The sequence below is a fragment of the Sitophilus oryzae genome, unplaced genomic scaffold, assembly GCF_002938485.1.
Source record: "Sitophilus oryzae breed Bouriz unplaced genomic scaffold, Soryzae_2.0 scaffold_1184_pilon_pilon, whole genome shotgun sequence".
In the NCBI taxonomy this organism is placed as follows: domain Eukaryota; kingdom Metazoa; phylum Arthropoda; class Insecta; order Coleoptera; family Curculionidae; genus Sitophilus; species Sitophilus oryzae.
In genome coordinates, this window is record NW_022145820.1 from 448,573 (window position 1) to 509,520 (window position 60,948).

The 60,948-nt window shown below is 31.4% G+C and overlaps 1 protein-coding gene across 1 annotated transcript; it reads right to left on the reverse strand.

Moving 5' to 3' along the window:
• Positions 1-44,133: 44,133 nt before the first annotated feature.
• Positions 44,134-60,613, reverse strand: LOC115891504 (aquaporin AQPAn.G-like). Its single transcript, XM_030911969.1, has 6 exons — positions 60,343-60,613; positions 51,655-51,818; positions 49,866-50,009; positions 47,933-48,145; positions 47,793-47,873; positions 44,134-45,684 (listed from the first exon to the last, which is right to left on the reverse strand). The coding sequence occupies exons 1-6, from the start codon at positions 60,356-60,358 to the stop codon at positions 45,547-45,549; spliced, it is 756 nt and encodes a 251-aa protein (XP_030767829.1). The 5' UTR covers positions 60,359-60,613; the 3' UTR covers positions 44,134-45,546.
• Between the last annotated feature and the right edge of the window lie 335 nt (positions 60,614-60,948).

Sequence of the window (60,948 nt, forward strand, 5' to 3'; positions counted from 1 at the left end):
AAAAATCAAATATATAATTAGGATTATGCCATATTGAATGCAATTGGATATAATATATAAGGATATAAATTTTTTATCATTTAAAATTTGATAGAAACTCATCAATCAATAGTTTAAGTTCGCAACACTTTTATCGGTTCGTAAAATTTATATCTTTATTATTTTTCTCATATGATGTAATTTATCGTAATATACAAGACACCTATGATGTTTTAACTACTACTAGATCATACGTTGGATAACATTTTTTTTTCAGGTAATTTATTGTTTCCGTAAGAATAAATAAAAGTGGTTTCCAATCATAATTTAAAGACCCACTTATCAAACAAAATAAAAATTCGTAGATAAAATTTTGGAAGATATAGTTACAAATGTAACGTTCTAATTATTTAGTCACCTTCTAAAAACTGATTCGAATTAAAGTTATTTAAACATGTGCTTCTCGTTACTTTAGATTAACCAGACGCGTTTTAATGTTATTACCACCCAAGTTCAGATAATACCAGACGTGCTCTTGTTACTACCCTCAAGTTGGCAATTAAGAGTCTGAGGTGCTAATGTACACAACCAAAACATATAATAAAACGTCGCATAAGCCTGACCTTTTTCCTAACTCATCACCTGAAAACAAACGGACTTGTCACAGAGGGAAAATACGTAGCGCCAGACCGGCAAAATGAACGAAATGTCAGGTGTTTCCACTGAGCAAAAAGTTTTCGGTAAAGTTTCGTGGCGCGGAACGATTTTCTCCAGGCATTTTCTGACATTTTTCGTTACACTTTGAGGTTACAACGTTCATGCATGACTAGATCCGATCGATATAGGTCCGTAATGTAATGGAACTGTATAACCTTTAAGCTGACGAGTATTTTCCTTGTTTGCATTCGAAGGACGTTGTTCTCCTATCGACAGAATTGTTTCGGTTAGAAAAGCGAGGAATGAATTACAATAGATCGGAATGAACAATGGTGTAAAAGTCTCTTGATATGCTATTGAGGTAAAGCTGAGCATTATTGTTCGCTTTATGCTTGCTCTGAGAAGAGAGGACGGTAACAATTCTCTAAAACGGCTGTGCAGTTTCTTGAGTCCAAACAATTTATTTTTATATATTTACTTTATTTTTTATTATAAAATCCTTGAAAATACATTTTTATATATATGAAGAATAAAACTTTTGCGATTTTAATTTAATATAATCTGTTTCCAAAAATGATGAAACTCAAAAATATTTTTTTCTACAAGTAGAAGTTTATTATATATCATTCCGTTCTTATATACAGTGTTTGGTAAAAAGTTCGCAACAAATGGAAACAAATCTTGTTACTACTGATTTATGAATAAAATTTATGCGATCAAAGTAGTTTTAACATAAGCCTTATGCGATAGTAGACAGCAAAGTAGTTTTAACATAAGCCCTGTGTCACCTATCATCATTAACAAAAGTGCCATTTATATGCCGATCTTACAGGAAGGAAACGATATCTTTGGGTCATTTTACAGAGGACATTTTCCCAAAACAAATAAAGATTTTTCAATTATATTTTTCCGTACTAAAATTACATTTAAATTGATCTACAGGTACCTCTCATTATTTTAAATTAACCAAAAGTGGTTATTAATGATATTTTCTGGCATTTTAATTCAGGAGTATATTGAATTTTCAATAAAATGTACACAACCAAAATGAACGAAATGTCAGGTGTTTCCACTGAGCAAAAAGTTTTCGGTAAAGTTTCGTGGCGCGGAACGATTTTCTCCAGACAATTTCTGACATTTTTCGTTACACTTTGAGGTTACAACGTTCATGACTAGATCCGATCGATATAGGTCAGTAATGTAATGGAACTGTATAACCTTTAAGCTGACGACTATTTTCCTTGTTTGCATTCGAATGACGTTGTACTCCTATCGACAGAATTGTTTCGGTTAGAAAAGCGAGGAATGAATTACAATAGATCGGAATGAACAATGGGGTAAAAGTCTCTTGATATGCTATTGAGGTAAAGCTGAGCATTATTGTTCGCTTTGTGCTTGCTCTGGGAATAGAGGACCGTAACTGTTCTCTAAAACGGCTATGCTATTTATTCAGTACAAACAATTTATTTTTATTTTATTTTTATTTTTGTAATCGAATCCTTCAAAATAGTTCTTTAAATTTATAAAAAATAAAACTTTTCTGATTTCAATATACACTGTTGGACGCATGGATGTATCAAATCGACGCACACGTGTATGATGCTGTTCATCTATACCCACTAAGTATTAATTCGATTTGATACGTCGATGCACGCATAATGGATATGATGCTGTTTGTCGATGCGATGTGTCGATGTGGTTCGTCACCCTATACTCATTATGCGTTAATGCGGTTCGTCAATCCGATTTATTAGTTACTTTGGAAATTCGTCCATTGTGTTCGATGATATTTTTTTTGATGGTGCGTCCAAAAACCTCTACCTCGCTGAACCGAGGTACAACGCATTGCATCTACGCATCTTCGCATCAAACCGACGCGAGTGATTATGATTTTTAGTAGAAGATGTAGAAATAAACAAATGCAAAATTCATACTTAATTTGTGGCAAAATGTTAGAAAAAATACCACTATAATTTTAGAATATAACTTGTTAAAACTTGATTGACGGTGAATATTCTTAGCAAGCTATGATACTTAAAAATATACTTTTTCCAAAGTATTAAGTTATTAGTTCAATATGTTGCAGAATTGTGTTAAATATTTTAATTAAAACACACTGTTTATGTGTAACGTAAATAAACTGAAACATCTGCTTTTATAAATATTTTTATATAAAAATTCTTCTTCAAACATAAATCATCGTTTAATGTATTCAATATATTTCAGTTTGCAACTTCTAGATACATATACCGAGTGTCCCAAATTCCGTACTCACAATTGTTATTTTGGAAACGATAAGAGAAAGATAGTATAGCTCAAATTGTGGCAAAGGTGAATGTCAAGGAGCCCAATGATAAACCCGAGGCTAGAACTAATAATATATATTCAAAATTTAAAATCTGTGTACCTATCATATTTTCACGTGAGGAATCTCTCCACGAGAAATGGCACATGTTTTTTGAAACTCCCTGTATAGATATAATTAAGGATCGTACTTGTATATTTCACTTTATTTAAGTTTACTTGAATTAAGTTTTTTTCATTAATTAGCATACAATTCTTTGCTTAGATGCCGACTCTGGAAATGCCTAAAGTATCCTGTAATATAAATTACTTTAATAATAAGAAAGAAAATCTGCTTCGTACATACTTATAAAAAAAGAATTTCTTCAATAAAGAATTCGTCTTGTCGCAATAGAAAATTCGTACAATCGGAAACCAGACGTTTTTCGATTTAAAATCCTTTTTTCGTGGAAAAATTTTATATAATCTTTCAATTATTTATGAAGCAAAGATACGCGAGAGAATTTCTAATGCCAGGAAAGTACGAAATCGCTTAGCTCGTCTAATAGAATTTAATCAGTAATACAATGTAAGTCTGAAAATCTCCTAAAATTAATAAAACATGTCCTGATAATGTTTTATTTTCGCTTAAGCTGTGTCACGGTGTATTATTTAACGTTTATTGTGTATGTGAACAATGAATATAGGTGCCTATAAGTAATACTTTTAGAAAAACATGGTATTAAAAGCAGTAGAAAGACTACTTCTGGTTAGTTTTTAATGTTTTAAAACATTTTTAAACCTAAAAAATTGCCATACTGTTGAAATTTCCATTCTTGGGTTGCTAAAGATTTGATTATTGTTAGAAATGAATACGGCCTCTTTAAATTTGCGCTATTTCCAATGGGTTTCTTTGTGGACAACCCGGGCTTCCGACCATTTTATGTAGTTGTGCTTGAACCACACATTATCTCCAATGCCCGACTTCATTGTTTCACCTCTTTCCATATGTTTTTTATCTTCGTCAAGTAGTACATAGAGGACGTTTTGTCTCTCCAATACATGGCTCACCGCACTCGGAAGGCACCTGTTAGATGCACTCTTTTTGTTGGTTTAATGATTCCAGTTAGCTTCATTGTATTCTATCACATTCACATTCAAAAGCACCAAGTATGTGTTTCTTTGTCATTACGTCAGTGTTGCTATATAGGAATTTTTATTTTTATTTTCTTTATTTTGAATTTATTTGAAAAACGTTAAAAAGAAAATGTTTCTTTTTTCGAGATCTACCAGCCCTGAAAATAAGTGTAAACATTTTTAGGGGAGTGTATTTTAACTCCAAAAATACGATTATGAGGGTTTTTTCGCGAAAAAAAATTTCGGAAATTTTGAATTTTTTTTAAAAAAAATTTTGAATTTTTTTTTTAATTTCCCTTCTTTCTAAAAATATGTATGTTTTGGTTTGGTTTGGTTTGATTGTGATTTGCATATTGACATATTCTGCCTATGTTACTACTACGGTGGTCCGGTCTGTATACTTATGTTTCCGCTAGTAAAATCAGTGCGTAAAACTATGCTAGCTGCCGTAGTTAAACTCCTCGAAAAAGGTTTATTAGCTTCAATAATAAATTGTAATACAAGTTAGACCTTCTGAAGATAGCAAAATATTTATTTTTTTTTAGAATTTTCACAAATTATACTTTCTAACACTTTTAGAATAATTATATAATAAATTTTTCGTATATCTCCTCACTATTTAAACTCGTGTCTTTGTATATGCCGTTTTTTTACGATATTCTCCAATGGTGACAGTTCCGCCGGAAAATGCACCGAACCTATAAACGATACCGGTAAATTTAAAAACTCTATTGCTTAAAAAGTACATTATTATACCAAATTAAATTAGTTAAATAAATATTTACCATCTTGTAAAAATTTTAACACGCTTTGGAAAATTTTCGGAATAGAGCATATCTTGTCCTATAAATCAACTAAACATACGTTTTTCCTCTCTCACGTTACATTTTTCCTCCTCAATATTTGAATAGCTACTGAAATTTTATCGACCTACTTAATAACCACTCTGTATATCAACGTTGTAAAACATGAATGGAAATATTTTGCATTAGTCACATCATTTGGTGAATCTTTCAATGAGCTAAATGAATAAATTCCAATCAACAATGCATTAACGTTTACTTGCACTTTAGTTCATATTAATCAATTGATTTAAGTAGTTTGTCATATTATACCTCTCATAAAAGAATCAGCTAGTCTAAGCTAGTAATCATTGTTTTATAGAGGAGTTTAGGTACAGATGTTCCTAGCTTCGTAGTAATTTATTTATGAGGACTACCAATAACTAATAATTTCAAAACTGTAACAAATCTTGTATTATAGAAATAATCATACACCTAATTTTCGATAAAGTATATGTTGCTCATGCCAGTGACATTGATTTTAAAACTTTATCCTTAGAATACCTACAGGTATTTTATAAACGAAACTTGGCTAATATTTTATATTGTGACATGAGGTAAAATTTCCTTATCTAAATTAGCATATTGTAAATTTTGTTGTATTCATTTTGACACAAATTATTATATTTTAAATAAATATGTATCATAATTTGTGGAAAATTTTTAATTTATATTATTAATATTTTATTTAAAATATTATGGCCATTTGAATGAGTTTCCTATATGAACATAACCTAGATTTTTTTAGATGCAGATACTATCAGTCATTTGTGTCAACCTACTCTTAGTATTCAGTTATTAGAGTATTTTTCTCTTTTTTTTAATAAGAATAAATATTCTAAAATTACCATAGATGTTGACAATAGAAAAATACTGCTTTGCTAACCAGGATAGCATAAAAGAAAGCATTTCTGGTGCGTTGTGGTAAATTGGTGTTTTGCTATTATAAAATTGCATAAAATAATAGTTGCCGGAATTTCATTAACACCTAAACAAACATAATAGCCTCGTGCTTGATACTGACATAATAAAGTGGTTATACTAATGTCAAGGAGCGTACCGACATCTTTTGATCAAATAAGGAAGAAACAACCGCTGAGAACCTGAAAGGGGAGAAATTCAAAAGGTACTTACTGTTTTCTAGTTTGGAATTGACGGGAAATATCTGCTAAACTATTCAAAGCGGGAAAAGTGCGAAGACAGCCAATTTTAGAGTTCGAGAGTTTTTAGTTTAAAAGTTTTAAAACTTTGAAGTTTGAATAAGTTTAGCATTGTTGATTGAATGGCATCGAAGCGTTATATGGTCATTAGTGTGTTATAATTAAGTAAATTATTGTAACTATAGTCATGTTATAAATTAGTTTGTATATTATTATGTAAAGTGTTTTAAGTTAAAGTCTCCATTTCGCTGCTAAGGCTAATCTGGATGGGGCCTACTTTACTTACGCAGAATCCGAACCGCGGTCCTCGGTCATAAGAGTGCCAATTGTCAAAAAAAAAGACAAATATCAGATGAGTTAAAAAATACGTCATCTCAACTACCTTAGCGTACCTATATAGATTTGTCTTCCATTAATCATAAAATATCTCCCACATTCAACAGTACAAAAAAATAACATTTTAATAATAGCTACCTACTATTAGTAAGTATCCTCATCAGTATGCCAATCACGAGGCCAATCACTTTTTCAAAATATCATACTACATTAAATTTAGTCAACTTATTATTTTACCAACTTTATCTGTTTATCTAAAATTAGAAAACAAATTAATTAACGTACTTACATAAAAATAAACGTACTAAATCAAAAACTAATTAGCTGATAACGTTTGCCATATTAGTTTATTGTTATTTTATGTTATATTCCACTGTTTTTTGCTACTTTACCACCTATTTTCATTATTAACTCTCCAATTTAATTCAACATTATAATTTTGTTTTTATGCCATTTTGCATCCTTTACATAAATAATTTATTATAGTACACAAAAAATTCAGTTAAAAGTTTGTGCATTGATTGATAACCAAAATATATTTTATATTGGCTATAACCCCCTTTCCCCGCTCCCACTGCATCCAATAAATTTAAATTCATGATAATTATAAACCTCTTTTATTGCCTATAACTATCAATAACTCTACCGGGTGCGTCTCAAAAGTGGCTCACCCTTATAACTTTTTTATTTTACCAAATAAAAAAACGAGATTTGGTATGTTAGTTTATGACATAAATTAGGATTAACTGACGTATTCAATTCTTTTCGGCCACTTCCTGTTTCACCGGAAATGATTACAACTTTTAATTTTTAAATGGCACTCTCGGTATTTTTTTACTTTATTCGATAGAAAATGACATTCTGAATATAATGACATATCGTATGTCAACTTTTGACATTTTTGCTTATTTTTTGACAAATGGAACGAGGGTGGCTCATTAGCATATTTGGAAAAAGCATTTTTTACGAATAATTTGATACCACACACTTGGTATTTCGAGTCAAATTGTCGTTATGAATCGCACGTTGCAATTTCAAATAAACCATATTCGAAAATGTCAAAAGTTGACATATGATATGTCATTCTATTCAGAGTGTCATTTTTATTGAATAAAGCAACAAAACACCTAGTAGTAGATGTCATTTCCGGTGAAACAGGAAGTGACAGAAAACAATTGAATACGTCAATCAATCCTAATTTATGTCGTATATTAATATACCAAATCGCGATTTTTTATCTAAAAAAAATAATAAAGTTATTGAGGTGAGCCACTTCTGAGACGCACCCGGTATATAGATTACAATATTTTATTTAATGTTGTCATCAAATAATATTTTATTGGCAACTAAACTATATTTTTGGTATATTAAAACATATTTTAGTAGAGCTAACATACGGTATTCTATTTTGAAACCCCTATATAATTCAATTTTATAGAATTATTATACAAAAAATTTGATACCTCGACTTATTTTGTTGCTTCCGTGGTACTTCCTTGTAACATAACAATGTAAAATTTAACAAATAAACCCCATTCGCGTGACATAGGTATTTATTATGAAAACAGCTAACTGCTATATTTTTCGATACAGTATCTAGTGAAAACTGTTTAGCATAACCGTGTGATATGAGCAAGAGACATTTTTACAATATTTTACTTAAAAGCTAATTATTTTTTTATGTACGTATCTGCATATTGACATATGACTGATTATTCACACAACCCAAGCTAGTTTTAAAAGTATTTTTACACAATACAGAAAGTTAAAAGTTATTGGGCTAATAGCCCCTCTACACGTTGGCCAATGCATGTGCCAATACGCTGGCCAATGCGTTGGGCCAACGTGTAGTGGAGATTATTGGTCGTGTTGGCGGCACTGGTTGAGTTGGCCCAAGCACTGGCGACCAAATCGCCCCTGTACACGTTGGTCAATGTGTTGGCCAGTGCGTTGGGCCAAGGTGTAGATGGGACTTGGAATACTATACTGTTACGTTTTATGTCGGTTCCGTGTGGATAGAAAGTCTAATTTAATTTAATTTTTCAAATTTTTAAACACAATTTATTTTATACTAGTAACAAAACAATAACGATAAAACTACTTAAAGAACTATTTCCAACTTATTTACTATTTATCTAACTACGTATTTATCTAAAAGGAATTTATTTTGAATTTAGCGCGGCAATTGTACGCGTCGATCGATCTGGTTGTTTCTGTTCCTCCTTTGCACAGGCCTCAGGTTATATACCCACAGCTAAACAGTTCTTGAATAGTCCATTAGATCATTAGGTGCATAGAGAAGATTTTTAGAATATTCTCGTATGTACGCCGCCATTCCAGTGGAACTCGATTGTTCTCGAACATTCGATGAATCACTACGGTGTCTATTCTTTAATGCGATATTAATTTCATATGGGGGCGGGACATATTAGAACGGGTTAGGCTGAGTCCACACAGGTCCGCAACAATACCTTAGTACATACAAATTATCAATTTTGTGGAATTTTCAGCTTAACCTATTGTAACTGTCAATTTCAATGAGACCACCTATGTATTTCGTAATAAACAAAACAGATATTAGATCGCCTTGACAAGTTACACACTAATAAGCCAATGGGAAATAGAATTTTCTTAATTGGAATAGGTTTCAATAAGATTTGTTTTTTCGAAAGTTGATGAATTTATGTATATACTAAGTTATAAGAAATTGCCTTTAGTTTCGACGCTGAAAACGCTAAAAACAATGGAGGTTTTTGTTTTTAAATACTGTTTTTACAGCTTTTGGGATGAGTTTGGTAGTTCCATCTTTTCACTCATTGAATTAACTATTTTCAACAAATAATAAACAATAGATTCTCAGCTAAACAATTATATAAAGTTTAAAATTAATAAAACTTCATCAAAATTAATCTATTTCCGACATTTTACAGAGGATATAACAATGAAATATAATAAGAAAAGTATGTCATCAAGATATTGATTATATTATGTATAGGTTCCAACTACGAAGATAACTGAGTATGTGAGGGAGACTGCACCATTATTGGAAATAGTTGAATAAGCTGAAAATGATGATGTATAGGTTCAGATTTTAATAATCAAAATGTAATGACATGACAAACTTTGTAACAAGCAATATGTAAAAATCAAGAGACCAATTCCATTACATTTATTATTTTTTTATGAAACAAATGTAATATTTTTTATGGGATTTATTAGCATTTGACAAATAACATCAGAACAAAGTAATAAAACCCTTTGAAGTTGTCAAAAGATCGACTACAAAGAAATGTAAATAATGCCGTTTAAAAGCCTTTATTATTTTTTGGAAGAATTTATCATTTATTGTTGAATTATTAAAATATTTTGAATGAAAGATACTTACTTGATTATAGGATCAGTAATATTAGTTTAATAATATTATGAATATATTTTAATATGTAACGGTGTGTGAATTGTGGTTTTGATATATTTCAAAAGCATTTTTGTGTAAGAATAAAAATTTTCTTATATTATGTGTTAAGTAATAATTATTACAACAGCGCCTTCTTATTTTATTTACTTTAATTGTTTTAAAACCTTACATCTCTGCGTTCGTGATGGAGTTTCAGTTTAACTCTCATATCTTGGAAAAATAAAACAAAGGTATCTAGTTCAGATATGTTAGTATGTTGTAACTTGAGATTATGGAAATTAAACATACAATAGTGGACGAGATAAAGAACAGACAGCTCATATGGTACGGGTATGTCCAAAGAATGGTAGAAATAAGAATCCCAAAGCAAATCATAAACTGGAAACCTCTAGGAAGAAGAAAACCAGGTAGACCAAGAAGAAATTGGCAGGAAGGGATTGACACTTATATGGAAAAAAGAGCTCGGAAAACGTAGAAGGTTTTAAACCGATTAATATATACATGTTGTAACTTCTCTTTACCTTATTGAAATAAACTTGCCCGTTTCAGTAGTAATACCAGGTGTAGGTAGTAGTACAAATATACCGAGGGCGCTATTTAAAAATCAAAAGTTGTAGTTATTTCTGGTGAAAAAGAAAGTGACCAAAAATAATTGAATATATCAATCAATCCTAATTTATGTCATATATACTAACATACCAAATTTCGTTTTTTAACTGAAAAAAACAAGAATCTTTTTTACATGAATTATTTTTAGAAGCATTTTCTTGGATTGATTATTTTTTATTAATTTAATCAGCCCATGTTTCTAAACTCCATAATCGGCCAGTAATTTTTCAAAAACAAATTTGTGTTGTCTTTCGTCTCGAAAACTGTAATTATACCATTGAAATAATTCATTTCTCTACACTTATTCTCATAGAGGTTGGGTCTGAACATTTACCGAATATAATTAATTTAAGATCTTATTGACTCATAAAACAATTCCGAGGAAAATTTAAAGACAACAATTGGTTCGAGAAAGCATTAATTAAAATTGGATTAGTTGAATTTTCCATTAACGTTTTTTTATTTTTCTTTAAACATATTTTTGATAGATTGACACAAACATTAACAAACGTTTTTCTAGAGTTAGCTCATTAGAACATGCTACCAAAAAGTATGAATCTTTTTGTAGGGTTTATAAACTTTTTCTTTGCATATTATTTTATCAAACTATCTTACAAGTAAAATTAAATGGTTGGCTTCAGCTATAGATTCTTTTTTTTAAAGAAGCTTTATGTATCCAAAATTACCCACTAGATTTACTATAGACTAATGAGTCTAATTGATAATAATGAAGTTTTACCTAACTACAGGTATACTTTTAAACTCATTGCAAATAACTTAAATACTTATTAGTTGTGTTTAAATAAATTAATATATTTAAATTATTTAATTAAAGATCCACCTCCACAACTTTATTAACAACTGCTCTTAATTTAAACATAAATCATTAAGACTTGAAAGAGCATATATTTCTCCATAAACAACTGAAAACCAATAATGGAGATATATAGAAAAACAACTTTTAATGGAAACGGTATATAAACTCCCTCTATTAAATATATTTCTTATAGTACATTATGTTTTGCGTTTAAAAAAAATCTAAATACCAGTTCTCAATGAACAAACTAATCATATATTTATTCTAGAAATCCAAGTATAATTTTATATTTTGATCATTTTTATAATAAATAATTGATCAGAAATACTAAACGATACTAAATATATCACTTTGATATATTGTTTTTGTTAATGTTAATTATTTTCATTCTTTCCATTCTTTCACTGTGCCAAAGTCGAGTTGAATGCAACTCAGTGAACTAAACGAACTAGTCTTTATTCACTATCCACTTTAATGATGAAGATCGAAAGATGACAATCGGTGAACTAATAAGAGTGATTAGTGAACTACTAACTGTTCAACTCTACTATAAACTATCCAACGATAAGATATATGGCAGTGCCAGTTTTCTGTCATTTAAATATACATATTAAGAAAGTAGACAACTTTAGTAAAGATAAATTGCATTTTATGTCATTTTTTGGATGTTGTCTGTCGGAATCTTCACCGACTCGTTACACAGACACACTATAATTTATTTAGAACTTTTCTTACACAAAATTAGTTGCTTCACTTTATAGGGTGAGTCTTGAAACATATTTTCTCTTTACCGTTTTTCAAATAAATCCAAAATAATCGAGTTTTTTTTTGCTTAAATTTTGAGAAGCACTCGATCTTTTTTCTAGATTTTCTTTCTTGTAAATTTTATCTAGGTACTACCTATCTTGCCATATTATCACGAAATTATGTTTTTTAACTAAGAACTAAAAAAAATTTTTTAAAAAAATTCCAAATTTTTAAAAAAAAATTCGCGAAAAAACTCATAATCGAGTCTCTGACGTCCAATTATACTACCCCTAAAAATATTTGCACTAATTTAAGACTCACCCTTTATGTAATAATGAGTCTCAAATCTTGTTATTCTCAAATCTTGGTTATGAGTTTACTTATTTTTTGTTGGAGTAATTTTTTCTTTCTATTAATTTTAATTTTTTTGCCATTTCAAAATAAAGATCGATTATTATTACCATTACAAATAAATTTATTATTAAATTTAAGTGTTTTGGACTTAAGAATTTTGTTTGTGAAATGCGATATGTCATATTTGTACCAGTTTTATTAATATGCTTCTCGTAAAAATTAAATCGTTAGATACCATCTCCAATAACATGCTATTGTTAACTAACGCTTAAATTAAAACAAATGCGATATTTAATGTTCTGAATCATTTTATTTATTATTTCAGTATTAAAAATACATGTTTACCATTAACATTATATACATTTCGATCTCTATAGAGTACATTTTATTAGAATGCACTTTTCCAGTAGTTTCTAGTTTTAAGAAAATATATATTCGCTCAATAATTCACGTTTTCAAAATAATGTATTTTATTTTATTCTACAAAATATTAGCTGATTGAATTTTATTCGGCTAATCGAAAGCTTTCGATACAATCTAGATTTCACAAAAATTAATCAATCAATGCTTCCATTCGGGTTGTGTAAAAATGAGAATTTTATTCAAAAAGTAAAAATAGTCAACGACCCGAAATCGATATAAATATGAATTTGTGTTTATTGCTTGGAAAAAAACGTTTATGTCTTATAATGTAGGCCCTATAATTACAATAACTTGTAACATTTGTAAATAACGAGATATTTGTAAACATTTTTCTTCAATGTTGGTATCTTATTTAAGTTATATGCTCTACCTTTCTGATAAATTGTTAGGTATTATTTAAGCTTTATTCAGAACCAGTAAATTAGTGGTTTCAATTAGCACTGAGTTAAGTTTGTTTCTCTAATTCCAATATAAGCATTCAGAACGTCAAAATTAGTAGTAGGTAGTAATTTTCAGTTAAGTTTCATTCAGAACCTCGCAATTAGTAGAATTATTGGTTTCAATTACACTTTATACTTTTTAGTTTACGATTATTCACAATATCTAAAAAACACAACTAAAATTAATAGAATATCCTAGCAACAGCTTGCGTTAGTCAGTTGTATCCATAGAGATGATAATCAAAGGCCGAAATGACATTCCTCACAAATTTTGAAATATAATTAATGGAAAAGTTAAACGTTTATTTACTTTTTCCATTAATTGAAAATTCATAACACTAATGTTGACCTTCTAAATGCTTACATTCAATGTAGAGGAACAAACTTCTACGCTAATTGAAACCACTAATTTATTCCACTAATTGCGAGGTTCCGAATGAAGCTTTGGTGGAAAAAGTTAAGAAACTTTTAACTTTTGTCACTAATTATACTTCAAAAAGAGCGGGTAATGTCATTTTGGCCTTTGATTATCATCCGTCAACATAAATTGTTGTTAAAAAAGCTCTTTTTGTTCTTGTTTGATAGCTATACTTGTTTGCACAGCAAAATATCCAACCAGTTGTCAGTTTGTTTCATGGTTGAGGATTATACTTCTGCAAACGATCACTCGAAATCAAATATCAACTAATAAGTTCGCAAATGACGTGAAAATTGACCCTTTACAGTTCTTTTTATTATTTATTTATTTTATGGATTGATGATTTGCGATCAACTGCAACCGCGGGAAATGGTCGCGAACAACAGATTTGTGACTCACTGCAAACTAGTTCCATTCAAATCGATTCGTCTGCGGTAGTGATGGGTACCACGATTCTTTTTAGTGAATCGAATCACACGATTCAATTTAATTCAATTTGTCATATTGAATCGCGGTTCGTTCTCCACGATTCGTTCATTTGAACGAACCACATACACAATTTACGTTTCATAAAATCCAGAATCGAAACTGGCACTACCGGCGATAATTTGGTAGGACAATTACTTAAGGGACCAGAGAAAGAAATATACAGTTCTTTTATTTATTTTTCAATACTTTATGACACTGGCCTAATTGGATTTTTTTTACACAATAATATTAAATTATCAGTCCAATTAATATATAGTATTTATTAAAGACTTCTTAACTAACCTAACCTAACCTAATCCGAGCAACGGTCTAGCTACGTTGAAACACCGGTTCCCATTAGAACACCGAAGTTAAGCGACGTAAGGCGATACTGGTGGATGGACCGGTGACCGGTTCGAAACTCTGTATCGTGCTGTTGTTCAAGGGAAAAGTGTAAAATTTATTGATACACACTGCTCATTCACACCGGTTCGAGGCCGGATGAGATCGGATATCTCGTGAGTAAGAGTTGATTTAGACACTTCCTAAGTCGGTAGGCCATTGACCATGATATGAGGACCGCGGTTCGGATTCCGCGTAAACAAAGTAGGCCCAGTCCAGATTAGCCCTGGCAGCAAAAAGGAGACGTTAACTGAAATCTTTACTTTACTAACCTAATCCGACATTTAATAGTCGGTAATATTATTTTAACAAAAATATTAACGTGAAATTAAATACCTTACAGATACTCCCGTACTAAGTTTTTTCTTGTAAATATCTTTCTTATCGTTTGTATTTTATGCCCATGATGTTTGTTTAAGGCTTTTGTTCAAGTCTAAATATTTTGGTACCTGCATTTATGCCTATATCATAGAAGAAACAAACAATCGCATTGTCATCCGATTCAATTCTCACGATTCTTTTTTACGGCTCATCGTTCAAATGTTATGGATCCGTGCTGGTTAAGATTCAATTTAACGGACCGGATTGCAAGCAATGAATCGAATCCCACGATTCATTTTTAATACTCGCGTTCAAATGAACCACTCTTTCAATCTTTGCCCACCTCTAGTCTGCGGCTTCACACTACTATATCCCATACAGCACATCAAATCACATTTACGATGTGTTTACATTATTAGATGTAGACACAGGGTGACACAATTCCCCCTATGTAAATATGCTACGTTTACACATTGTAGTTCAACACGTATGCACAAAGGTTAAACGTCCGCCTCACAATGTAGCCACAGTATAGCATTTACGTATACACAAAATAAGGGATACACAGGTGCCGTAGGATACACAGTGCTTGTGTATTACGTTTAAACTATGTTTACACATTGCAGTTCTGACTACCGCGTATATGCGTATGTATTTTGCTTCGTATATACATCTTGTGCTAGATAAAACTACTTCTTATGAACGAGTTTAGGAAATAATACAAGTTTTGATGCCTAACTTTTCGTTCTTTTTAAGAAATATAATATTTGGTATTATAATTGGTATCACTGAATAAATATTTCAAATATTTATTCAATTATACCAATTATATCTTTTTAACACGAAAATTAGGAAGGCAAAACTTTGTATTTTCCAAAAGTATCTCGATCGTAAGTTCAAGAGAAGTAGCCTTAAAATTGTTCCATTTTTGTTTTGTATTAAATGTACCATTTTTCTTCCATAAAATGGATTAAGTGGTTAAAAAAAATAAAATTCTTATATTTCTTTATATCATGGAACGCCAGTAGCGCAAATAACACAATAATAATAATAAATAATTATTACTGCAGAAACCAGAAGTAAGAAAACACTGTAAAGGAACAGAATTTGTATCAAAATGTATTTAAAATATAAGTACCTAGTTTAACAACATACTAAAATGGTAAACACTGGTATATTGCCACGATTTGGTGGACCTCGTTTAGTCAATTTTTTTTCTCCTCTTTTTCCCTCCAAGCAGTTGGTTTATTAGCATACTCAGTCATCGAGCACTCTGTTGGAGTTTGTTGTATTCTATTTCCAGATTAACAATCTCACCCTTAAATTTTATATGAAACTGATTGTTGAATATTAAACATATTTGTATATTGATCCATCAATAACTTACCGAATATCAGTGTAAGAAGTTCTTTGAAGTGTTTAAATCTTTCTTTCTCTGGTCCATTTAGATTTTTATTATTTCCGAATTAAAAAAATTATATTGCAGAGTTAACTCAACTAACCTTTTATCATTATACGAGAATATTTGGAGTTTTCATTCATTGGAGTCAAAATTTGGTAAATTGGGTATCGAGTAAGGGAAGAGTCGCTGCTATAATATTAATAATACTCTTAGAAAGGTGTAACAAGGTAATTAAAAACTTGTACTTACATTAAAATTTCTTTTAAACTACACACAAACAGAATATTTATATAGAGCTTCCGAATGATAAAGCAATAATGGTTGCTAACACATACCACTCCTAGAAAAGAGAAAGGAAAGAGGACACATAAGATACACTTAGTCTGTCTATCTACGCTGAGGCTATCCGCGCATGCGGACACCTTCATTTCATGCTAGAATGTAGACAATAGTACACTATTACAAAGTGTCTATATAGATATTTATATTATGTGTATATTACAGTTGAGGGTTGGAACCTTTGGTGTTACACAGCAAAATAAAAACGCTGATGATGCTAACATGGTTAGCGAAACGCGCGTCCAGTGTAAAAGTTAAAGTGTTTTGGTGTATTGTGGTGATTTAGTGTTTTTATTTTGTTTTGTTATGTGTATACGTCACATTTTTACAAGGTGTGTACTATAGGCACAACTATGATACGAAGTATCACACATACATATGACTTATACATTGTATGTCTCATATACCGACGTCAGGTTTCATCATTTTAATAATTATTTGTTACGTTACAAAAAACTTAAAATCTTGAGTGCATACGGTATACAACTAGTAAACACTGTATCACACAATTCTATCAATATAAACCTGCGTGTATCTCATATGTATATGTTAGAACTAGATGAACACTAAGGTTCACTTTAACATATGTTGTTTCTCATGTGTCTCCCTTTGTAGAAACGTAATTTCATTTGGACGTGCTATATGGGATGTTACCGATATTGCAAAATAGTTGCAAACTCAACCAATCTGCAACTTTTGTCTCAAAACAGTCGCACTGTGGGCGTTTGTGTACTCGACTACTTATTTCGTATAGGAAGAAAAAATCTTAGACAATTAAGTACCTTCTTTTTCTAATTGGGCAACGGCCCAGCTACGTTGAAACACCAGTTCCCATTAGAACACCGAAGCTAAGCGACGCAAAGCGATACTAGTGGATGGACGGGTGACCGGTTCGAAACTCTGTATCGTCCTGTTGTCCAATAAAGGCAAAAAGTGTAAAATCTATTGACACACACTGCTCATTCACGCCGGTTCGAGGCCGGATGAGATCGGATATCTCGTGAGTAAGAGTTGATTTAGACACTTGCCGTTGGTAGGCCATTGACCATGATATGGCCGAGGACCGCGGTTCGGATTCCGTGTAAACAAAGTAGGTCCCGTCCAGATTAGCCCTGGCAGCAAAAAGGAGACGTTAACTGAAATCTTTACTTTACTTTGTTGTTTTAATTGGATGCAAAATTATCAGTCAAAATTATCTCAATTTAGAACACCTCAAAATATATTTATGTTCTTCATTTCCAAACAAAATTAATTCAAAGAAATATTATTTAGCAATTTCGGAGTAATATAGTCATTTCACATTAGGAAACTACCGAATGATTTCATCTTAGTACGCCCATCTTTATTTGTCATTATACAAAAATGTTCATGTGTGTGTAACCTGAACGCTTTCAAGTCACTGAAAAAAATATTTAACAGGTTTTTCAGGAGAAAACTAAAAAATAGCACGAAAACAAATTCGGTTTCGATAGAAAATGAAACAGAAAGTAAAGTAAACACAACAAGCCCGTATTGTTTTAAAGCGGTCGTTTGTTTTCAGTTAATCACAAGGTTTAATATATGCCAGAACAGTCGGAATCCTTTGAAAGCATCAAAAAAGCCAACGGAATTATATTGTAGATATCTTTGATGTGTAAACGTCCCTTAAACAAACAGCAAAGGAAGAGGATGTCAAAAACGAATAACATAATGAGTTTTTCTCATATTTATTTAAATAAACGAATAGAAACCCAATTACAGTATTTTTTCTAACATTTATCTAGGTACTACCTATCTTGCCATATTATCACGAAATTATGTTTTTTAACTAAGAACTAAAAAAAATTTTTTCAAAAAATTCAAAATTTCAAAAAAAAATTCGCGAAAAAACTCATAATCGAGTCTCTGACGTCCAATTATACTACCCCTAAAAATATTTGCACTAATTTAAGACTCACCCTGTATGTAATAATGAGTCTCAAATCTTGTTATTCTCAAATCTTGGTTATGAGTTTACTTATTTTTTGTTGGCGTAATTTTTTCTTTCTATTAATTTTAATTTTTTTGCCATTTCAAAATAAAGATCGATTATTATTACCATTACAAATAAATTTATTATTAAATTTAAGTGTTTTGGACTTAAGAATTTTCTTTGTGAAATACGATATGTCATATTGTACCAGTTTTATTAATATGCTTCGTAAAAATTAAATCGTTAAATACCATCTTCAATAACAAATGCTATTGTTAACTAACGCTATATTTAATGTTCTGAATCATTTTATTTATTATTTCAGCATTAAAACACATGTTTACCATTAACATATACATTTCGATCAGGTACTATAGAGTACATTGTATTAGAGTGCACTTTTCCAGTAGTTTCTAGTTTTAAGAAAATATATATGCGCTCAATAATTCACGTTTTCAAAAATAATCTATTTTATTTTATTCTACAAAATATTAGCTAATCGGATTTTATTAGACTAATCGAAAGCTTTCGATACATTCTAGATTTCATTCACAAAAATTAATCAATCAATGCTTTCATTTGGGTTGTGTAAAAAATAGAATTTTATTCAAAAAATAAAAATAGTCAACGACCTGAAATCGATATAAATATGAATTTGTGTTTATTGCTTGGAAAAAAATGTTTATGTATTATAATGTGGGCCCTATAATTACAATAACTTCACGTCAAAATTTGTAGTAGTAATTTTCAATTAAGCTTCGTTCAGAACCTCGCAATTAGTGAAATAAATTAGTGATTTCAATTACACTTTTCACTTTTTAGTTTACGATCATTCACAATGTCTAAAAAACACAATTAAAATTAATAGAATATCCTAGTAACAGCTTGCGGTAATCAGTTGTATCCATAGAGATGATAATCAAAGGCCAAAATGACATTCCTCACAAATTTTAAGTATAATTACCGGAAAAGTTACGTTTGTTAACTTTCTCCATTAATTGAAAATTCATAACACTAATGTTGACCTTCTAAATGCTTACATTCAATGTAGAGGAACAAACTTCTACGCTGATTGAAACCACTAATTTATTCCCTTAATTGCGAGGTTCTGAATGAAGCTTTAGTGGAAAAAGTTAAGAAACTTTTAACTTTTGTCACTAATTATACTTCAAAAAGAGCGGGTAATGTCATTTTGGCCTTTGATTATCATCCGTCAACAGAAATTTTTGTTAAAAATCAAGAATTTATTGTGTTAAAAGCTCTTTTTGTTCTTGTTTGATAGCTTTTTTTGATAGATTTGCACAGCAAAATATCCAACCAGTTGTCAGTTTGTTTCATGGTTGAGGATTATACTTCTGCAAACGATCGCTCGAAATCAAATATCAACTAATAAGTTCGCAAATGACGTAAAAATTGACCCTTTACAGTTCTTTTTATTATTTATTTATTTTATGGATTGATGATTTGCGATCAACTGCAACCGCGGGAAATGGTCGCGAACAACAGATTTGTGACTGACTGCAAACTAGTTCCATTCAAATCGATTCGTCTGCGATAGTGATGGGTATGGGACCTCTAGTCTGCGACTTCACACTACTATATGTTACCGATATTGCAAAATAGTTGCAAACTCAACCAATCTGCAACTTTTGTCTCAAAACAGTCGCACTGTGGGCGCATGGGGCTTGTGTACTCGACTACTTATTTCATATAGGAAGAAAAATCTTAGACAATTAAGTACCTTCTTTTTCTAATTAGATGCAAAATTATCAATCAAAATTATCTCAATTTAGAACACCTCAAAATATATTTATGTTCTTCATTTCCAAACAAAATTAATTCAAAGAAATATTATTTAGCAATTTCGGAGTAATATAGTCATTTCACATTAGGAAACTACCGAATGATTTCATCTTAGTACGCCCATCTTTATTTGTCATTATACAAAAATGTTCATGTGTGTGTAACCTGAACGCTTTCAAGTCACTGAAAAAAAATATTTAACAGGTTTTTCAGGAGAAAACTAAAAATAGCACGAAAACAAATTCGGTTTCGATAGAAAATGAAACAGAAAGTAAAGTAAACACAACAAGCCCGTATTGTTTTAAAGCGGTCGTTTGTTTTCAGTTAATCACAAGGTTTAATATATGCCAGAACAGTCGGAATCCTTTGAAAGCATCAAAAAAGCCAACGGAATTATATTGTAGATATCTTTGATGTGTAAACGTCCCTTAAACAAACAGCAAAGGAAGAGGATGTCAAAAACGAATAACATAATGAGTTTTTCTCATATTTATTTAAATAAACGAATAGAAACCCAATTACAGTATTTTTTTCTAACATTGTTAAGAACCAATGAAGACCAGTTTCGGAATAGTTTCTTTAGATTCTATCTTAAAAAGAGTCTATTTCACTAGTCCGAAAAAGTAGCAAAATAAGCGTTCGGTATTTAACGTTTTATGAAAACTGACTAGTTATTAGTACACAAATGAACAATGAAATTAAAAATAAAGTATTATACTATATCTGTATTGCAGCACATTTTTAGACAACTTCTTTATTTTTAAGATTTTGATGGTCAAACATCAAAAAAATATTCCTTATGTTTGGACTAAATTTTCTCGAAAATAAAGACATAATTTAAAATTCCGTAACAATACGGAAATAGATTGAAGTTCTGTGATTACAGTGATGTATAATTTATATAGTTTTGTAACAAATTGCTCGCTATTTTATGGCAAATGCTGAAGCTCTGCAAACCTTATTCAAGCCTTAATCAAAGCACATGTGTTTAGAATTTTGGGTGTGGCTTAACACGAAAGGATCAGGCTAAGCCTTAGGCAGATTTCTGAAATATAATAGATATTTCCATCGGCCACACACCCGCTTTACTCGACCCCAACCATTACAGCGTAATATGCTCTTAACTGTTTTTCACATGCTACTAAATCTATCTGATTTTTATCAATTTTTATCAATGTCAATGGTATTTGCAAACCTTAGAAAATTTGTAAACGTTTTTCTTTATTAATGCATTTTTCTTAATTTGTTACCTACTTTACAGATAAGGCTTTGCTCTGCTTAAATGTTTATAGTAATGGAAGAAATATTATATAGTGTGCCTAGTACAAATATAAAGAAATAGATTGGTATAAATACAGATAGTCTACTATAAATACCTCTATTATCAAACAAATTTATTCCATTGTCTAAAGTTGTCTATATCTAAATCTAACAAATTTTAAAATAATATCAGCAAGTTAAATTTTTTCCATTACATTTATGTGTAAAAAAACTAAAAAAAGCTAAACAATTATTAGCTCCATATTCTTTAATATTATTATATATCTTCAGTTTTAATTGAAGTTATTTTTGCTCCAAGTGAGTTTGGTGTTTAATTTTTTGATGGTTCTTTAATAAAAGTTAAATAAAAGAAACATAAATAATAGAAATAAAAGACATATGTAGTTATTAGATTTTAGAGATATAGTTAACTGCAGGTCGCACAATACTCAATGGAACGAAATATGCTGAGAATCGTCAAAAAGACCGTAAAAGAATAGAGCGGATATGAAAAAGGACCAAGGTAATTGTCATCCACAGAATTAAATCCATCAAGTGGTAATGGGCAGGACACCTGGCAAGAAAGACGAACAACAAATGGACCACAAAAATTACAGCATGGTACCCACGAGGAATTTAGAGACCTAGAGGAAGACCAAACCTGAGATGAGACCATAATATTAGGAAATTGGCAGGGATAAACAGGGCCCGCATAGCCAACAATAGACCACAATGGGCCCAACTACAGAGGGAGTATCTAAATATGTTAGGGAGGCTACTCCATAAATGGAAATGGTTGAATAACATGAGAATGATGATGGTAATGACGATAACATATATGCTTAACTGAACATGTAATTTGTAAACCAGGTATGCATTCTTCTTTAATTAATTTGTATTATTTATGTTTCTTTTATTAAATTTGTTAATTGTAAGTATTATAATGTATAAAAAGCATATTTAAGATTTATTTTAGTAGTTTTACAAACTCATCTATTACGTACAGAAGGCGATAAAAAGTTTAGATTTATTTTAGTTGTATGCCAATTTAACAAGATTTATGTTCTGACTTTTATTAATTTTAACAGTTTATTGCAAACTAGTAATTAGAAATGTTGCTTCTGAAATTGATTTTTGACACTTTAAAAAAATACCCGTATTTTTTGGAAAATAATTATGATAGTCTAACTGTAATTTTTCAGTTTAACCTAAATGAATAGATCTATCAAGACTTGCTGCAGGTGAGCTCATTATCGATTCACGTCGAAAAGATTATATTATATATTAAGTAGGCAATAAACAAAAAAGTATCAATAAACTAATAGTGTAAACAAATCAAACCAAAACAAAACAAAAATTAAATAAAAAGTAGAAAATATTTGTTTGCATTATTTTTTTTTTTGGTTTTTTTTTTCGTTTATTCTGTCTTTGGAGTTTGGCTTTTGAAATCTGCTAATCTAAAGAGGTCTAATAATAAGTTAGTTATTAAAGTATACCGTTCAAGTTGGTGTATTATGCGACGAACATTATCCACTTCCTCTAGGATATGCAAGACCTTGCCGTTGGTGGGGAAGCTCTCAGTTGGGTGCTAAAAGAAATCCCCTCTGGCACTTTAAATGAGTCTAAGGAGCATGCCACTGCCTTGTTCTTGTCGTAGCCAGGGAATTTCACCAAACGATGCCAACTGTCTGTCATATCAGGCACCCTTTACTATATGTGGTCATGTCTCACAGTTAGAGGATGTGTGTGGGGGAGGGCTTGGCTTCACCGCCCAGACCAAGTGGACAACCTCACCCAAAACACAAATCCTACGATGGCGGGACGAGGTCAAAGGGATTCGTGAACCTGAAGCTGGAGGAAAACACGTTAGCAACACCGGGAACATTAACAGTGCAAGTTCCAAAGGACCAACCCTAAAGGGAAGTACAGGTGAGGCAGCTGACACTTGCGCGAGACCAGCCTACACCAAGTGGCACAACCAGCAACCACCTTCTCTATAGTAAGGATCAGGAGCCTACCTCTAGATCCAACAAGCTACACAAGCTGCCGTTTCCTCTAACCTGAAAGCAAAAGTACGGAGATATCTCCGACTGCTCCACGAAGGATTGCTACATAAGAAACAAAAGCGAAAACGCTCTTTGAAAAAAGGGGAGTGTAAAGGAACTATGAAACAACCTGACGCCTCTCCACAAAAGGTCAAGAGAGGGAGAGAGAACCTCTCACTTCTGCTCCGGCAAGAAGACAAAAAAAGCCAGAATGGAAAGCCGTCCAATACCAAGAGGCAAGCTGGGACGTATGACCAGCTCTGCCTGAACTCCAATTTAAGAACATCGAGTTGGCGCGTCAGCAATTCAAGTGAGGGCCATGGTCAGGTCCTCACAATAGGAATTGACCTGAAATCCAAGAAGGCAATAGAGAAAGAAAGATATGTGCTCTATTATAGATTCGGGACAACACCGGTCTCAGGTCTAAGGTGAGACCAATTCAAAGAGATAGAAAAATTGGAGGCAGATCTTTCAGACTACACCTCACGGGTACCTCAACCGGAGGTAAGCTCCTCGAATGTGAAGGGCACTGACTGTCAAACCCCTACCGTGGATGGGTGTATAAACCTAAACTAGAATAACTGATAATTAATAAATTTTCAGAAAATTGATTTAGATAATTTTAGGAAACAGATAACTGTTATATTAAATTATCTTGATCCCCTTTTATTTAATACAATAACAATATATAAAACTACATTAACTACTTCGCATTTTTTTTTTTCATTTGTAGAAGGGGACATTTCTCCCATATCCGCCACCAATGTTATTGATGCCTAGTGCTTAGAGTATATAATATTTAGTCGAATTACCGTCTTTAGTATATGACCTTAAAGCTATTTCTATAATAAATTAACTCAAACAAACAGTTACGTTTCAATTCCTCCTCCGCAGTAAATTCCCCTTTCCTGAAACCCTTAAGGTATTGATATATACATAGTTCTGTATTCCTCATTACCACATCAACGGGGAACAGGAATATCTGATCTAATGTATTGGTATTATTACTCGGTGTTATACTATAAGGCCTCCACAAAATTCAGTGGAGTGACAACAAATATAAACAATACTATTATTAGGCAAAAGGACAAAAAAGATATTTAAATAAAAAAAAACTTTAAAAATCATAATGGTGAATTGTAAATAATTTGGCAATTGAAAAAGACACAAAATTGAAAATTTACATTTTTATCAGAAAACAACAAACACGACGACAAAGACAATTTTTTATCAAAATACCGGGTACGTCTCAAAAATGGCTCACCTCTAAAACTTTTTTATTTTTTCAGATTACAGAACCAGATTTGGCATAAATTAGGATTGATTGACGTATTGAATTGTTTTCGGTCATTTCCTGTTTCACCAGAAATGACTACAACTTTTGATTTTTAATTGGCACCCTCAGAATTTTTTTTACTTTATTCGATAGAAAATGATACTCTGAATTGAATGACATATCATACGTCAACTTTTGACATATTCGAATATGGTTTATTTGAAATTGCAACATGCGGTTCATAACAACGATTTGACTCGAAATACCAAGTGTGTGGTACCAAATTATTCGTAGAAAAATGCTTTTTCCAAATATGCTAATGAGCGAACCTCGTCCATTCAAAACATTGAGATATAATTAAAAATACCATCTGAGCATCCTTTAACCGGCCAGGACAAAACACGGAAAATATGAGACGATCAAATCTATTTTTTCAAGGTTGAAAGTTGAAGTTTCAAGTTCAAGGTTGAGGTGGTTTTCTCTAGATTGAAATTTAAAATACAATTTTGTTTTAAGCGGAAATGTCAAAAGTTTACATATGATGTCTCAGAATGTCATTTTCTATTCGAATAAATTAAAAAATACCAAGGGTGCCATTTAAAAATTAAAAGTTGTAATCATTTCCAGGGAAACAGGAAGTGACCGAAAAAAGCTGAATACGTCAATCAATTCTAATTTATGCCATATACTAACATACCAAGTTTCGTTTTTTTATCTGAAAAAAATAAAAAAAAATATAGAGGTGAGCTACTTTTGAGACGCACGCAGTATATATTTTACTGAAACTTTCTGACCTTCAATAAAAAATAAACTAATGTCATATTATCAGAGCCCTTTCCCTTTGGATTTCTAAGGTACAGAATAAGAGTGATAACGATGTGACTTGAAAAATGGACAAAAAATACAGTGACGACAACTTTAAGGACTCTCAACTCCTTGAGAACGGATAACATAGCGGCAATAGTATTCTATTTTGAGTTTTGTTGAAACTCTGTAGTAGTATTCATTTTTTTTTATTTTGTTCATTGCCTTGAATAAATATAAAAATTCAATTTTTTCCTTTCGCAATATTTTGTCTTTTTTTTTATCTTGCAATATTCAAACCAGATTGAGTCAATCTCCAGAGCCAATTCATCTTTATCGTCAATAATACCTAATACTCACAGTTATCATACCTATAATAGTTCCCAAGTACGCTTAAATATCATTACAAATTGTATTCCTTAATTGTAATAAATTCAACATTCAGGTTTATTAACATACTTATCTAGACATATCATGAGTCCAAAAATATTTATAACTAAGAAAGCTAGGACTTTGGCAGTTACTTATGAGACTTCTCAGTTTCCCGATTCCATTATTCTAAAAAGAAGAAATGGTCAATTTACATTCAGTAACAATTGACCATCCTCAACGTTCTCCCACCAGTCGGTTATTCAATTGCCCATCCAAAATACCTTAATGACGAAGAAAAATGTACCGATGAACCAATTAATATCTAAAATTTCAAATATTTTCAGAGACAAAATGGTTCAAGTTCAAAAAAGTATAAACAATCATGTTAAATATGACCACAGGTTTATTTTGGGTTACTTTAGTTTGCAACTATAAAATTTTAAATATAATACAGCACTGTATCAAGTTTTTTCTCCAGATTGTTTTATTTTAATTAAGTAGCATTAAAAAACTTTAACTCTCCTTTTCTCCATAATTATCTTCTAGGACTTGATCCAGTTCACTTCTGAACCCCCCCCCCTCATGTGTCATCATCTTAGTAAGTTGTTATATTTAATCAAAATTGTTTTGTAAAATACTAGTTATTTTTGATGAATTAAAAAAACTAATTCTTCATTAGAAACTTGAAAGTGATTAGTGGCATTAACTTTTTATACTTTTACTTAAACAAGTTAATAACTCTATAACATCTATAACACAATAAAAATTAATCAAAATTATTTTGCAAATTACCAGTTATTTTTCATTATATGGATCAATTAAAAATACAATTTCTTCATTCTTCAGTAGCAAATTTCTTAATTCTAAAAAAGTAAGTAACTCTATAACATCTTTGACACAATTACATTTTTTTATTGGGGAAAAAAGTAAAGGAACGGTCGATTTACAGTCAGTAACAATTGACCAACCTTAACGATCTCCCGCCAGTCGGTTATTCAATTGTCTCCTAATCGTCGCCAATCGCCACAGTCATGATAATCGTACTGGTCCGCGAGAGCACTCGAAAAACAATTGCGAATCTCCCTCTCCGCCTCGCCGCCGCAGCAGCAGTAGCCGACGTCGATCGCGATGCCCGAAAAAGTGTTACGCGTCGCGAATTTCCAGCGAGTGCTGCGATGTCGCGACGATAACTGGCGGAAAAGCGCTCTCGGACCGGCGGCGGCGGCACTCACCGGGTCCACAGGTGGCATAAACGGGACGTGCTTACGCCTATCTCGCTCGTGCGCCAAAACCAAACTACACTTCGTTTGTTTACCTGTCGTTCGATCGTCTTTCTTTTTGCCTTTTTCCAAAATAACGTGTCGACAAACCTCCAGTTCATTCAATTTTGAACTGTCAAAATTTAATTAATAAGGAAAATTCCCTTTTTTAGTTCTCTTTATCATTAGCTGAATACAGTTTTATCGACCTATTTAGCCAATTTATTGTTGAATAGCATAGATTGTAACAAAACATCTACTAGTTTATGTCATAAAGGAAATTTTAATTTTGGCAGATAAATTGCTGACAAATAATTTGGGACGATAAAGTCCTCTAGTACACTAACACAGCGATTAGACAAATCTGTCGCGAATTATCAACAGCCTCACAACGATAGTAAATGTTGAACAGTATCTTCATCCATTAGAATTTAGACTTTAGAATGAGTGGGAGGGGGGTTAATCACTGCGAACCTTACAGATCTATTGTGTCCCCCTTGCTTGAGTTATAACTCATCATACAGTCCCAGGGCTTTGACAAAAGCCAGTATCTCGGACGGTTTTACAGAGGGTAGTTCTCCATCTCCAATATCAGTTGTACAAAAGATCATGGCACGAATGTGTTCTAGTGTTTCCCGATTTTTCCCACAGAATCTGCATTCACCGTTTCTTCTTAGTTTCGATCTACTGAGGAGACTGAGTGTCCTGCTAAAAACTCCGTGACAATCCGAAGATTGTTCTTACTTAAATCCAGGAAGATCTTTGATTTTTCTTGGTCGTAAGCCCTCAGAAACTTCTTCGAGTGTCTTAGACCGTTGCAAGATTCCCAGTCCAGGTTACCGATGGACTCTTCCAAGTTCTTGAGTTCCGCCTTTAATTGGTTACCCCTTGGGAAGCAGAACGGTTCTGGTCCAGTTAGTGTATTGTTCGCTCCTTTTCTAGCTAGATCATTTGCTTTTTCATTGCTTTCTGTCCCTTGGTGAGCAGGCACCCAGAGTAGGAGGACTTTGTTATACTGAGTTGATCGCTTTAACGCTGCTTACATATCAGATAAGATCTTCATCCATGCATAGGTAGCTGTTTAAAATCGCCAGGCTCATCCTTTTGCAGCTGCTTTATAAGCGGCATATATTGTAATTCTTTCCTCAATAACCATGTTTTAACCCATTTGGTCTGTTTTTTTACCCCGGCGTCATTTTATAATCATTTAACCAATCATTCCAATTAATACAATATTTTATAAATCGTTTTTTCATTCATCATAAAGTGATTGAAAATGTAGTACATCTATGAGTAACAGTTAAAACGCTCAGATTTCCTGAAATTCCAAAAAATCAACGATTACAGATAAATCGAAATTTAAGGATAAATCTTTGTGAACGACACAGACGCAAAGAATAAACACTCAGACAAAATTTAAACAATAATTCGCTTCTATAAAACTTTGCATTAGTGTCATCACTAAGATTTGTCTGATTGATTTGTTTTAACGATTTTTCTAATTGGTACAATTTATTACTCCCAATAAGTCTTTACGTGTGTATTTAGCTATTAGTTGAATACACACGAACAGTCTTATCGACCGATTAGGCCAATTTATCATTGAATTGCAGAGATTGTAACGAAAAATCTGCTAGTTTATGTCAGAAAGGAAATTTTAATTTTCGCAGATAAATTGCTGACAAATAATCCGCGCGGACCCGCGCGGACTCACCAGTCCACCTATTTTTCCCGATATTTCGAAAATCTGGAAACATCAAATGCTGCGTCGCTTAGAGTATCCTCCTGTCTCTGCATGTTTTATGAAAAGTCTACGTTTGCACATCGTTTAGTGAAGTTAGTGTCTTTTTATCATATGCGGAGTATCAGTCCGCGCGCTACCGTTTGTGATACTCTTTTTATATCAATAATTTTATAATGCCGAACAATGAACTTATTTTACTGATTTAATTGAAAATAAGTAAATTGACATAAAAAAGTGAACAATCGACTTTTTTTTGTTAAATATTATTTTTTAGATGTACTCATATAAGGCATAGCAAGAACGATTGCAACAGCTCATGCAAGACTGTTTGAACGAAGATGACGAATTAACTACTGAACATGACGATGACAAGGAACAAGGAGAAGTGGATATTATAGAAAGGCAAAGGCCCAATATAAATTCTAATATAAAAAAAATAAATTTTAGATTCTGAAATATTATTAGAGGATCGGCATCGGCACTACAGAATTGTGATAGGTGGAAAAACAGACCTCATGACAACTCGTTACTCTTGTGTGTAGTGTCATAATTTCGTATGTTTTGAGCACACACAAATGTTCTGTAATCACTGCTTTACGGATTAACTTTTCCATTATTATTTTCTTTTGTTTTCGAATAATATTTATTAGTTTGTGTTTTTGTTTCTATTTTATGTTACATGTTTTATATTTATGTTTGTCATTTGTAATGAAGCAAGTCAATAAATGGATTTTATTTTGATCATCATATTACACCATAGACCCTCTTTAGAATTTTTAAAATAAACACACACTTAGTAATGTAAATGACAGATTATTAAAAACTTCAGAATTTTGTTAAAGTGCAAACCTAAAGTATGCACGAAGATGTATTTCAGGAAAATATTTTAACTTCTGGCGGCTCAAAACTAACTGGTGGCTCAAAAAAGTGTGAGTGAATCGGGATGATTTTTTTTAAATGGAACACCATGTATATTATTGCATTTTTGGCTTCTTTTCAGATCACTTTACTTAATACTAAGATATGAGTAAATATATTTCGATAGTTTCAGAGATATTAATAAATAAATAAAAAATATATATCTTTCAGGCTTTCTTAAAAAAACTATTAAAGATACAAGAACTGTCCTGAATTCACAGACACACGCAGTATTATTTCATATTATGGCGCTTTCAACAAAGTGGAAAATGCCATATGAGATATAAAACCGCGATTATCTGCGAAGCCGTTAACAATTTTGAAACACGCTAAATACAAAAAATATTTATTTTTTAATTCTCCATCTAAAAAATTATATACATACTATTTAAAAAACGGAGAAAAATGATTAAAATTATTATTAAACATATTTTATATTTTAGAAAGTTTGGCGTAGAATTTCGAACATCCTGTATGATTTTCGATTACCATATTTATAGCAAAGTAAGTACAGACCATCTAAAGTTAATATATAATATAGTTTTGATTTCAGGACAGTTCTTGTATTTTTAATAATTTTTTTAAGAAAAGCTGAAAAATATATATTTTTTATTTATTTATTAATATCCCCGAAAGTATCGAAATATATTTACTCATAATTTTAGGATTATGTAAAGTGATCTGAAAGGAAGCCAAAAATGCAATGATATACAGGGTGTTCCTTTTAAAAAAAGACACCCCGATCCACGCACACTTTTTTGAGTCACTCTATAGAAGTTAAAATATTTTCCTGAAATACATCCTAATACATTATACACTTTGGGTTTGCACTTAAACAAAGTTCCCAGCTAAGTTTTTTATTCTAATTTTCAGGTGCCCGAGTTACAGATGCCCTATTGCACTATTGCCGGACCCGGAAAATACTAATTGAAGTTTTCAAAGGTATACTTGAAAACTTCAAGTATTTTACTTCGTAATTTTAAACTATTTTACACCAAAGTAATTTCTTATTAAATAACAAGTTACTGATTCCGTAGTAGTTGTTTTTGTAGCCGATATTATCGCAACTCGAAATTAGGGTAAACCTCCCACAAAGAAGCAGACAGCACTAATTAATTTTACTCTTGCTATTCGTGTATATCCTTAAGCAACATTTAGTTACGTAAAAGCTGCTACACATTTTCTGTTCTTTATACTTAACCTGTCCATATTTACCTTTATCACTATATCGCTAATTGCAACGTCTGTTAAATGTATGTTACCACCTATTATAATAAATTTAAAGATTACATATTTACCGCATTCTTGATCTTAATATAGACAATTTTCCAAGGGGTAAACCGCAGAGGAATTATGGTGTACACTATGAAGGAATTCTACAGGAATTCCAAGGAATTACGAGGAATTCCAAGGAATTCCATAGGAATTACTAGGAATTCCAATTATTTCCGTAAGAATTCCAATGAATTTCAAGGAATTACTTAGAAATTTAGAGGAATTCCACAGGAATTAAGAGGAATTACAAGCAACTGTATAAAAAATTAACGAACATTAGTAAACCATGAATACTATAATAGGTAGTACTAAATTTAAAGAAAAACGTTTTGCAGGCGATTTTTTACTATCCGTTTTTCGTTTTCGCTTCCAAAATTTCCCAATATCAAATATCTACACAGGTTAGATATTCTTTTAATTTAATATTGTACCCTCGATTATATATCTAAAATATTTTCCAATAGTACGGCCGAACCACCCCCGAGAGATCTACTTATAACGTTCCCTGATTTCGCCATTTTAAAGAAACCCTCATAAGATTTTTTTATTCAGTACTCAGAAAGTGTAAAGTTGATTTTTTCATTTCCTCGGAATAATACCTAGGTATATACTACAGGGAAATTAATACAACTTTAGGTGCTAGGGTTGCCAAGTGTCCTCCTTTCGGGAGGACAGTCCCCCCCACAGAAGAAAAGTCCTCCTGCCTCCTTTTGCACCCAAATGTCCTCCTTTTACAATCTTTGACAAAAAAGTTCCTTAAACCATGATTTTGTGCTCAAAATAATAATTTTTCTGTAGCCTATAATAATTTATAGTTTGCATTTTATTTTGTCTTTCTTTAAACTCGATGCTATTTCGCCCATTCAGCTGTCATAAACAAGATTGCTTCTGCATAGGTATTTCAGTTTTAGTTTTTTTCTGTGAATCAAAGATTTACTGTCGTGGCTGTATTTTGTAATGTTTTTTTTTCAATAAATCGTTCATGCAGTATTGCAATCCAAATATTTGTATACCCCCTCCCCCTCACCCCGCTTCAACAGGGAAATGTCGTCCCCTTGCTTTTGAAAAACTTGGCAATCCTATTAGGTGCACTTCATCAATGATACCGTGCGTAATCTTATGGAAATTACTGGTGATCGTATTATGACGTGCAACTGAAGTTTTATTATTTTCCTTTCCTATAGATACGAGTATAACTAGGTACCTATCATTTTCAAAAAATCCCGAGAAAAATTAATTTTAATAAGTAAGTGCCGACATATTTCCAGTATTTTTACCTCATGATCCCCTATTAGTCCTAAAATTTAACTAAAAAAACGTAAATCTTGTAATAGTACTTTTTATTGTTAGATCTAGTACTAATAGAGACATTAGACATTTATAAAAATCACCAGAAAATTCATAGCGGAACTGCGAAACCGAGGTGGCAACGCTGGTTCAGACTGAAAGAGTTACCGAGTTCGTACTAAGGAATTCCAAGGAAGACCTTGAATGATTGACCTTGACCTTGAAGACCAGGAATTCCAAGGAATTCCGAAGGAATTACGAGGGATTCTGAGGAATTATTTGAGTAAAAGGAATTACGGTGTACACTTTTCCCTCTGCGGTTTACCCCTCGCAATTTTCTTAAAACAGTATGTGCGTTACTTTGGGAAATTGGTAGTTCAAACTATTAATGTTGTGACGCGTCCATTTCTTGAAAAAAAATTCTGTTTTTTTCGCCAGTAGTAGAAAATCTACAAAATAAAAAAGTTATTTTTTGTAAACACAATTGGCGTTGGTTCGGCGGAGACCAATTTGTCAGTGGTATTTTACTAACTAAACATATTTGCTTATAACCGACAAAAAATGCTGCTCAACGTTTCAGGTGGTAAATTTCCTCCCCTCGTCGCCGTCGTCAGAAGTAAACAAATACAAAGAACAAAGAAAACATCTATATTTAAAATATCTAAATACAACTATACAAAGACACTTTAGTTTTTAACAGATACGTCTATTATAAACCTTAACGTTCTGTTAAAATGTCATTATTAATCTGTCATTATCGTGTTAATCTGTCATTATATGTCAATGCAATGCTTCAAAGTTTCTGTATATGATTATTTTATTTTTATTTTTAAATTTTTATTTGTGACATATTTATTTATTTTTTGTTTATTAGTATCAAAGAAGCGATAGCCAAACATTACCAACTCCTACAAATGGGGGCAAAAAAGGGTAGCATATTCTGCAGATAAAAAAGTAAAAAAATTCGTATAAATGTATGTCCTAAAATGCTTAGTTTCGGAGATACAGGGTGTAGAAGTTTCATTTTTATTTCGAGTTTTTCCAAATAGTTTCTGACGTAACGTCAATATCTAGATAAAAATTGGTGTTTGGGAGTTTCTTGACTTGAGAAATTTGATTTTGATGAACTTTTTGTCCGTACCTGTATAAAGCTACCTGTATAAAGCTACTAAATGAAAAAATGTAATTTTGATATCAATATGACTCCTATTTGCACGGGGCGCCACCTACATGTGTTTTAACTGTTTTGAACAGTAATAACTTTTCATCCGTACCTGTATAAAACTACTGGGTGAAAAAATATACATTTGCGTGATTTTTTTCGTAGAAAATGCCTCTTAGTAAAAATCGCTACTAGCAACTGTTCTCAAGATATTTATGGTGAAAATAGTCAGCAGCCACTACATTACTCACATATATATATATGCATATAAAATAAATAACACACGCGTGAGTTTTTGAAGATTTATAACAAACTACTGTGTTATGAATTCCCTATTATATAGGCCACGAGACTTTTCTGGCAGTATTTGTGCTGCAGCCGCCTCTGCCTGGTTAATCATTTCTTGCGGAAGATCTTCCTGAATCATTTTTCTTCAAAATCTGACTTGCTGGTTGATAATTCACTATTTTATCTTTAAAAAATTGCTATTTATCTAAATGACGTCTTAAAGTCAGTGCTTTTTATTATTTACAAAAAAAAACGCACATCTATGTTACATAGTAACATAAACGTACCCTGATAATTTATTAATTCGCAACAATGAAAGTAGAACTGGTAGATCATTTTAAATCAATTATTCTTTAGGGATGGGACATGAAACAGTTCTGCTGTTGGATAAAATTTTGTATGGCACTCGCGTTGTCTGTTAAACTTGAGGAAATTAGCCCTCTCTTCCCAGCGTGAGTTATATGTAAGATAATACACTAGTACCATAAATAACTATTATAGGTCTGTTGACTAGGACCAAAAGCAAGGGTATGGTGTTAATGTAAAAATATAAGTATATATTATATATAAGTGTAAAAATAAAGCTATTGAGATGAACCAAAAGCAAACTATCGAAAAAAGATACAACTAGATGATAAAATCATTCTTAAATTCCTTGCTATGTTAACATATTCCACAGGGTGTTTCAAACTTTTACCAAAATATCAATATTTTGTTTCCTCTCGTATAATAGACAGATGGGAACTTTCAATTTTAATTTAGAAAGAGATACTAAAAAGGCAAATGATTTAGCTACAAATTAGTTAAAAAATAATCAAAATTCGTCCACTAGAACACTAGTTTTATATATTAAAACTTAGTAATACATCAAAATTTTAAGGTGCCCCTCTTTCATGCCTGAATGTATTTTGATTAGGTTTCTCTTTAATAGGTTAAGTTTTACCTAAACTTAAAATTAATTACCGAAAAAAACTAAAACATTTTATATATAGACAGTTAAAATTGGAATACAACTAATGATTCTGGTAGTGTTTATTTTTAGTTGGTCATTAAGATCTAAAGAACAATATACGTTCGCATCGTAAAATTTAACCATGGAAAAATTCGAGTAAAAATTAAATCGCCTACACGAACGAACTGCTGCTTCATGTCTCCTGTATTATATTAGACTATCATAGAAGGTTGTGTTGTTTTAATGACGATGTATTTGAGTAATATTTTAGGATACTTTCTAATTACTGAGCTAATATTGACAAGATTAACCCGGTGCGATTCACCTCGACAAATTAGATCGGAGTCGTTAAAATGGTTAGGGAACTTCCTGCTATAAGAAATAAGACGATGATTGTGTGTCCATTTCTGGAATATAGCCACAACAAAACATCAATACTTTTTTTGCATATTTCCATTCTTGTCAGATAATAAATAAAAAAAAACACTTTCAGGTAATTGTAAAGACATGATTTTTTTCGCAAATCTTCAAAATTTTCGCAATTTCAAAAATGGTTTGGTAATAAGTTAGATTTTGCAGTATATAACGGAGAAAGGAAACCACATATAACATAAATACTATATTAGCAGTGCTGACACCTATACACACAATCTACAGAAGATATAGCGGCTCTAACACAAATCAATTTGTTTTTACACTTCCAGAGTGAGTGCTCTAAAAACTATTCGTACAGGAAATTATGCTTAAATGGTGCGATTCTGTAACTTTATTTACGTAAGCAATGAATCGATATTACATTGATGCGATGTAGAAGAGGATTAAAAATGGTGTTTTATAACTTAATTCCAATGTATGCTGCACTGTATCCCTGCTGTAAGTTTAAGCCTCATCAAAAAGTCTAGAAACCACGTTAACATTATGTGTAAGTATGAATATACTATGAATACGTAGGTATGTTTGAGATATAATTTCAGATGATAGGTACGTGGTACAGCAAGACAAAACCTGTGCAAAATACAGAGACCGGCATGCATCTGCATCACAGGTGCAATGAGAACATGCCCAAGAACAGCAATAGAGGTCATCCTAGACCTAACACCACTGCACATTGTCGTCGCTAGTTATGCCAATGCGACAATGATTAGAATGGTCATTGACGGAAACAGTACTGGGAGAATTTTTAAGTCAGGGTCTTGAAACCCCTCAAAAAGAAAAGTCTACTTCTCCAATTCCCAGTGGATAACATACCAAGAACCTACAACTTTGAGAAACACCTCACTATAGTATTGAGTAATAAAAACGATTGGAAAGTAGAAACGTTTGCTCAGCATGTAAATACCATACCATAACGTGGTATACTGCCTTCTCAAAGAACACCTCAGTAGGCTGGAGCTGAGGAACAACGGCGAATACAGATTCTGTGGGGAAAATGGGGAAACATCAGAACACCTTATCACTGAGTGCGCCGATACGACGACCCTTCGTGCCGTGAACTTTGGTACGGCTGAAGTCGAGGTTGAAGAACTGGCCTCTGTGGAGCCGTTTCAGATAGAGTACGTCTGTCCGTTCTGTAGCTACGGGGTATCCGTGAGAGGGGAAACGATATTCTCTCCATGTTTTTCGTAAAAAATTAGACGACGCGTCCCATCAATAAAAATTCGACAAATTTGCAAGTAGCCAATAAAATGAGTGGGCAGAGCGATTTGCGGTGACGTACTCGTCAAGTCGACGTATAAAATATATTGTTGTTTATTTAATTGTTTTTTGTCCGCATTCCTTTCATAGACACAGATCCAGCAGACGAACAGTACTGGCGCTTGTTAAAGCCCTGAGGCTGTATGATGAGTTATAACTCGTTATAACTCAAGAAAGGAGAACGCGCAATAGATCTGTACGGTCGCGATGATTACAGTACATCTGCTGGATCTGTGTCTATGAACGGAATGCAGACAAAAAACATTTAAATAAACAGCAATATATTTTATAAGTCGATTTGACGAGTGCGTCACCGCAAATCGCTCCGCCCACTCATTTTATTGGCTACTTGCAAGTTTGTTGAATTTTATTGATGGGACGCGTCGTCTATTTTTTTACGAAAAACATCGAGAGAATATCGTTTCCCCTCTCACGGATACCCCGTAGCTACAGAACGGACAGGCGTACTGTAACTCCCCTCCGAAATATTCTACATTCTACATGATAGGTACGATATAATTAGCCTAGTGTTACCACTTTGACAACCGCGGTTTCCTGAATCATACCATTTGCAAGGCTTTTGAAAATTCTTGATATTTCGTTTGAAATAATGCTAATAAAAAATTGCAAAAATATATGTAAAATATAAAAGAATGAACTACAATATTATAAATAATCTCAACCCCCCAGTCCGAAAAATTTGGTATATTTTATAACTTATGTGCAAATTAGTACTGTCTAAGGTACTCTCCCCTACCTAAACATTCCCTCTGAGGTCAGTTGGTTACTTATTATTTGCACTTCGATCTCCAGATTTACGGGGGAAATATTTTTTTTTGCTTAACAGTTTATTTAAAAAAAAGTAAATCAATTTATAACACAGTTTATTTAACGTATTATTTTTTAGTTTACAATAATCAAAATTTTATGCACAGTTTATATTGCTTCAGAAATATACAAAAATAACAAAAACCAGCTGCCATAACGGAAATATACTTTTATTTGAAAGAAGAAATAAAACACTTATATGTTACTAACGAATAGTAAGCATTTGGATTTGGATTTTTCTAATTATTATTTGAGCGAACGAATGATATATGTTTAACTATTTTCAATTACTTCGGATTTGATTCTAAAAATAGTTGAAGAAAATTTATTGCCGACAATATAATAACATATTATTTTTGACGAAACAGTAGTTAAATGATGGAGATTTAGAAACTGGTTTTGTAGGTATCTATTAGTCATTAATAGTATATTGTTGATAGTTGATAGTAGAACGCCCAGTTAACAACCTTGTCTGTGTCTCTCGAGTCAACTTTTCGTAGCAAAATTCATTTATCGACGACTTTGATTATTTGTAAATTTCTAATTTTATTCAGAGAGAAATTATAACTGGCCAAAAATTTAATACTCGTAGCATTGCTAATATAAAATAACTAGCTGATACGTGCCCACTTCCCTGTACATAAAAATTTGGAACGATATATTTCTTTATAAAATTATCTTATAAAAAATAATTCTACAGAAAGAAGCTTAATAGAACGTTTTGGTCCACTATAATGCCTGCCTAAACAAATAATTTCTCTGACCATTAAGTACCTATATTTATCCCTCATTCATTGGTTGCATTTGTCTGCCTAAACGCGACAGTCATGTCGATTTACTTGGCTATTCAACGTAGTTATTAGGATTTTCTTGAACGTTCAACACAACATCGAGTTTAACATTTTCGCATTGAATCTTCGAACTGATTTTAAATAAGTACTTTTGTATTTACTTAAATATTTTTAAAAATGTGTCTTTTATGACTTACTGCTATTAAACTATCTAATCGGACTGGAATTAGTTTATTATATACATCGTTCAGTAAAAATGAAATGAGTCCTTTTTCCACGCTAATAACAATCAACAAAACAACAATCAAACTTATATTTTGAAGTATTATTGTCATCATTTGGCATTTTACATGGGGGCTATAAAAAGTTATTTAAAATAATTTTCCAAATAATATTATAAAACTACGCTTTCGGTGGGATTTGATCAATATCCGTTCTTAGTGAGCGTCCATGTCCCGTAAGGAGTAACTATATCAATTTTCAGCTCATTGCCGCGGAGTTTTGGAGATATCGTGAGTGCCAAATCGCTTTTATATATGTATACAGGGTGGCGCACCTCATTCGCCTCGGTTGATTATACGAAAACGGAAAGATGTAGAAACAAAATATTTTAGGGATATATGTGGGGAGACAATGTGTACAATTTAAAATTATTTTGAAACATACAGGGTGTTTCAGAACTAAGATCCATACCAAAGTTATATTTTTTCTTATGGAACACCCGGTATTTTATTTCATTTTTGGATTCTTGGGCCCAAAAAGAGGCATTTACTATAAGGGTTAAATATGTTTAAAATCTTTAGTTTTTGAGATATTTAAATTTGCATGCTACAATAGAATAGACTATTAACACCCTGTACATTACTTTTCGGAATTAATTCTTATGCTGAGTTTAAAGGTAGAGAAATAAACTTTACTGAAAAATGGTATTGGTTCCTTCAATTGATACAGGGCTATCAAAAGTTGCTGATCTATTTTAAGGATATATTTTATATAAAAACTTTGTTATTTCAAATGTAACACCCTGTATTTTTTTAAATAAATCGAAGCAGACTTAAATGCTCTTTCAAACTATATTAGGGTTTCCTATACCTATCTAGTTCAGATTTTGAATAAAAAGCGATTTTTAAATAAAATTGTAATCAAAATGGCTGGTGTCGCCATGGCAATTTTCTAGTGTCAGTTAGTAACTATTTTCAAAGTCGGCAATAGTTTATGGACATTATTATTTATAATTTATAACAGTTTACTTAAATTTACCTACAATAGTTTAATAAGTTAGTATTCATTATTTTATCAAGAAAAATAAAGCAGTATCTGCTGGCGGAACGAATAGATATGTTACTAGTAATATTATTTTGTGAGGAAAATTGCTTTTTGGCATCAAGCGCTTATGCTCAAAGATATCCAAATAGGAATCTTCCTGATAAGAGTTTCTTTGAAAAAATTCTTGTCCTATTTCACCTGGTAGTGTGGTTTATAAAAAAATTATTAGGCAGAAACCTGTCGTTGGAAGCGAAGAAAATGAATTTGCCGTAATTGGCTCTTTTATAGAAAATCCATGTATCTACAAGTCATGGTAAAATAATTCAAAGACTACTTCTTCATTTTTCTTGATAGAATAATAAACACATTTAATAAATATTATTTATTAAACTATTGTAGGTAAATTAAATTAAAGTAAACTGGTTTAAATAAGTCCATAAACTAATTTCCATTTTGAAAATAGCTACTAACTGTCACTAGAAACTTGCCATGACAACACTAGCCATATTGATTACAATTTTATTGAAAAACCCTAATATAGTTTGAAAAAGCATTTAAATCTGCTTCGACTTATTTAAAAAATACTATATTTAAAAAATAACATTTAAAAAATAATGTTGCATTTGAAATAACGAAGTTTTTATGTAATATAAATATTTAAATATTAATAGACCAACAATTTTTGATACCCCTGTATACATTTAAGGAAGGAATAACATTTTTTTGTAAAGTTTATTTCACTACCTTTAAACTCAGCAGAAGAACTAATTATTCTGAAAAGTAATGTACAGGGTGTTAATAATTTAATAATCTATTCTATTGTAGCATGCAAATTTAAATATCTTTCAACATCTCAAAAAACAAAAATTTTAAACATATTTAACCCTTATAATAAATACCTTTTTTGGCCCCAAGAATCCAAAACTGAAATAAAATACCGGGTGTTAAAATAAGAAAAACCATAAGAAAAAATATAACTTTGGTATGGATCTTAGTTCTGAAACACCCTGTACATTTCAAAATAATTTTAAATTGTGCACATTACCTCCCCACATATACCCATAAAATATTTTGTTTCTACATCTTCCCGTTTTCGTATAATCAACCGAGGCGAATGAGGTGCGCCACCCTGTACATATAAAATATAATAATACCAGCTGCATCTCCAAAAGTGGCTTACCCCCTATAATTTTTTTATTTTTTCAGATAAAAATCAACATTTGGTATGTTAGTATATGACATAAATTAGGATTTATTGACATATTCAATTGTTTTTGGTCACTTTCTGTTTCACCGGAAATGACTACAACTGTAGATTTTTAAATGGTACCCTCGGTATATTTCTACTTTATTCGATAGACAATATAAAATGACATTCTGAATAGAATTTATGGCCTACTTTTGATATTTTTGAATATGGTTTATTTGAAATTGTAACATGCGGCTCATAACAACCATTTGAATTAAAATGCCAAGTGTATGGTACCAAATAATTATTCGTAAAAAATGCTACTTCCAAATATACTAATGAGCCACCCTTGTTTCATTTGAAGAAATTGAGATATGATTAAAAATACAATTTTCTATCTTTGGCGCGGAATCCAAACGGCTCAACAAAAATCAAAAAGCATTTTCCATCTTATTTTCTAACTATAAACATGTTTCAAGTACCTATGTCAATTATTATATTGGTATTTAATAGGTATACTAATTGTCTATTTTCGAAAATGCTAGAAGTTGGAGAGTTGAAGTTATTCATCTAATAATCCTGACAAAGTTTGTTATGTTCTGAAACGTCCAATATTTTTGCGATTTATATAATTTTGGAAAGTTGAAATTCAGTAAAGTTTATCTGAGAATTCGAAATCCGTGGGTGTCTAACAGAAGTCTAATATAAAACTTTTCATCCGGGGTTTTATACTTTTCTTATTTTTCGTACAAAATTTATTATTGATTTAAAACTTATTACTTATTACATACTTGATGTAAAAAATATAATAAAAACAAATATTTTATTACAAGCTACGCAAAAAATATTTATAAATCATTTAGTAATTGATTATAATGTATTTTACGAACATATTTAGAAAAAAATAAATAAATGGAACAACCATTAATCTGGAGACATAATATGTTTAATGAACTTTAGGGAAATTTTAAATAATGAAAGCTTTAACACATTACACCAAAAACTATGTAAATATTTGTAAAATAACCAGTTTAAAGATGCTAATTCTGTTCCTGTGTGACGACAGTACGCGCTCTAATTTAACTATTTTTATATTTTTGTCTATATTTTGGTCATTGTCCCATGGAAACAATGTCATATTATAGAAAATTAATTTTAAAATATTTATTTTGTTAAACAGTTTATTACGATTAAGTACCAGCACTCGCGCGCGTTTAAATATTTTATTATGAATTTCAGATTTACCTACTCATTCTATATCATTATATTATTTATAAAATTGAAACAGTTTCTATAATTGCGGATAGGGACTATCGCAATAGCTTTTTATTTATTTTTAAGTTACATATTTAGAAAGGATTTTGTTTGATGAATTATTACTTCTCTTGACGAAATGGCGAAGGAAAAATAATTATGATCACTTTTGTGCAACATTATTCCTTATAGAGACATCACATCTAACCAAGATATCTATAGTGTGATTAGTGATTATAATATGGACAACAAACTTATAATGTTAGGAATTAAAAAGAAGAATAGTTAGTTTTAAATATTTTTCTCATGTTTTGTAAATTTTATATTAGATTTATTCTCACAGAATATCTTTCTCCTGTTATTATCATATCATGATATTTAGATATTCCTATATTTCTTTTACATTCATTTAGTCTAAACCTGGTTTTACGTACTACTTATTTATTATAAAATATTAAAAAATTGTTTTATTTATTATAAAATAAATAAAATATTGACTAAATTAATAATTTAACTGCTTATTTAACCAATATAAATATAATAACTATTCAAATATTAAATGTGGATATATAAATGTTCACCAAGATGCCAACATTCAAGGACTGCTTTTTGGAAAAACACTGATTTTTTTAAAAATCAATTTTATTTTTTCCTGTCGTTAATTTTTAGTAAATCAAAAAACTAATTGCACATTCTCATAGCCACTTTATTAGGGCTATCTGAGAATATTTTTAGATTTTCAAATTAGCTGATAATTTGTGAGATACAGAGGCCAACTTAATTTTTTTAAATACGGACCTGCATTTTTTATTTCAGATTTTCAAAGAACGCTGTCTACTGAGTACAATGATATGCCACACTTAATATATTTTGTTTGTTTAGACATTTCAACACAATTTATTTAAACTAATTTCAAGTCCGGCTCTGTTTTTTTTTTAATATTTAATCTATTCATCGTTACAATATTGATTAGCATTCAAACTTAACAATGACGTGGGGTAAAACATTGAATACGGAAAATCAAATGCAATAAAATAATTAATATAAATAAAATATGAACAATCAAATTATTTTCCCAGAAGATGGACTGGTAATGGTAGAGTAATAGGTATAATTTATACTGCTCTACCATTTCCAAGAAGTATAATGTCCAGCGAGGTTCCTGTACCTATCGCCAAAGGGCTACATTACTTGACGTCATTTGTAAAAGTGAAATGAATTCATCTCAACATTTACAATAAAGAGTACAAAATGCATTCGGAAGTATAAGAAGAAAGTTCAAAGAGCTATAAATAAAATTGAACGAAAAATAAATTTGTGCAATAGGGAGGGTGGTAACGTTTTCGAACACGTTGAACATTAGAAACTAGTTTGTAGAAGTTGATTTATTTATAATAACTACTATTAATATTATCCATATTATTAGGTCGCGCACTGAGATTTCAAATTCACAATAAAAAAAGTTAAAAATAATATCTTTTAATTTCTGACCTGGACATTATTTATTTGAATCTTCCAATTGGCTCGATTTTCCTTGTTCAATGTTAATTAGCGCTGATCAATATTGTTGTGATGAATATAATCAGATTAAATAATTTAAGAAATCAGAGTCGGACTTGAAATTATTTTAAATATAATTAAATAGTCTTGTTTCTGTTAATGTAACCCAAAAAAAAAAGTATAAAGTGTGGCATATCATTGTATTCAGGAGACGGAGTTCTTTCAAAATCTGGAATAAAAAATGCAGGTCCGCCTTTAAAAAAATTAAGTTGGCCTCTGTATCCCACAAATTATCAGCTAATTTGAAAATCTAAAAATACTGTCAGATAGCCCTAATAAAGTGGCTATGAGAATGTGCAATTAGTTTTTTGATTTTCTAAAAAGTAACGACAGGAAAAAATAAAATTGATTTTCAAAAAAATTAATTTTTCCAAAAAACTCAGCAATCAGTTACCCAGATACTAATGCTCGTACCTCGAATTTGTAGCATCTTGTATATTGATTGCTTGTGTTTTGAGATTTACGCGGATTATGTTTGATCCACATATTAATCCACAGTTTTTAGCCAATTCCGAACGGCATTATTTGTGAATTTATAGACATGTATAGTCAAGGTGGTTTGTCAATGCCTTCACTGGATTCATTCAGAAATAAAGCACATAATATACAAAAAATAAATTTATTCGTACAGTCCCGGCTATTTGAGACATTTTTAAAACATCTCAATAACAACTTAAAATTAAACATTAACAACATATTCGACTAGATCAAATAAAAAAAATATGCCAAAAATTATTTGATGACCCTGTCATTCCGGCTCTTATTATTTCATTTTTTCAATCTTATCACATCTTTTCATGACTTCTTGTTGATGATTTTTAAACGTGATTATATAAATATGTGATAATATAATAAGCTTAGCTATTATAAAATAACAATTGGCAAGAATGTGTGTAAAATAAATGGAATGTGTAGGTTTTTAGGTTAAAAATCAATTAAATTTGCCATTATCTACGACAGATTAGTGTTACCAATGACTAAAGAATACGAGGACGACGTGTTAAGGGGCATATACGGGCTGAAGTAAAATTTGTGATGTTAGACGCCATTTTTTTGGAAACAACGGATGTGTCACCAGCGACAATTTTAGCAATTAATAATAGTTTGTAGTGTATATTAAACTTTGTATAAACTTTATTACAATGGTGATTTGTTCAGCTTGCAATTGTAAAAGCCACAACGATGAGAAAGAACCAGGAATTACGTTTAAAAGTCCATTTCACTAATCCAAAAAACTGCCAAAATAAGCGTTCAGGATTTAACGTTTTATGTAAAACTGCCTAGGTATTTTTATACAAATAAAGAAGGAAATTAAAGATAAAGGATTATACTATATAATTGTAGGACATTTTTAGACAACTTCTTTATTTTCAAGATTTTGATGGTCAAACATCAACAAAATATTCCTTATATTTGGACTAAATTTTCTGTGAAATAAAGACATAATTTAAAATTTCGTTACAATGCAGAAATAGATTGAAGTTTTGTAATTACAATGATATATAATTTATATGGTTATGTAACAAATTGCTCGCTATGTTATGGCAAATGCTGAAGCTTTGCAAACCTTAATCTTCGGCCACACACCCGCTTTACCCGACCCCTGAGAGCGACCCGAATAGTATAGCGTAATAGACTCTTAACCCTCTGACACGGCACTGTTTGGAGACAAAAATGGTAACAATTTTGTCTCGGGTGTTATCTATAGGGTATTTTGTCCTTGTATTCTTTAATTATCGAGTATTATAGTTTGAAAATGTCAGTTTCGCCATCTTCAAAGGAAACTACAGCAGTTTTAAAATTATAAAGTACGATTATGATGATTTAAAAAACTTTCATTAATGGTACTTTAAAATAATTATCATTTGTCATTTAACTAATAAAATAGTTAAAATTCGGAATACTGCTGTAGATTGCGATGAAGCTGATATTATTTTCAATAAATCTGTGGTATTATAAGCGGCATGAAAATAACACATATTGTTTATGCATCCTTTATGCAAATCAGGGAAGATTTATTACGATTTTTCCTGAATCATGTGTCCAACCTCTTCGAGTTCAATGATTTCCTCTTCTTCAGGCTCTTCTTCTGCGAATATAAAGCTGTAAATACCACAACCAATGATGGCACCTACGTTAGGTCCGATCCAGTATATCTAGACAAAATAAAACAACAAAACAAACATTATTTATTTGTTTGTAAAATAAAAACACGGTTTTGGTATAACTAAACATGGTAACATGTGTTTTTGGGTTCTATGAAAATATTTAAATAAGTATAGCTTTTTTTTAACAAGCTAAGAGAAGATGTATCTGTTAGATTTATTTTAACCCAGTAACATAATAGTCAGGAGTCACACTGTAATCAAAAAATAAAATATTTATTTAATGTAAAAAAATATCAATGACAGGCACGATTTGATGTAAAAAGACATTTTTTGTTTTGAAATAAAAACAAATCAATGAAATCCTTTGTTTTTATTTACAAAATGGGATGATGCTCGTTGAACCGTAACATAAATATTATTTTCTTATTTAAATTAATTAATGTTCAATGGAGAATGTGATAAACCAGTCATAGTTTTTACATGTTAGACATGTTTAACAATACTGACATAAAAAGCACGATTACCATTAAACATTGCATTTTTTCGTAATTGTAGTATCTATAGAAACATTTATTATTGCATCGTATTTGAAAAACGTTGCCATATCATGCAAGAGAACAATTATTTTAAAGCACCCACAGTAATTATTTTGCACACATAAATAGAGATTAAAAATCTCTTTTCAATGTTGGTTTTATTTCAAGTTGAAGATCAAGCACGGTCTTGTCTCCCACTTTTCTGGACCACGAATCGTGTCAACGGTAGATTCGTAAAAAAATCGAAACGTATCAATACGAAATACGCCACGATCGCGAAGAAGCAAATCAAATGTGTTGGATATTTCACGGACCAAATCAATAGTGAATAGAAAGTCGCAGAGGAAGTTGAGGAAAGAAACTTATTTTGCACTTTTCCAAAGAACTCTACAGAAGGCTGGTGGTACTTTTATTCTCTTGCTTTAGGCTTGCCGTGTAAACAGCATACGATCACTGGACAACTTTCGATTTTTACGAATGGCTTTTTGTTACTTTTGTATCTCACAAAAGTGTCAGACAGGAGCGTGCTTCACTACCCGTGTCAATCCAGCTTAAGGCTATAAAATAATAATTCGGAATTATTTCGTGCGGCACTGTAGATGATTATCTTTTCTTTTGAGATACACATACTTTACACGCTGTATACAAACTTTGATTATCTCGTGGTCACACGGTACATTATTTAATCAGTTTGAATTAAGCAACATATATAGCAAATGTGCAATTCAATTTAATTTTGAATTACCTACTAAACCAAGAAGTCATCTGTGATACCTGTCATAAACAAAAAGGGAATCGAAATACCTTCTATTTAAAATATGCTATATTAGTGGTCAAAAAATTAGCATATAGACATTGAAACTGTATATATGTCAAAATGTAAAGGAATATTTTAGTTTTAATATTTTTAATAACTTCAATAGATTTTGTATGTTAAATTGTAAAGTGTTTACTTACAAGGCTTATACTCTAACTAGAGAGTATACAAACTATTCAAAAGTCTTTTCACTGCGATCGAAAAGTTTTTGTTCAAGTAAGCTAAGATAGTTAAAAATGGAAAAATGTAATTTCTCGTAAGAAATGTTACGACACAATAGGCTCTTACTAATAAAACTTTTGAATTTATATCTTTTTTAAATACAGGATGAGTCTTAAATAACTGTAAATATTCTAGGGGATTTCGACCCCAGGAAAACGTCTATGAGTTTTTTTTGCAAAAAAAGATACTGAAAATCGTTCCATTTTTTTAAAATTTTCCTGTGTATTTTAAAATTTTTTTTTAGAACTCCCTGCTTTTGAATTCGCCGCAAATTTTCTCACGTAATTACTTCCTCTAATACTATTATGGTTACGACATTGGTTACGGCACTAAAAAGGATGCAAATACAGAAAAAATCCGGTGGCTCTCAAATTTTTTTAAAAATAAATAAATATTTTTAGAAAATTTTAAACTTGAATAACTCGCTTATTTTAGAGTTATTTGAAAAACGGTAAGAAGAAGATATGTTTCATTTATTGCGATCTACCAGAAAATACATTTTTTGCACTTATTTAAGACTTGGTCTGTAGTTATATCTAAATTAAATCTTGGAGAATAAACAAGTATTAAAAATATCATACCCATTGATGTTCATAATCTCCGGCCAGAAAAGCAGGTCCAAATGATCTGGCAGTATTCATACTTGCTCCTGTTATTGGTCCCTAAATACAATATATTATTGTAATAGTACCTAACCTAACACTAACATTAAAAAACTTACCGCCACCATGGCAATAGCTGTAATAATTAGTCCAAACCTCAAAGGCACAGAGTCTTGTTTCTGAGCATTTCTCGGATCCCATACCCCACAACAAACCAAAATAAGTACTGCAGTGATGATGGTTTCTATTATTAAAGCTTGAATTGGACTAGCTGCAGCAGCTGGTTTGGTTAGGCAAAAACCACCAGAAACCCATCCTTCGGGCATGAGTATCTAAAAATAAGTATCAAAATAATATAGTATATATCAGGCCTCTAAATGCAAAACCGGATTGAAAGAAATTTTACAGAAAACACAAAAAATGATTTAACATATTATGAATATTAAAAAGAATAATACATTTAAAGCATTGAATTTATCCGGCGCATTATTTCTTGAAAATATCATGCATAAAGATCTAATTCATGGAGCTTTCTTGTAAATTGGGATTTTAATTTGGACATGTCGGGTTTTGCATGTAAAGAGCTGCGACATGTCGGGTTTTGACTAAAAACGACGTTGAGTTGAATATAATCAAAATAAAATGGATTGTGCTATTTTATTGAAACTTTATTGGAAGATAAACAAAAGTAGGAAAGAAATAATAATACACCTAGCTTTTAACTAGGATTAAACATCAGAATTTAAATTTTCAGCAGAACAAAACGTCTGCATTTAGTTAATCAGGTCACATTGTCACATGACCTAACTAACTCTTTTCTATTGGCTAACGAGGCACATGTCAGTGTTTGAACTTAATAAATAATGATAGGACTTGTCGCTTTTTGCATTTATACCAGATTTTTCATACTAAATATCTTATAGATAATGTCGATATTTGTAAGAAAGTATTATGAAATTTGATAGCTCTTTGGATAACGAATAAACGACTTGGTGTATAGAACTCAATTTTCAAAAATGTGTGACTTGTCGGGTTTTGTATTTATGTGTAGGTAAATAAATAACTATCGCCAATAAATAACTCCCTTCCAACAAGGAAGCCAAAGCAAAAGTATTGATATATAAAACTACCCCCATAACAGTCCCCCACTGGCAAAGGAGTACGACAGGGAGACGCAATATTCCCAAAACTGTTTACAGCAACATTAGAAGAAATCTTCCATCAACTCGACTAGACCAACAAAGGATTAAGTATAGATGGAGAATATCTCAACCATAGAGATTCTCTTAACCATAAAGATTCGCTGATGGCATAGTCCTATGGAACTAAAAGCAAAAATTAACGAACTGAATACAGCCAGCAATAAAGTAGGTCTCAAAATGAATTTAGCAAAAACTAAAGTAATGTACAACAAACTGGTAGACAAAAAAACATTCTAGTAAATAACACAAAACTGTAAACAGTAGAAGAATATATTTATTTGGTGCAACTAATATACAGTTCGGGATCTCTTCTACCAGAAATTAACAGAATAATTAAGTTAGCAAGGAGTACTTATAGAAGAAACTCCGTCATAGTCAAATCTAGAATGCCACTTTATCTAAAGAAGGGAACATTCGACCAACATGTAGTACCAGTCATGACCTATGCATGCAAAACCTGGACATTAAAACGGACATTATAAGGAAAATGCAGGTCGCACAACGCTCAATGGAACAAAATATGCTGGGAATAACCAAGAGAGACCGTAAAAGAGTAGAGTGGATACGACAAAAGACCCAGGTAATAGATGGACCACAAAAATTACAGCATGGTACCCACGAGGAATCAAGAGACCTAGAGGAAGACCAAACCTGAGAAGTGATATTAGAAAATTAGTAGGGATAACTTGGGCCCACAATTAATAGACAGCAATGGGCCCCACTACAAAGGGAGTATCTAAATATGTGAGGTGTCTACACCATAATTCGAAATGGTTGAATAAGCTGAAAATGATGATGATGAAAATAATTATTATGTTTAAAATTATTTGCTAACTAAGAAACTACTTACTTTTAAAAGTGCGTAACCTAATGTTGCTCCAAGAAATTGTCCTGCAACATAAACAACGCCCATCGCAGGACTAAGCATTCGGAAAATCACAGTACTAAGCGTTACAGCTGGATTTAAATGAGCTCCTGATATATGTCCGAATATCTGTAGAAAAATACATTACTTCAATAATTAAAAGATCAAAGAATCAAAAATAATATACATGGTTCTCCGAATTGTATTCCGGAAACTTCGGCAGCATATTGTGCAGATAAAAATAATTAAAAAAAGTTCGTATAAATTTATGTACTAAAATGCTTCGTTTAGGAGATACAGGGTGTAGAAGTTTCATTTTATTTCGTTTTTTTCAAAATTACTTCTGATCTAATGCCGATATCTGGATGAAAATTGGTGTCTAGATGTTTTGACATGGGAAATTTGAGTTTGATGTCCATATGAATCCTACTTGTAGGGGCACTACCTACATTTTTGGAACTGTTTTGAAGAGTAATAACTTTTTGCCCGTACGTGTATTAAATTACTGAGTAAAAAATATTATGTAAGAAAGAGAAAAGAAAGACAATAGTGCACAAAATTTTTTTAAGAAAAAATATTCCTGTGATAACCCATGTAGAATATAGATTGTTTACGAGGAGGGTTAATCACCGCGACCTTACAGATCTGTTGTGTTGAGTTATTACGAATTATAACTCATCAAACAGTCTCAGGGCTTTGACAGATGCCAGTATGTGAAACGACTACTCAGAGGCCAGCTCTCCATCTCTGACATCACCCGTGCCAAAATTTATAGCACGAATGGTTGTTGTCTCGGCGCACTCAATGATGAAGTGTTCTGGTGTTTCGCCATTTTACCCACAGAATCTGCATTCGCCGTTGTTTCTTACAACTTAAATCAAGGAAAATCTTTGATTTTTCTCGGTTGTGAGTTCTGAGGAAGTTTGTCAAGTGTCTCGGACCGTGGGAGAATTCCAATTCCAGGTACGGATGGAGTTTTCCAGGTTCTTGAGTTTCGCGTTGAGTTGGTTTCCGCTTGGAAAGCAGAGCGGTTCTGGTCCAGTTAGTGGAGTGTTCGCTCATTTTCTAGCTAGATCGTTTACTTTTTCATTGCCTTTTATTCCTTGGTGAGCGGGCATCCAGAGTAGGAGGACTTTTGATTTTCTTTGCCTAATTTATTAAGTTTCTCTAGGCATTCTTTGACCAACTTCGAATTGATGGTTACTGAGTTATTGCTTTTAGTGCTGCTTGACTATCGGATAAGATAGCTATTTCCTCTTTTCGATAGTTTCTATCTAAGATAAACTGTACGAATCTTTGGATAGCGTAGATTTCTGCCTGAAAGATGCTGGGGTAGGTGCCTCCCTGTTTCTGCTTTGGTTTTGGGAACATCAGTATACCACGTTATGGTACGGTGTTTTACATGCTGTGATAACCCATATACACGTCCTTGGTGAATAAGGTGAATATGACGACATTTTTTTAGCGGTAAAATATGTTGTACTTATAGTAACTTCTACCCTTCAAATTGACCGAATGAAGAATGAAGACCTAAACCCCCTGTAGCTATAAAACGTGGCATAATCGAACCTATGTTGATACGAAAAATAAATCTTTTTATTTTAAAAATATACTTATATTATTAATTATCTTTTCTCCCCGCGAGTGATGGCACATGTTTTTGAAACATCCATAGTAAATTTTGAAAGTATTTCATAACTATTATTTTGATTCAATTTAAACTTATTTTTAACTTTATGTACAAAACGTTATGGCATGCATTTTATTTTCTTACTTGAATAATTAGCAGGACAACTAAACCGAATGCTATAGCAGGCATGTGGTGCACAGCAGGTGGATTGTCTGTTTGTATGCAGCCCATACATCCTAAAAATAGAAGAAGGGCCGTTCCCAAAACTTCGGAAACAAAATTGACGAAATACTGTCTTGTTGTCTCTCCTGAAATATAAATACAAAATTCAAATATTTTATAAAAAAAATCTGTATGAATAGATAATTTTGACAAAGAAAATTCCAAAAAAAGTCAAGCGATTTTAGTTGTTTTTTTTTCTAATATTTTATTTGATTTCAGAAAAAGTATTAACCAGATATCACAGTGGAGGCTCGTGACCCGTGTGACTGGGTAGGCGACAAAATTTTAGTTGTGTCTATTTGCCCCCCCCCCCCTTCGCAAAGATATCTGACTTAGTCGCTTTTATTAACATATCGAATTGAAATAGTACACTGAGGTTTTTTCTGTAATATCTGTTGTATCGTCTTCTTGTACCGAATAAAATAAGGCGCTTTTTTTATTTCGAATTATTTTATTTCTGTGGCGTGTTCTGAAATACAACCGGTTATATAATTTTAATAATCTCGGACAAGCTCGAAAAATGTTTCCAATTTGCTTTAAAAGTTTTTTGAATTTTTATATAAAAGTTTTAAATGCTACTTATAATGAATCATATGAAATATCCCCTTAACGAAATGTGATATATCCCCTTATGAAATATCGGGAATATCCCCTTAACTTCTAAGCCTACCGAGCCTCCACGACTTCATGCGAAGGCGACAGGAGATTTCGCCTAAGCCCCGCGTTAATGCGATACAACTGCGACTTACGTCGCGTCGCCACCGCACGATGAGTTAGAGAGAGACAGAAGACTGCCGTACGTCGTACATCGAGTCTGATAGTAGGCGATGGTAGAAATCGCCGAACCAAAGCACTCCAATGGTCAAAATTATTTTGTTTGGTTTGGTTCTAACGCAGCTGCACAGTCAAGAAGTGTCTAGTTCTAGCAGTTAACTATTAAGCTTGACTAATCAGGTTGGTTAGCGTGGTTATTTGGAGTGTGTTAATTCATTCGTGTTTGTCAAAAACTCTAACGTGATTGGTCGGGCTTAACAGTTGCTTGCTAGGGCTAGACACAAGTGCACAGTCAGCGTACGCCGGCTGTAGTGAATATTTTAATATACAAGACCACAAATATTAAAATAACATTGATTATTAAAACACACTTCAGGTGATTAACAGGTAAAGTTAATTGGCGAAATATAATATAATTAGAATTAGTCCCTGTTTCCAAAATGTATTATTATCCGGCATTTGAGCAAAAACAAATCATTCATATTAGTAAAACAGCTTATACAGATTCCGAAATACAACATAATTTCGGCAACCGCTCAATTAAGTTTTGTTTATAAGAAAATACTTCGCGACTAAGAATTGCGTTACCGGTTTATCGGTTTACCGGTTAAATATCCTAAAAACGCGGTAAAATATTACCGATAAATCATCTTCAAATACCGCGACTTATAAATAAGCTCCGAAAATGTTAGGAGCCTTTATTTCGAACTTTTATTACGATTGCAATAGATTTATTGCCAGTATTTATTGTATAATGCTATTAAATTGTTAATAATTTTTATTACTGCCTTTCAAGGAACCCCGTAAAAATATATTATTTCCTTCGTCGCGTTGATCCTCCTAGGTCTTCTCCATTCTACTGCTGCTGCTGCTGCTTAGAGTTAAATTACGCCAAAAAAAAATGTTTAATCACAGCATGGCAATATAGTTCAGTCATTGGGGATTTTTGCTTGGAAAAAAGTCCGGAACATTTAAACCTGCAACTTTGCAGGTTTATAGGTTTTGGGGTCCCTAACTAAAATCCATAAAATGCACATTTCCAGACTTGCCGCCGGCGCCGCCATCTTGCCAAGATGGCACCCAAAATCGGTATTTTGTGAATGTCTCGAAAACTATGCGTTTTTCGTGAAAATTTGAGGAGAGCAAAATTAAAGAGAATAAAATTTCCTATAAAAAAGGTTCTATAAAATTTTCCCCTAAAGTCAACCGTTTAGGCACAAAATATCTGGAAATTTTACAATTTTGCGTAAAATATGATATACCTATTATGTACAGTCGATTTTCCGAAATTAAATGTCGATTAGGGTTCACTATTTAGATATACTTATTTATTATATATAGATATACTAGTTTTAGTTTAGTTTTTTCAATTTTGTCATAAAACAGTGGCGTATCATTAATTCGCTCATTAATTTATGAATAATTAATTTTAATTATTGAAAACGTGTACTTTTCCACACCACCCAAGAGGTAAAGTATACGGCGCGTTTATTTTAACGTAGTCTCCCCGGAGGCTTACTCCACTAGATAAATTAAAAACTTTTACTTATCTACACAAGCCCGACGGATCTGGCTCATTGATGTCAAAGTCGATCGTGTGTGCTGTGCTGGGCTTATCAGGGTGGTCTCTCAATATGTCCAACTCTTCATCATCAGCCGCCAGAGGGATATCTACAGGCAAGTCCAACTCCTCTTCATCGGATTCGTCGAGTGACACTTCAGTGACGTTGTCACAGGATTTCCCATTGCAGTATGCACAAATCATTGAACATTTTAATCCTGCTTTTCTGCATCCGCAGGCTTTACCATAGTTGTTGGTTTTGCATTTACAGGATAAAAATGCCAACAGGGATTTTGGAGCTGGATCTTTCAACGTTGTGACTGGAGTAATGCCTGTTTTTGTTTTCTTCCAACCCCATTCTGTTTTCTTTCAACCCTCATTCGGCATCTTTGATACAACGCAACCAGATCAATGCTGAACCTGGTGGTAAGTTCGCAATGAATGCTGTCCAGCACGACAATTATTCATAAATTAATAAGCGAATTAATGATACGCCACTGTATCATGACAAAATTGAAGGCACTAAACTAAAACTAGTTTTAGTGAACCCTAATCGACATTTGATTTCGGAAAATCGACTATACATAATATATCATATTTTACGCTAAATTGTAAAATTTCCAGCGATTTTGTGCATAGAACCTTTTTTATAGGAAATTTTATTCTCTTTAATTTCGCTCTCCTTAAATTTTCGCGAAAAACGCATAGTTTTCGAGATATTCACAAAATACCGATTTTGGGCGCCGGCGGCAAGTCTGAAAATGTGCATTTTATGGATTTTAGTTAGGGACCCCAAAACCTATAAACCTCCAAAGTTTCAAATCTTCCGGACTTTTTTTCAAAGCAGGCTGCTTTTTTGATTCCCAATGACTGAACTAAGATATATATAAATATTTTGAAATTCTACTTTAATTTGATAAAGTTTGCTTATATATTTGATTTTTTTCCACTCGTTCCTGATAAGGAAAAACCGGTAAATCGGTAATTCCTTGTTTAAAACTACCGTCTGTCGGTAAATTGAAAAATCGGTAAATTGGCAATCCCTATTCGAGACATAGACTGATTCGAGTTTAAAAAAAGTATTTTGTATATTGTGGTCAATTTGTGTAACTTTATTTTAAATATAAATTAATTTCAAAAATTATCAAAGTAAACAATAATTCTATTCCTCACGTGGAAAATTAAATAAATAAGAATAGTAATAATAAGTAAGAATAATTCAATTGTTTGTCTAAGTTTGAATAATCCCTAAAACAGACAATGTAAACAAATGTATTTTAATTAAAATGTGTGTCAACTTCTCTTGGCTTAAGAATTAAACAATGAGGTACTATCATTGTTTTAATACTGTTAGTATAAATTTAGTTTTGTGTGATTATAGTATTTTTCAATCGTTCCTACGTAACCTTGCGCTATTTAATTCCTATTTTCTTGAAGCATACAAAGAAGCATTTCCTTAAGAATAAATGTAATTACAACAATAATTTTTATGGAAAAGTTAGAATATCTTAAAATGTAATACAGATATCTTTATTGCGCAAAACTATTGATACCGCAATATTATTATTAACCAGTCAAAGATTATCAGTAACATGTATTAACAAAAAAAAGAATAATTCAATTAAGAATTACATAACAATTTAAGTCAATGTCGTGTAAGAGATATGCTTTATCGAGATAATATTTCAAAATGTTATAAAAAAAGACTTTTTAAATATTATATTTTTTAAAATATACAAGGTCTGGATCAAATAACGTTTTTTGCAATTACTTTAATTTATATATTGTGATTTTTAGTTCCTTACCTGTAATTAAGGAAATAAATTTAACGGAAATAAATTAATTTTTTATATAAATATATTTTATGAAAAAACTGAAATAAGTGCAAATATTTCTACAGGGCTATTAGACTTAGACCTCGACAATAGAAACATAATTTCTATTTACCGTTTTTCAAATAAGTCCAAAATAATCGAGTTATTTTACATGGAAAATGAAAAAACTGAAACCACTGCTATGTTCTAAAATATAGGTAGGTGTTGTTATGTATGACAAGTTTTATCTGAAAAATTATTAACTCTCAACCAATTATTTATTGATAATAAAGAACTAAAAAGAAATGAAAAGAAATATTAGGACATATCCCTTATTAATAAATGTAAATAATCTTGTGGATTAGTTGTATTATTTACTTTGATATCAAAGAGAAAAAATATATATCTATACTTAACAATGTTAAAAGCCAATATTTTTTTTTAAATCTTACAATAGCATTGTTTTATCATCAATAGCATAAAGTGTTTTTAGTAACAATAATGTCATTTGATTATTGTATAGTGTTTGTATTCTTAACCAATAAGATTTTTCATTAGTACTCTAATTATTTAGTCATCTTACTAATAGAGATACCTTAATGTACTGATATGAAATTAATGTTATTATTATATGTATAGATATACAGGGTGTTTCAAAACAAATGCGAAAAATTTCAGGGGGTGATTCCTTGTTTAAAATAAACGGTAGTTTACTTCATAAACGTTGGGTCAAAAGTCAACCATTAGGGAGATATTGCGGTACAAAGATGGCGGAAAAATAATGTTTTTATTTTTTATCTTGAAAACGAAAAGAGATAGACTAATAAAATTTTATGGAAGCATTACTGTTATGAAAACACACATTCTGGTAATTTTTCACTTTTTAAAATGAGTGGAAGGGGTTGAAATAAACTACCCCTATCATTCTTGTTAACGAAATTTAAAGAAAAATCTTATCAAATACATGCAAAAAAATAATTTGGATAGTTTAGTTTGTTTAGAAACTTTTTATCTCTTGTATTTTTTTGATAAAACTCACCGATTTGAAATTAAAAAATAAAATGTAAAGCATTACATGCCAGGACAAAAAACATTTTCTGATAAAGAATCTAGTGGGCTGCTGTAATTTTTTTAGGAAAAAATCTAGTCGGTCGCTGTTATTTTTTAGGATGTTCCTAATATTATTTTATTTGACATTACTCTACTGCAATACGTTATTATCTAGATGATTATTATTATCGTTATTATCACTAGATTCTTGATCTAAAAATGTTTTTTGTCCTGACATGTAATGCTTTACATTTTATTTTTTAATTTCCAATCGGTGAGTTTTATCAAAAAAATACAAGAGGTAAAAAAGTTTCTAAACAAACTAAACTATCCAAATTAAAGCATTTACATGTGTTTGATAAGATTTTTCTTTAAATTTCGTTAACAAGAATGATAGGGGTAGTTTATTTCAACCCCTTCCACTCATTTTAAAAAAGTAAAAAAATTACCTGAAAGTGTGTTTTCATAACAGTAATGCTTCCATAAAATTTCATTAGTCTATCTCTTTTCGTTTTCAAGATAAAAAATAAAAACATTATTTTTCCGCCATCTTTGTACCGCGATATCTCCCTAATGGTTGACTTTTGACCCAACGTTTATAAAGCAAACTACCCTTTATTTTGAACAAGGAATCACCCCCTAAAGTTTTTCGCATTTGTTTTGAAACACCCTGTATATTTAGATACCTACTTCACATGAGAGGTTTGTTTTTATTTATTATTCTAGACACAAATATCATTTTGATGGAGATTTTTTTCGTAAAATCAAAAACTAAATTATAGTAGGTATCAAAATTGCATTATCATCTATATCATATATTATTTATACAGGGTGTCCCAGAAATAAGTGCAAGTATTTTAACTGGTAGTATAGTTCAACTTCAGAAACACGCGTATGAGTTTTTTTTCGCGAAAAAAAATTGCGAAATATCGAAATATTTTGGAAATTTTTTTAGTTTTTAGTTAAAAAACATAATTTCTTGATTATATGGCAACATAGGTATTAGATTAAATTTACAAGAAAGAAAATCCAGAAAAGATCCGGTGGTTTTCAAAATTTTAGCAAAAAATCACTTTTTTGGAAATTTTCAAAGTAAAATAACTCCGTTATTTTGGACTTATTTGAAAAGCGATAAAGAGAAAATTTGTTTCTTTTATCGAGGTCTACCACCCCTTAAAATACTTGCACTTATTTCTGGGAAACCCTGTAAAAAGGGTGATCACAATCCAATTGTAAGTTAGCCATTTACCGAGAACCTGGATTATTTAAAAATTTGGATTTTTACATAAAGCCACTTGGTCCATCAATGAAAAATATTTTCAACTTAGTGGCGACTCTTTTTGGGATTTCCTATGTTTCCAACGCCGATGCACCACCCAGTATAAGTCAAGTGTCAAGACTATGATGGTAACAGAGTTGTAAATACCGCAGTATTGCATCATAATATGTTGTGACCCATATTATTGTTAAACAAATGGGTATCAAATCCTCTCAAGTGTTTTTATATGTGTGTGTGTGTGTCGTAAAATATAACTAAAGTTCAATAAATATATATAGTTCTTTACAATTTTTTTATATAATTCGGTAACAATAAATAAATAGTTCTAATAATACAGGTCTTAAATAAGTACAAATATTATGAGGGCTGGTATATCTCGATGAAATAAACATATTTTATCTTTATCTAAAAACCTATTACCTTTACCGAAAATATTTGTACTTATTTACGACTCACCCTGTACAAACTGACATTAAGTCATCTGCTGATGGTTAGCGAAACGCGCGTCCAGCGATAAAGGTAAAATGTTTTGGTATATTGTGGTGAATTAGTGTTTCACCACTTTGGAATAATAAGCAGATTCTATAACTTAATATTCCTTAATAAAAACATACATATATTACAGTAAAATACCTTTAAAATTAGTAACATTGGAAGATAAGTAATATATAAAGGTAATTTTAATAATGTATTATTCATATTCTATTTTAAAAAAATGACACCCGAAGGCACGTATAGCCGCCCATACTAAAATATGTTAATATCTCGAAAACTGCGACTTTGACTGATTTTGATGTTATTACAAATTTTGTTGCAAATATTATTCCTAATCTTAATTTGAAAACCGCGTTTCGCTAGCTACTGTAATTTTGGAGTTACGATTTTTTTAAATTTTTAACCCCCTCCCCCTTACCAACCCCCCACCCCCACCAAAACTAATGGCCAGATTCTCGGTGCCACAGTATTTTTGTGCCAAATTTGGTTAAAATCGGTTCAGCGGTTTTTGAGTTATCGTGTTACAGACGGACAGACAGACAGACAGACAGACGGACAGACAGACGGACAGACAGACGGACAGACAGACGGACAGACGGACAGACGGACAGACGGACAGACGGACAGACGGACAGACGGACAGACGGACAGACGGACAGACAGACAGACAGACAGACAGACACCATAAAAATATTTTTATTTAGGTCATTTATGAGCCAAAAAACTCATTTTGAGTGAAATTAAAAAAACTTTTTTTTTGCCGATCTTAATAGCCTACCATATCTATTGGTATGGTCGGCTAAAAATGTCTATACCTATATGTGGTGGATTCATCTCTCAAAAAAATCCTATATGGATTCTTTGATTTTAAAGAACATAACATAAATAAACATAACATGCGTAAAAATTAAAAATAATCATACAGAAAGTTTGGGGCTTTTTGGTTTTGCCTTATTAAGTAATTGTTATCAGGAAAATTAATTGTTAATTTTGAAGTTTAACTTGGGGATATAATGTCATTTTAACAGAACGTCAACGGTTTTTGTAGACGTAACTGTTTTAAAAAAACTAAAGTGTTCTCGAATAGTTGAATTTAAATATTTTAAATAGTTTTTTTCTTTATTCTTTGTATTTTTTTGCTTCCAACGGCGGAAAGAGATAAACTTTCCGAAACGTTAAGCATTTTTTTGTTCATTAGGCAAATTTGTATATCTGTAAACCTAACTTCTGACAAGTAGTTTCCGTTTGGATTAACGCAGAAGTGTTTACAAAAAATAACTATTTTATTTTGTAGATTCTCTTGCAGTGGCGAAATACGCATATAGAATTTTTTGGAGACATGTTCTATTTACTTAAACATAAAATATTATTTTATTATATTTTATTTCAAAAATGAAAATAATTGCTTAAAGATCAGAATACTTTTCACTATTGTTTTAGCTGGTTACCGACATGTCGATAAGGTAACCATTTAAAAGTTTGGTTTGGTAAATTAATTTAGTAAAAGTTTAGAAATATATTTTCCAAAACTTCTTAATATTTTTTTGGCACAGATTTATTTTTCAAAATAAAGTTTGTGATTGTTACTACGAAATAAAATATATAAAAATAGTAAAATATATTTTTTAAATTATTACCTCCTCCGAAAGCCATGTTTGATGATTTCGATATCTCGCCTCGTACAACTAACTCTTCACTACAATCTTTCTAATTACAAAATTCAAGTAGTACTGGCACCGCAATTGAGCTCTTAAATCGAAATTGCGATAAACTGTGTATTGTTATTGTTCAAAATCAGAATCACTTGAAACTATCTCTGATATCTAAAGCGGTTTGTATATATAATCTGTCTTGTAATTTTACCCGAGATTGCCTAAAGGAAAACACGGCCCGACGTTGAATATCGTTACAATTAATATAAATAAGAGTATTACTCTTCGACTTTGAAAAAGACACCGAAATTATCAGTATACAGGGTGAGTCTTAAATAAGTTCAAAGATCTTCACACAAAGCTGGTAGATGTCGATAAAAGAAACATATATTTTCACTTTACCATATTTCAAATAAGTCCAAAACACCCGCTTTATTTTACTTCGAAAATAAAAAAAATTCTTTGCTTAAAAATTTGAGAACCGCTACATTTTTTATAGATTTTCGTTCTTTCAAATTTAATATTACCATAATACCATGATATTCTTTTTTAACTAAGAATTAAAAAAATCATTTTTTTTTCGAAAAATAT

Excerpts from the sequence above, each read along its gene's own strand:
- LOC115891504 (XM_030911969.1), bottom strand. Across the intron at positions 50,010-51,654 it reads TTGTCCTGCTAATTATTCAA|ATATTCGGACATATATCAGG; the intron begins GTAAGAAAATAA and ends ATTTTTCTACAG. Across the intron at positions 48,146-49,865 it reads TAGGTTACGCACTTTTAAAA|ATACTCATGCCCGAAGGATG; the intron begins GTAAGTAGTTTC and ends ACTTATTTTTAG.